Source organism: Saccopteryx leptura, chromosome 3 (genome assembly GCF_036850995.1).
Source record: "Saccopteryx leptura isolate mSacLep1 chromosome 3, mSacLep1_pri_phased_curated, whole genome shotgun sequence".
Taxonomy (NCBI): Eukaryota; Metazoa; Chordata; class Mammalia; order Chiroptera; family Emballonuridae; genus Saccopteryx; species Saccopteryx leptura.
The window spans coordinates 178437494-178509582 of NC_089505.1; the positions used below are offsets into that span (position 1 = coordinate 178437494).

At 40.2% G+C, this 72089-nt stretch overlaps 1 protein-coding gene across 1 annotated transcript; it reads right to left on the bottom strand.

Moving 5' to 3' along the window:
- Positions 1-5141: 5141 nt before the first annotated feature.
- Positions 5142-53769, bottom strand: SMIM13 (small integral membrane protein 13). The gene is made up of 2 exons (XM_066376941.1): positions 53191-53769; positions 5142-6534 (listed from the first exon to the last, which is right to left on the bottom strand). The coding sequence occupies exons 1-2, from the start codon at positions 53264-53266 to the stop codon at positions 6347-6349; spliced, it is 264 nt and encodes an 87-aa protein (XP_066233038.1). The 5' UTR covers positions 53267-53769; the 3' UTR covers positions 5142-6346.
- Positions 53770-72089: the final 18320 nt, after the last annotated feature.

The window sequence follows — 72089 nt, forward strand, 5'->3', positions numbered from 1 at the left end:
CATGTCCCTCATTAATTTTTTTAATGATTTGAGAGACATCAATTTATTGTTCCACTTATTTATGCATTCCTTGGTTGATTTATTTTTAATGTGCCCTAACTGGGGATTGAACCCACAACCCTGGCATATTGGGACGATGCTCTAACCAAATGAGGTACCTGGCCAGGGCTCCTCCTCATCAGTTTTACAACCATTTAGTATTTCTGTCTACCTAGTGGCCTATAAGCACCTCAAATTCAAATATGTATGCTCAAAACTGGACTCTCATCTTCAATCTCCCTGTAACCAACCTCAAACCTACTTCTGTGTGTATTCCTCAATGTTATCAATTCCGAATTTAAATGTTTAAATCACCCTTCACCTGTCCTTCTCCTTCACTTGCCTTCACAATCCAATCTCATCTTGTTGATTCTTGTCTTCCAATTTCCCATGGTTGTCACTCATGTCTGCCACTAGCTATTTTCTTGCTTGGACTACAATGAGACACATTTCCAGAGCCTACAAATCAATCCTCCTTGCTGCAGTTACCATAAGCTTTCTAAGCCCTCTGCACCTAGTCCAGATGCCTGCAAGAGTCGCCACTCAATATATACACTAAACAAGTGAATCAATGCTCTCCATTACACATGGCCTTCACCATTGCCTGTCTTTTGTGACCTAGGCTTTTTCTATTTCTCCAGGCTCAAACCATTGGCTCCCATAACCACTATTCCAGGAATAACCAACTGTCTACAGTTCCCCAGACAAGTCACCTTCCCATGACTCACTCCTTGTGCTCTTCCTTCTCTCCAGTCCTCTTCTCATCCTCTACCAGGCAAACCTCTACTTCTCCCTTTAAGATTTTTAGAGAAGCTTTTGCTGTTTTTCGCTCTTTTCTCCTCCTCCAAACAAAATTCTCCATATGTAAACATTTTTATATTGAAGTACATACTTGTGCATACAGTCATACACTGGCCTAGAGAGCTGCAGAGGTGGGAGGAAACAGACTGAAGAGAAAATATCCTCACAGCTCCCAAGAATGTTCCGTTAATTTTCAGGAAACTCTCCTTCTTCTAAGAACCACACTTGACATCCCAGACCTAGAGATCAGTCTTCCAAGTTCCTGCCCTGGTCCCCAGGTCATGGTCATCCCAACTTCAGCTATGTGTGGCTGTGCTGACAGTGCACACCATGCCCAAGAATGAGTCAGTTCTCAGATTCCCTTTTTCTATGGCGGCAGTGTCATTGCTCAGAACTACTTCACCTCTAAAATCCTAGTCTCTGCCCCAAACTTCCTCTATCCATTATACATAAATGTTACATTCATTTTATCTTTAATCTAAATCTCTTCCCATTCACCCAACTTATCAGTGCCTTAATGATCTAACTTCTCTTACAGTCCAGCCCAAATCTCAGTCAATCCCCAGCAATCTCTGGAATGACCTTGCCCTTTAGACACTCCTATCTTACAAAGCCTGATCCTGGCACAATCCACTTTTCCCACCCTACATTCTTGGCAGTTAAGCACTGCTAGAGAAAAAGCAAAAGTTGGCCCCCAGACACTACAACTAATGGTTTCCTGTATGAAACTTATTTTTAAAAGCATTCCTCAATCTTTTTTCTTGGCTTTGGTCAGTTTTCTCTCAGTCTTTCTTGTGGTTAATACTGACAAAAATATGATCTATGATATAGAACAGTGGTAGTCAACCTGATCCCTACCGCCCACTAGTGGGCATTCCAGCTTTCATGGTGGGCGGTAGCGGAGCAACCAAAGTATAAATAAAAAGATAGATTTAAGTCTAGTAAGTTGTTTTACAAAGATTTATTCTGCCAAACTTAGCAAAAATCTGACATAAAGTACTTGGTAAGTAATTATTATTATATGCTTTAACTAGCTGTAACTCTGCTGTATAAATTTTATAAAGTAAAGTTACTTCTCTACTTTATAAATCACCATTACTGTGGAGCTGGTGGGCAGTTAGAAAATTTTACTACCAACAGAGATACAAAAGTGGGCGGTAGGTATAAAAAAGGTTGACTACCCTGATATAGAATATCAAAATAATACTGGATAAAGTATGAGAAGAAAAAAGTCATGGTAAATGTAATTTAGCTCTAATGCTATCTGTCCTTCAAGGTCTAAGTCAATTACTTTCACGGCACTCAGAATACTACCACCGTCTTGTCTTAATTCCTAGAGATTTTTAGAGTTTTAAAAATGAAGTGAGAGATGGACCACTGGGAAAAATGGCTGCTTTCAAATCCTACCACGTTCAAGGTACCCTTCAGACTTAATATATTTTATCAATGAAACATAAACAGCTTTTGTTTGCAATTTAATTTATTCTGTGCAGTTTAAAGTTAAAACATTATATCAATATAAACAAACCACAGAAGCTTTAGATAATAGTATTGACCAGTTTTAAAACAAAAACAGTGAATGACCACTTACACACATTCCTCTTCTCTAATTTTACACCTTATTATACAAAGATACTATTAATACACACAATTTTAATTCCTTATAAGCCTGTTTGTCTAGCAGGAAGATGACAATATACCATAGCACAGCACAGAATGTTTCCTTTAAGAAACCACAGCAGCAGTGTTTGGTGAGTGGTTATGCATAGAACTGACTTGGAGGGTGTTAAACATAAAACAGGCAGCACATAGACATGAAAAAGTGCAAAACATTACTTTTATCAAGATAAAATGCTATTCTTTATGCTTTACGTTAAAAGCCATAGGCTACTTTAGAAGCAGATAATACACGGTACTTTAATTCTAGACTCCATAACAAAATACGATTCCATTATTTAGCTGCTTGAGTCTATAACCTTTGAGTACTGTTCAATGGCTTTTTAAAGTCAATTTCAAATATAAAAGTTTACCAGTTAAAATCTAAAGTCACAATAGTTACATGTTACATTAAAATACAACTTTTCAAAAAAAAACACAACAACCTGACTTCAAAAAATACTGTATTGTTGACTTAAATTTCAAAACATGTTGCTCTTAAAACTTTTTTAAAAGTAAAAATGCACTAATTGCAAATCATTTAATACATCTTGGTTTCAAATGCCATATTTGTGAAACCATTATTTAATATATCCCCAAGCGTCAACAAAATAACAGTTTGAAGCTGTTTTTAAACCTAATAATATCTAAAGGAATGGGTCAGCACATGTGTGAATTGGCTATCCACCAAATAAAATACAATATTTGTTTCCACCATGAAAACAATAATACAAAATCTACTAATTTTTAACTTGATGTATACATTTAAAAAACCACATTTAACAGTGCTACACAATATTTAGTGTTTTTGGCATTTAAGTCAGAGCAATGCCACCAATACATTTGATGCTGGCAATTTTTACAAGAATTTCAAAGGCAAAGAGAGAGATGAGAATGGTTATAGCTGGGAAGGAAATGAAGACCACCTACCAGTCCTCAATTTTAGAATTACTACTCAAAAGATAGAAGACTTGATCAACATCATTAACGAGTATTTAGACATGATTAATACTTATATGTGATTTTAGTGCTCAGAACCTTCTAAACCTTAAAATTAACCATAGGCTAGTTCATCTACTGAGAAATGAAATGGCCATATGAAGAAGTTCTAAGTTCAACTACAAAAGCTCTAAAACAGATGGGGGGAAAAAATGGAAACACTATACTACATAAATAATTCTGTGTTAACAACTATTGCTTTTGCCTTTTTTATAGGCTTTAGACGTATGTACAACAGTGAGTGTACTGGAGAAGAGGAGTGCAGGGGGGCAAAAGGCTTTTAAACAAAGGAATCCGTCTGTAGGATTTTCACATTGGCCTCAGTGATTTCTTTTAACTCTTCTAGGAGTTAAAACATGGCAAGGTGTAAGCTATTAATACGCTTGAGTGTATTTCCTAAATAACACAGAACATTTCTTAAAAATTCATCTTAAGACATCCATGAAGCACAAATATTAATAAATAATACCAACATATACACCTTTACACAAATTAATTTGGTCAATTTGCAGGCGAGGCTTGTAGGTTTTTGGGGGTTACATCAGCCATCATTCTTTAATACTGATACAGAATGGAAGCTTGCTGGCTACTTCCAGTGTGTCAGCAACTAGTAATACCTGAACCTATGATATCCACTAGAAAGCAGAACCCACAATTCAAAATACTAGAAAATAAAAAGACCTAATTTACTCCTCCCAGTACCAAGAAGCTATTTGGGCTTCTCCCCCTCCCCCAACTAATGGTCATTTTAATATATTTAGCTAGTAGGAAGCACTGAAATTTAATGCTTGAAACTTGTGTCACTGTTTATAAATCCCTATAGTCACATAAAAATAGAAAATTGCATCCAGTAAGGAAATAAAAGACCAAGATTATGGCCCACTCTCACCTGCTGAAGACCTTCCCATAGCAAGTATTTAAAATTAAGGTTATGCTCTATAATCTCCTTTTTAGTAACACAAAGGGCAAGCCAACTGTTAATTAACAAACAAAGCCATCAGCATGAAGTATGAGGTACCAAACAATCACACACCATCATAAAACAAAGGTGATATTCTGTGATGACTTCTTTAGAAACTAAGATTGAATTAATAAAATAAGTTGGCTTTGCAATTCACTCTTGTACAAAGCAGGTAACACTAGCCAGGAAGGTGCTTTAATCCCTCTCTCTTCCCCACTAAACAGTCCAAAGTTCGGTGAGGACAAACACGAACCTGGCCAGTCATCTTACAGTGAGGCAGGCACTGTGGCCCACTCTCTTTCTTCTCAATTCCCAGTCTCTCCGAGATCTTGTCACTGAATTGCTGTTTGTGAAAAAGTATTTTCTCCACAACACATGCCTTGAGCATGAGGTCTACCCATACAAAGGGAGTCACTAACCTCACTCTTCCAAAAGTAGCAGACAGCTCTTAGATTCCTGTTATTACTCTAAAGTCTTAAATAGTTTGCCAAAAAAATGTGTCTCATAGAGAGTAACTATTTTAACAACATTGTAAGAGTCACTTAAGTTAGCAGTAATTGCTATCCCAGGTAAAAAATAAATTTACAAACTATTCTTTATTTAATCTAAGCTACCATGACTTGTAAGATGCACCATATGTTTCACTAAGAAAAAAACATGGACAATTAAACTATGACACAATGCCTTCGTATCATTGTAGATGTTTATTTTAGACTTATTGGAACAGATCTTTTCCAGTTAAACTGATTGTTTTATCACATCAGTTTTGTGTTATGAAATAAACTGGTTAAGTAAGTTACAATCATAACTTCATATTCTATGTCCAGCTCCTTCTGGATCACTTCTTACATGGATACCTGCATTCTTACAAAGAGCACCTCGTGTCACTGAGAGCACCAGGGTTACAACATTTCTTGAGACGGCGCTATACCTCGGTCTTTAGTGTCAGCAAGAACCTTTGGACAAAACAGTATGCAACACCCAAACAACAGTCCTGCACCACACATGGACCAATTGCAGCAGCTTCTCATCAGTTTGAGTTGTTTCCAAGGGTTTGGCAATGTCTCGTACCTTCGACTGCATCACCTAGCATGTGATAGGCAATGCTGCTGGCGTCTCAGTCATAAAATGCAGTACAGCTTCATCTACATACTTTTGGGTATTCTCCTTCTTAGGGACTGTAAAGCATGTTGTTGTTGCTTTATAAGAAAATATGGAATTGCAGTCACTCCTCTGGCTGGTGAGATTTGCTCTGCTAGCTAATATCAAATGTTCGCCCATGGCTCTGTCTCCATGCTTTTCTGCAGACATAGTAACTTTTCGTTTCAGGGCTGAATCATTGTGCAATCTTTTAGAACACATTTTTAAATGCCAACTAAATCTGACACATTTGATACCAACAACACAGTGATGACGCAATGACAAGCTATAAGATCCTACACACACAGGCTAGGATAATCACATCAACTATTGCCTGCATGACAATAATAGTCAGATGCACCCCACTTTCAGACAAGTTAAAATGTGGAGGGAGAAAAGTACATTGTAGAACTAATAAAATACAGTTTTCAAGCCTGTAATATTTAACAGATTCACACAAATACCAAAAAAAAAAAAGCCCAAGAGCCAAGTAATAACTATATTAAGTAAAAGGTAATAAAGCAAAAGATTATCTTTAAGATGCAATTTGCAATGGTCCGATTTGGCTTTTAATTCCCTTTATTTTCATATGGCTTACATGTAAATCCTTTTTTTCTTTTTTGAATTGGACTTGAAATTCAAGTACAAATAAATGTTGTTCAGTATTTTAGCAATTGCACAGCCAAGTCATTAAAGACACAGGCTCCCAACTGCCTTTCACCATTAACCGACACAGGATGGCATCTGTGGTCAGTGGCCTTCATCAGCAGCTGCCCTCCTTTGGCGAGCAGCTCGAATCCTGTGTGGAGACGAGGAAGCATCCTCTTCTGTTTCAGACCCTGAAGGCTCATGATCTCCTTCCTGGGATCCTGTGTCTCCCACCAGTTCACGTAGAAATTTGAATTTTGATAAAAAAAGATGCCATACAAAATACCAACCTAAAGAGGGATAAAAACATGAATAATTATTACACACAATGTTAACAATCAACAATATCTCAGTTAACTGCAGCATATGTTACAAAACAATATGTATAATATTAATAAATGTATATGTGATTACAAATACGTATTTACAGTTTATAACAAATGCTAAGCAATTACTACGAACAAGAATAAACTCTGGGTTTATAAAATGGACTTATAAAGGGATAGCAAAAACGGTTTCTTCCCTAAGAGAATTTAGAATTCAAGTTTGGTCCATCTATATTAAAGTTATAATGAGTTTATGATAATTCAGTAAAAGTGTTTATTACATTAAAATAAAAAATTTAAGAACATTTTTCTTGGGAAGACTACGCTTTGCTATTTACTTGACATTCATACCTCAACACTAATATTTACTAAAAGCAAGTTTTCCTCAATAAGAATACAAAAGACATTCAATGGCAGGAATCAACTGCACTGCAGTGAACACTTCTTAGGACCAAGCCATTCATGAGTTTCCAGAAATAATAAATTTTCACAAAGATTAGTTTTAATTACATGATGAATGAATAAAACCAGAACACTAGTACCTTAAATTCAAGTTTCTAACACTATAGTATTTTCATATCAAAGTTATCAAAAAGTTTGAATAACTCTCCTTTAAAAAATTACTAATTAAAGAGTATAAATGTAATAAAATTAACCATTGTGATCAAGTTTTTCATGTTAGTATGTTTTCTTTAAACTCTCTAGTTTCACAGGAAAGCAATAAACCATAGCATATTCTGATATAGGTAATTAGCATATTATGAAAACAAAATCCAAACAATTTATCTAATCCCAGCATTATACCAGGCCAAGCTGAATGACCAACTTAAGGAAATTTCTAATTTTACTTTTTTTTTTTCTTACTATCTCTGTCTCTGGGGGAGAGGGATTAACATAAATTCTTTGGTACTAAAAGACTAACTTCAGAGATTTAACCCATTTGTCAAGTTTTTGCATTCCTTTCAGCTCGAGTGCTGCATGCTCAATGAACCATATAAAACCATATAAGTACATTTTGGGCAATGTGTCTGGGTAAGGCACCTAACTTTGTAAAATGGTTAAGTATTTTTTAATAATATTCCAGACTAGTAAACTCTCTCTTTACCCAAAATTCTTTGTAAAAATAGGCACAGCAATAGTGGAAAGAACCATGGGGAAGGGTCAGGAATCCTTATTCTGATAGAAGATTAAAGCAACTATTGTGGGGAAATACTGAGGTTATCAAAAGTAGAGCAGTAGATGAAGTGTCGACCTGGAATGCTAAGGTCGCAAATTCGAAACCCTGGGTTGCCTGGTCAAGGCACATATGGGAGTTGATGCTTCCTGCTCCTCTTCTCTTTTCTCAAAAGAGCATAAAGTGCCTGGCATTGTTTTTTAATCATTAAATCTTTTTATTTATTTTTTTAACAATTTTATTTATTGGTTTTAGAGAGAGGAGAAAAAGAGAGAAAGGCAGGGGGAGGAGTGGGAAGCATCAACTCATAACTGCTTTTCATATGTGCCTTGACTGGGCCACCTAGGGCTTCAAACCAGCGACTTCAGAATTTCAGGTGACACCTTACCCACTGAGCCACCACAGGTCAGAGGTACCTGGCATTTTGCAACTGCACAATGGACATGAGCTGAGGTTGTCCCTTTACAGTGAGATCTACTTTGCTGATATTTATTTTTTAAAAACTGAGATAAAATTCACATACCATGAAGCATGTCTTTTTAAAAAGTACAATTCAGTGGCTTTGAGTATATTTAAAAGGGTGTGCCACCATCACCATTTTCTAACTCCAGAACTTTTTCATCATACCAAAAAGAAACCCCATACCCATTAGCAGTTACTCCCTGTTTCCTCCTTGCCCAGCCCCGGTAACCAGTCTACTTGTCTATCTCCATGGATTGGCCTATTCTGAGCACCCCATATACAGGCATACCTTATTTTATGGTGCTCTGCAGCTATTACATTTTTTACAAATTGAAGGTACAGATAAGAAAAATAAAATCAGCCACAATAGTCCCTTAGGACAAAACCTAATCCAGAGCAAGGCCTAACGCTCCGTCCTTCGAGTCTATGAAGGCTGAGAGAGGTGAAAAAGCTACAGAAAAAATCTGAAGTTAGCAGAGGTTAGCTCAGGAAGTTTAAGACACCGTCTCACCCAGAAGCACATCCTGTCCCAAGCAGGAAGTAAAGTTTCCCCACGCAGGCCCCATGCTGCCTGCAGACCAAGGCTTGGATTCTCACACCACTTCTGTGGTGACAGTGAGGCCGAGGCCCAGGATGGCAATTGCTTCCAGGTCGAAGAGGACAACTCCGGCCATGAGGAGGCTGGGATCAAGGCCCCAGCTGAATGAACTTACAAGTTTGGTCTCAGCAGGCTCAGTCTTTGGTGTTCTTGGGACCCCTCCTGCTGCCAAGACTATCTCATGGCATGCAGTACAGCCATACTTCCTCTGACCACACATCTTCTGGGATAATGAGAGCTTGAAAGAATTGTTTGCTTAGCTGTTTCTCTTTGATAATCAAGCATCTTCAGACATAACTGAAAATTGGAGGCAGACAACACCAGTCCTCGACTTAGCCAACTCTACAAACAACACACCAAAACGAGAGTATACACAGACAAAATGGAAAGACAAAGAAGTGCAATCAAAATGAACCAACAAGAGAAACCTCCAGAAAATGAACTGAGTGAAATGGAAATAAGCAAACTACCAGATGAAGAGTTTAAAATAATGACTATTAGAATGCTGAAAGATCTTAGAACAATAAATGGACACAATGAACACATAAAGAGATAACAGCATCAAAAAGGACATTGAAATAATAAAAAGAACCAGTCAGAAATGACATATAAAATATCAGAAATAAAAACTATACTAGAAGCAATTAAAAGCAGGCTGGATGAAGCAGAGGATCGAATCAGCGATTTAGAAGCCCAGATAAACAAAAACATAAAAACAGAGCAGCAAAAAGAAAAGAGGCTAAAAAGATCTGAGGAAACTCTAAGAGAACTCTGTGACAACCTAAAGAAAAACAACATCTGCATCATAGGGGTTCCTGAAGAAGAAGAGAAAGAACAAGGGATAGAGACCTTGTTCAATGAAATCATAGCTGAAAACTTACCCAAATTGATGCAGGAAAAGTTACAAAAGTTCAAGAAGCACAGAGAACTCCATGAAAGAGAAACCCAAATAAATCTACACTAAGACACATCATTATTAAAATACCAAAGCTAAGAGATAAAGAGAAAATATTAAAAGCTGCTAGAGGGAAAAGAGGCTATCACCTACAAAGGAGCCCACATAAGGATGACATCCGACTTCTCAACAGGAATACTTGAGGCCAGAAGGGAATGGCAAGAAATATTCAAAGTAATGCAGAACAAGAACCTACAAGCAAGACTTCTTTATCCAGCAAGGCTATCGTTTAAAATTGAAGGAGAAATAAAAAGGTTCCCAGACAAAAAAAAATAACTCAAGAAATTCATTACAACCAAACCAATGCTGCAAGAAATGTTAAGGGGCCTGTTGTAAACAGAACAAAAAGGGAAAAGAATATAGTAAAAGATGAATGTAGCTTTAAAGAATAAAATGGCAATAAACAACTACATATCAATAATAACCTTAAATGTGAATGGATTAAATGATCCAATCAAAAGACATAGGGTACCTGCAAGGATATGAAAACAGGACCTATACATATGCTGTCTACAAGAGACACCTTAAAACAAAAGATACACATAGGTTGAAAGTAAAAAAATGGAAAAAAATATTTCATGCAAATGGAAATGAAAAAAAAAGCTGGGGTAGCAATACTTGTATCAGACAGAAAGAAAATTAACAAAGAAACAGCAGAGTTATTGGAAATACTAGATCAACTCGATTTAATAGATATCTTCAGAACCTTTCACCCTAAAGCAGCAGAATGTACATTCTTTTCAAGTGCTCATGGTACATTCTCTAGGCTAGACCACATGTTAGGGCACAAAAGTGGTCTCCACAAATTTAAGAAGATTGAAATCATATAAAGCACTTTCTCTGATCACAATGGCATGAAACTAGAACTGAACCACAACAGAAAAATTGAAAAATACTCAAACACATGGAAACTAATTAGCATGTTATTAAATAACAAATGGGTTAATAATGAGATCAAAGAAAAAATAAAAAAATTTCTAGAAATGAATGATAAAGAATGAATTCCTAGAAATGAATGATAAAGAATGAATTCCTAGAAATGAATCAACTCAAAATTTATGGGACACAGAAAAAGCAGTACTAAGAGGAAAGTTCATAGCATTACAGGTATACCTAAAGAAGCTAGAAAAAGCTCAAATAAACAACTTAACCCTGCATCTAAAAGAACTAGAAAAAGAACAGCAAGTAAAGCCCACGGGTAGTAGAAGAAAAAAAATAATAAAGATCAGAGGGGAAATAAATGACATATAGGCTAAAGAAACAATACAGAGGATAAATGAAATCAAGAGCTGGTTCTCTGAAAGGGTCAACAATATCAATGAACCTTTAACCACACTCACCAAGAAAAAGAGAGGCTTCAAATAAATAAAATTAGAAATGAGAGTGGAGAAATAACAACTGACACAACAAAAATACAAATAAAGTGGTAGCTTGAGATACAAGCAGAACAACATACGAATTTTTTAAGACGCGAGCTGCGACTCAGTCCGTATTTTTGTTTCAGATCCAAGTGAAATTCTGAGATACGAGTCGTGATTCAGGAAGCTGCTGAAATTGGCACCTTGGTGCACTGGTCCAGTATCACCAGCATAACATCAGCATCTCGTTCTTTTTCACACGTTACCCGCAGAATCAAGTTGAATCTCATACACTGTACTCGATCTTGCATCATTTTTGCATTTTTTACTGTTTTTGTGTGCTATCACGGGGAAGATGAAAGTGAGTGTAAAGGACAGTGGTAAGTAGAAGAGAATAATCTCAATAGAAGTAAAGCAAAAAATAACAGAAAGACATGAGTGTGGTATACGAGTGGTGGAACTTGCAAGGCTGTACAACCGCAATACATCTACAATTTGTACCATCCTTAAACAAAAGGATGCCATCAAAAACGCAAATTCAGAGAAAGGAACTTTCTTAATTCTGTCCCAATTAAGGACAAACGTCCATGAAGAGATGGAGAAGCTTCTGCTGATGTGGATGAAAGAGAAAGAGCTGGCAGGAGATACAGTGATGGAGACTATATTATGCGAAAAGGCACGTATTATTTATGGCGACTTGAAGAAGAAAGAACCACCAACCTCAAAAGAGGCAGCAGAAGATACATTTAAGGCAAGTAACGGCTGATTTGAAAATTTCAAGAACAGATCTAGCATCCACTTGGTGGTGAGGCATGATGAAGCTGTGAGTGCTGACGTTAAGGCAGCTGAGGAGTACATTGCACATTTTGCTGCGCTTATTGCAAAGGAAGGCTACATCACCCAACAAGTGTACAACTGTGACAAAACAGGTTTGGGAAAAAAATGCCCCAGAGGACTTTCATCACCACAGAGAGTAGAAGCTGCCAGGCCATTAAACCCATGAAGGACTGTCTGACCTTTGCATTGTGTGCAAATGCTAGCGGTGACTGTAAAGTAAAGCCACTGCTAGTGTATCATTCCGAAAATCCTCGAGCCTTTAAGACTCACAAGATTCTTAAAGAAAAACTGCAGGTTATGTGGTGCGCCAATGCTAGGGCATGGGTTACATGGCAGTTTTTTATTGAATGGGTAAATCTCGCCTTTGGTCCTGCTGTGAAAAAATATCTTCAAGAAAATAAACTCCCGATGAAAGCATTACTAATCCTTGAAAATGCTCTAACCCACCCACCTGGTCTTGAAGATGACAGTCTCGATGAGTTCAAATTCATGAAAGTCCTCTACCTCTAAGCCAACACGACTTCATTCTTGCAACCCATGGATCAGCAGGCCATTTCCAACTTTAAAAAGCTTTACACAAAGCACTTGTTCCGCTGCTGCTTTGCGGTGACTGAGAATACACATCTAACCCTTTGAGAGTTTTGGAAAGATCACTACAATATCGTGATATGTTTACACATTATTGACTTGGCATGGCAAGAGGTTACAAGAAGAACCTTGAACTCGGCATGAAAAAAGTTATGGCCTGACGTTGTTGCAGACAGGGACTTCGAAGGATTCGAACCAGAGACTGAGACCAAGGTAGAAGCGCTGAAGGAGATTGTGTCCCTCGGAAAGTTGATGGGTCTGAAGGTAGATGAGGGTGACATAAAAGAGCTCGCCGAGGAACATGAGGAGGAAGTCTCAACTGAGGAGTTGAAGGAGCTACAGATGATGCAACATATGGATATTCTGCAAGAGTAGTAGTGAAGAGGAGGTAGAGTCAAAAGAATTGATTTCTACAAGTGAAATTAAAGACATGCTGGCAATGTGGGAGAAGCATTCAAGTTTCATTGAAAAGAAACGCCCACAGAAAGTTTCGACTGCTCTTGCTTCAGCACTTTTTAATGACACTCTTTTATCACATTTCCGTAAAGTTTTAAAAGGCAGAAAAAAGTAAAACCTCTTCGGATAAGATTTTTATTCAAAAGTCCTGCAAGTGAAAGTGCCGAAAATACAGCCAAAAAGGCAAAAACAGGTGATGATTAAATGAAAAATACGTAATGTTAAGCTTAGGTTAAGTTTAAAGTTAAGGAAATGCATTTTTTTACAATTAAGTTTTTGTGCTTTCATTTTCAGTAAAGAAAGTGCAGTTTTAGTTTTGTTTAAAGTAAACAAAATGCAGTTTTAGTTTACATTTAGTGTTAAGAAAGTGCAGTTTTAGTTTACATCTGTACAGTGTCTGCATTCCTTCCTCCCTCCCTCCTCCTCCACCACTCACCTCCATTACCCGCACTCATCTGTCTCCAAGGTAAGAATACAGTACTAAATAACACATTTTTCTTTTATTTCATATATTTTGTTATGCATTGGTAAAGTAAACATGTGTGTTTCTTAATTAAAAACATGTCTTTTTTTCATAATTTAGGATGGTTTGGGGATGTTTCACAGGAATGGAATGGATTAAATCTATTTCAGTTATTTTTTTTTATAAATAAATTTTTATTTTAATGGGGTGACATCAATAAATCAGGGTACATACATTCAAAGAAAACATTTCCAGGTAATCTTGTCATTTAGTTCTGTTGCATACCCATCACCCAAAGAGAGATCATCCTCCGCCACCCTCCATCCAGTTCTCTCTGTACCCCTCCCCCTCTCCCTCCTTCCCTCCCCCCACCCCCATAGCCACCACACTCCTGTCCATGCCTCTTAGTCTCGCTTTTATGTCCCACCAATGTATGGAATCCTGCAATTCCTGTTTTTTTCTGATTCGCTTATTTCACCCCGCACAATGCTACCAAGACTCCACCATTCCTCTATATGAGATCCGATGTCACCATTTCTCCTAGCTGAATAATATACCATGGTGTATATGTGCCCCATCTTCTTCATCCAGTCCTCAATTTTTTTTTACAGTGATTAAAAGCCTTTAAGCAAACTCTTGGCCAATACAGCAAGAATCCCTAAAAGAGTAGTGTCCTTAACATGTTCCCCAAGTCCAAGTTGGCCCCATCACCATGCCAAATCCCTGAAAAATGCAACCCAACCACAGTTCAGTCTGTTAGGAGCTGTCACAGGGAGCAGGAGTCCAGGAAATTTCCCGACAGGAAAAGTCCGCATGGCACTAGAATTGTTGTCACCATTCTATACTTTGCAGCTCATGTCCAAGTCCCAATGACCGCTGCTTCTAGCTGGTAAGAAGCTGAAAAAAGCCATTTGCAGCATGCGTGGATATGGAGCTTCTGTTCTCCTCTGCCTGGAGAGTTGAGACCAGGTTGCTTTTCCCTGGAGCTTTGCGTCTGTGGCCTGGTAAAGAGAACCTTGGGATACACGAAGCTGGGTGGCAAAGGTAAATTCATAATACAAGTTGGAAAAAGGAGGAAAGAGAGCTCTAAATTAGGAATAGGTCCCAGCCTGAAATATGAGTGGGGCATTGAGGTAGGAGGGATAAAGGAAACACTATATATTAAGCAAAGCAGCAGAAAATAGGACTATCAACACCCACAACAGAGATCTTTGAGGGAAGAATAAAAAACCTGACTATTCAGGCAAAACATAGTTAAGTGGCCCTTGTGCGAATGAGATCAGTTTACCTGCTTCTTGGAAGAAATACCCTAGGCTCGTCCACAGTGTCATAGATGGGGCCGACGGCCCTGGGCACCTTCAGCCTTCAGTGGCAAACCCCAGCTTTCTGGGCAAGGTTAGGTCATAGGTGGCTGGAGCAGGGCTGGAAGAGACTGAACCCTCCCTTAGAGGAACGAGGGGGAAGCCCACCTTCCAGTGTCCCCGTTTCCTCACAGCAGAGGCGTGTAAGCCTGGCAGGTTTTTGCTCAATGACCTTCCTTTCCACTATTGAAGCAGGACCCAGATGGCATCCTATGAGACCCCTTTGGGGTGTTGGAGCCTTTAAGGGTGTATCCTAAAAGCTGGTAGTTCCCCTGATCTCTACTGGGATTTTTCTGCCTCTAGGTATCTTAAAAGCCATTCTCGCTGAGGGGTTTGAGGATCCCCATCCGCCTATATAAATCTTTTCCATATATCTGGAGCTATTTGGAAAAAAGACAGAACAGTGTTATTAGCTAGATCTAATAAAGAAGGTAGTAGTTTGCAGGCGAAAAAGATTTGGTGTCTCCTGTTCATCAGCACTCAAAAGAAATGTAAACTTTTTTTTTTTTTTTAAGTAAAAAGCATGATATGGTAGACCCGTCGGAGTCATTGGCCTGGTGTGCAGGATTCCCAGGTTCGATTCCTGGCCAGAGCACACAGGAGAAGCGCCCAACTACCTCTCCACTCCTCCCCCTCTCCTTCCTCTTCGTCTCTGTCCTCCCGCCCGCAGCCAAGGCTCCACCGGAGCAAATCCACCCTGGGCACTAAGGATGGCCCCATGGCCTCCGCCCCAGTCACCAGAATGGCTCCGGTTGTAACAGAGCAACATCCCAGATGGGCAGAGAATTCCCCCCGGTAGGCATGCCAGGTGGATCCCAGTCAGGCGCATGCAGGAGTCCGTCTGACTGCCTCCATATCCCCATCCTCAGAAATATACAAAAAATAAATAAATACTAAAAAAAAGGGGGGGGGCATTCCCTTGTGCTAAAGCTCCAGGGAGCATGGAGTGAGCTTGAGTATGTCCTATGAAACATGGAGCTCTATGTTGACATGTAAGTCTTTGAAGAAGGAGGAACTGCTGAAATAGTTTATCAGCATTTGTCCCCAAGGCAGCAGTCTTTATAGTGGGAACACCATAGGTAAATATTTGCTGTCTGTCTATAGATTAAGGGGGGAATATGGCAAATGCTGAAAAGCCATGATCTTTGTGCCCCTACCCTCCCCCAACACCCTCCCTCTCCTCCCCCCACCCTGTAACCCCAACACAGTTGTTCACGTCTCTGAGTCTCATCTTTATGTCCCACCTATGTATGGAAACATATAGTTCTTAGTTTTTTCTGATTTACTTCTTTCAATTAGTATAATGTTATCAAGGCCCATCCATGTTGTTGTAAAAGATCCTATGTCATCATTTCTTATGGCTGAGTAGTATTCCATAGTATATATATACCAAAGCTTTTTAATCCACTCGTCCTCTGATGGACACTTGGGCTGTTTCCAAATCTTTGCTATTGTGAACAATGCTGCCATAAACATGGGGGTGCATTTCTTCTTTTCAAACAGTGCTATGGTGTTCTTGGGGTATATTCCTAACAGTGGTATAGCTGGGTCAAAAGGCAGTTCGATTATTAATTTCTTGAGGAATCTCCATACTGTTTTCCACAGTGGCTGCACCAGTCTGCATTCCCACCAGCAGTGCAGGAGGGTTCCCTTTTCTCCACATCCTCGCCAGCACTTATTCTGTGTTGATTTATTGATGAGCACCATTCTGACGGGTGTGAGGTGATATCTCATTGTGGTTTTAATTTGCATTTCTCTAATCATTAGTGATGTTGAGCATTTTTTCATATGCCTATTGGCCATCTGTGTGTCCTCTTTGGAGAAGTGTCTATTCATTTCTTTTGCCCATTATTGGATTGGATTGTTTGTCTTCCTGGTATTAAGTTTTACAAGTTCTTTATAAATTTTGGTTATTAACCCCTTGTCAGACGCTATGTCAAATATATTCTCCCATTGTGTAGTTTGTCTTTTTATTCTGTTCTTATTGTCTTTAGCTGTGCAGAAGCTTTTTAGTTTGATAAAGTCCCATTTGTTGATCCTGTCTTTTATTTCACTTGCCTGTGGAGACAAATCAGCAAATATATTGCTGCGAGAGATGTCAGAGAGCTTACTGCCTATGTTTTCTTCTAAGATGCTTATGGTTTCACGGCTTACATTCAAGTCTTTTATCCATTTTGAGTTTATTTTTGTGAGTGGTGTAAGTTGGTGGTCTAGTTTCATTTTTTTGCAGGTAGCTGTCCAGTTTTCCCAACACCATTTGTTGAAGAGGCTGTCTTTACTCCATTGTATTGTCTTACCTCCTTTGTCAAATATCAGTTGTCCATAGAGCTGTGGGTTTATTTCTGAGTTCTCTGTTCTGTTCCATTGATCTATGTGCCTGTTCTTATGCCAGTACCATGCTGTTTTGAGTAAAATGGCCTTATAATATACCTTGATATCTGGAAGTGTGATACCTCCCGCTTTTTTCTTCCTTTTCAGGATTGCTGAGGCTATTCATGTTCTTTTTTGGTTCCATATAAATTTTTGGAATATGTGTTCTATATCTTTGAAGTAAGTCATTGGTATTTTCATTGGTATTGCATTGAATTTATAAATTGCTTTGGGTAATATAGACATTTTAATGATGTTTATTCTTCCTAACCATGAGCACGGTATATGCTTCCACTTATTCGTATCTTCCCTGATTTCTTTTATCAATGTTTTATAATTTTCCGAGTACAAGTCTTTAATCTCCTTGGTTAGATTTATTCCCAGGTACTTTATTTTTTTGGTTACAATGGTAAAGGGGATTGATTCCCTGATTTCTCTTTCTGACAGTTCATTATTAGTGTATAAAAATGCCTCTGATTTCTGAGTATTGATTTTATATCCTGCCACCTTGCCAAACTCTTTGATCAGGTCTAGTAGTTTTTTGACTGAGACTTTAGGGTTTTCTATATACAATATCATGTCATCTGCAAATAATGATAGTTTTACTTCTTCTTTTCCAATTTGGATGCCTTTTATTTCTTTTTCTTGCCTGATTGCTGTGGCTAGGACTTCAAGAACTATGTTGAATAAGAGTGGTGAAAGGGGGCACCCCTGCCTTGTTCCTGATCTTGAGGGGATTGCTTTTAATTTTTGCCCATTGAGTATGATGTTGGCTGTAGGTTTGTCATAGATGGCCTTTGTTATGTTGAGGTATGTTCCCTGTATTCCCACTTTGCTGAGAGTTTTGATCATGAATGGGTGCTGGACTTTATCAAATGCTTTTTCTGCATCTATTGAAATTATCATGTGGATTTTCTCCTTTCTTTTGTTTATGTGATGAATCACATTGATTGATTTGCGAATATTGTAACAGCCTTGCCTCCCAAGAATAAATCCTACTTGATCATGGTGTATGATTTTTTCCATATATTGCTGGATCCGGTTTGCTAATATTTTATTGAGGATTTTTGCATCTAAGTTCATCAGGGATATTGGCCTTTAATTTTCTTTTTTTGTGTTGTCTTTGCCTGGTTTTGGAATCAGAATTATGCTCGCCTCATAAAAGGAGTTTGGAAGTCTTCCTTCCTCTTGAATTTTTTGAAATAGCTTGAGAAGGATAGGAGTTAGTTCTTCTTTGACTATTTGGTAGAATTCACTTGTGAAGCCATCAGGACCAGGACTTTTCTTTGTTGGAAGTTTTTTGATAACTGTTTTGATCTCATTTGTTGTAATCAGGCTGTTTAGGTTTTCTGATTCTTTCAGATTTATTTTTGGAAGTTTGTATGTTTCATGAAATTTTTCCATTTCATCTAGGTTGTCTAGTTTTTTGGAATACAGTTCTTCATAGTATTTTCTTACAATATTTTGTATTTCTGTTGTGTCAGTTGTTATTTCTCCACTCTTGTTTCTAATTTTATTTATTTGAGTCCTCTCTCTTTTTTTCTTGGTGAGTCTTGTTAAAGGTTCATCGATCTTGTTTACCTTTTCAGAGAACCAGCTCCTGGTTTCATTGATCCTCTGTATTGTTTCTTTAGCCTCTATGTCATTTATTTCTGCTCTGATCTTTATTATTTCCTTCCTTCTACTAGCTCTGGGCTTTACTTGCTGTTCTTTTTCTAGTTCTTTTAGATGCAGGGTTAAGTTGTTTATTTGAGCTTTTTCTAGATTCTTGAGGTATGCCTGTAATGCTATAAACTTCCCTCTCAGAACTGCTTTTGCTGTTTCCCATAAATTTTGATTTGATGTATGCTCATTATCATTTGTTTCTAGGAATTTTTTAATTTCTTCTTTGATCTCAATGTTAACCCATTCATTGTTTAATAACGTGCTATTTAGTTTCCAAGTGTTTGAATGTTTTTCAATTTTTCTATTGTGGTTGATTTCTAGTTTAATGCCATTGTGATCAGAGAAAGTGCTCGGTATGATTTCAATCTTCTTAAATTTGTTGAGCCCGCTTTTGTGCCCTAACATGTGGTCTATTCTAGAGAATGTACCATGAGCAGTTGAAAAGAATGTATATTCTGCTCTTTTAGGGTGAAAGGTTCTGAAGATATCTATTAAATCGAGTTGATCTAATATGTCCTTTAAGTCTGCTGTTTCTTTGTTAATTTTCTTTCTTGAGGACCTATCTAATGATGTTAATGGGGTATTGAAATCTCCTACTATTATAGTATTGCTATTGATCTCGCCCTTTAAGTCTATCAACGTCTACTTTATATATTTAGGTGCTCCTATATTAGGTGCGTAGATATTTATAATGGTTATATCTTCCTTTTGGATTGCTCCCTTTATCATTATGTAGTGACCTTCTTTATCTCTAACTATGGTCTTTGTTCTAAAGTCCATTTTGTCTGATATAAGTATTGCTACCCCAGCTTTTTTTTCATTTCCATTTGCGTGAAATATTTTTTTCCATCCTTTTATCTTCTGTCTGTGTGCATCTTTTGATTTAAGGTGTGTCTCTTGTAGACAGCATATGTATGGGTCCTGTTTTCTTATCCACGCAGCTACCCTATGTCTCTTGATCGGATCATTTAATCCATTAACATTTAAGGTTATTACTGATATGTAATTGTTTATTGCCATTTTTTTTCTTTAAAACTGTTTTTCTCTTTTGCTATATTCTTTTTTTCCTTTGATCTGTTTACAACAGGTCCCTTAACATTTCTTGAAGCCTTGGTTTGGTTGCAGTGAAATCCTTGAGTTTTTTTTTGTCTGTAAAGCTTTTTATTTCTCCTTCAATTTTAAATGATAGCCTTGCTGGATAAAGTAGTCTTGGTTGTAGGTTCTTGTTCTGCATTACTTTGAATATTTCTTGCCATTCCCTTCTGGCCTCAAGTGTTTCTGTTGAGAAATCAGAAGTCATCCTTATGGGGGCTCCTTTGTAAGTGATAGTCTTTTTTTCTCTAGCATATTTCAGTTATTTTAAATGGAAGAAATTTGTTTGATGTACAAGTTGACTGACTTACGAGCTCGGTTACAGAATGAATTAAACTCGTATCTCAAGGTACCACTATATTGTAAGAAAAATACTATGAAGAAATGTATGCCAAAAAATTAGACAACCTAGGTGAAATGGACAAATTTCTTGAAACATATAATTTTTCAAAAATCAATCTGGAAGAATAAAAAAACCGAAACAGACCAATTACCATAAATGAGATAGAAAATTATCAAAAAACTCCCAACAAACAAAAGCCCTGGGCCAGATGGCTACATAGGCAAATTCTACCAAATATTCAAAAAAGAACTAACTCCTATCCTTCTCAAGCTATTTCAAAAAATTCAAGAGGAGGGAAGACTTCTAAGCTCCTTTTATGAGGCGAGCATAATTCTGATTCTAAAACCAGGCAAAGACATTACAAAGAAACAAAACTATAGGCCAATATCCCTGATGAATTTAGATGCTAAAATCCTCAACAAAATATTAGCAAATCAGATCCAGAAATACATGAAAAAATCATACATCATGATCAAGTGGGATTTATTCTAGGGAGGCAAGGCTGTTACAATATTTGCAAATCAATCAATGTGATTCATTATACAAACAAAGGAAGGAGAAAAATCACATGATAATATCAATAGATGCAGAAAGAGCATTTGATAAAATCCAGCACCCATTTATGATCAAAACTCAGCAAAGTGGGAATACAGGGAACATACCTCAACATGATAAAGGCCATCTATGACAAACCCACAGCCAACATCATAATTAATGGGAAAAAATTAAAAGCAATCCCCTTAAGATATAGAACAAGGCAGGGGTGCCACCTTTCACCACTCTTATTCAACATAGTACTGGAAGTCCTAGCCACAGCAATCAGACAAGAAGAAGAGATAAAAGGCATCCAAATTAGAAAAGAAGAAGTAAAACTATCATTATTTGCAGATGATATGATACTGTACATAGAAAACCCTAAAGTCTCAGTGAAAAAACTACTGGACCTGATAAATAAATTCAGCAATGTGTCAGTATATAAAATTAATATACAGAAATTAGAGGCATTTTTTACATAAACAATGAACTGTGAGAAAGAGAAATTAAGGACACAATCACCTTCACTATTGCAACAACAAAAAAAATAAAAGTACCTAGGAGTAAATCTAACCAAAGAGATTAAAGACTTATACCTGGAAAATTATAAAATATTGATAAAAGAAATCAAGGAAGATACAAACAAGTGGAAGCATATACTGTGTTCATGGATAGGAAGAATGAACATCATTAAAATGTCTATATTACCCAAAGCAATTTATAAATTCAATGCAATACAAATTAAAATACCAATGACATACTTTAAAGATATAGAACCAAAAATTTACATGGAACCAAAAAAGAACTCAAATAGCCTTAGCAATCTTGAAAAAGAAGAATAAAGTGGGAGGTATCACACTTCCTGATATCTACAAGGCCACTGTTCTCAAAACAGCCTGGTATTGGCATAAGAATAGGCACAGAGATCAATGGAACAGAACAGAGAAACCAGAAATAAACCCACAGCTTTATGGACAACTGATATTTGACAAAGGAGGTAAGAGCATACAATGAAGTAAGACAGTCTCTTTAACAAACGGTGTTGAGAAAACTGGTCAGCTACCTGCAAAAAAATGAAACTAGACGACCAACTTACACCATTCACAAAAATAAAGTCAAAATTGATAAAAGACTTAAATGTAAGTCATGAAACCATAAGCATCTTAGAAGAAAATATAGGCAGTAAGCTCACCGACATCTCTCGCAGCAATATATTTGCTGATTTATCTCCACAGGCAAGTGAAATAAAAGACAGGATAAACAAATGGGACTATATCAAACCGAAAAGCTTCTGCACAGCTAAAGACAATATGAACAGAATAAAAAGACAAACCACAAAATGGGAGAACATATTCAACAATACGTCTGATAAGGGGTTAATAACCAAAATTTATAAAGAACTTGTAAAACTCAACACCAGGAAGACAAACAATCCAATCAAAAAATGGGCAAAAGAAATGAAGAGATACTTCTCCAAAGAGGACATACAGATGGCCAATAGACAGATGAAAAATTGTTCAACACCACTAATCATTAAGAGAAATGCAAATAAAAACCACAATGAGATATCACCTCATACCAGTCAGAATGGTGCTCATTAACAAAACAGCACATGATAGGTGCTGGCAAAGATGTGGAGTAAGGGGAACCCTCCTGCACTGCTGGTGGGAATGTAGACTGGGAAAACAGTATGGAGATTCCTCAGAAAATTAAAAATGGAACTGCCTTTTGACTCAGCCATCCCACTTTTAGGAATCTATCCCAAGAACACCATATCACTGACTCAAATAAAGAAATGCACCCCCATGTTTATGGCAGCATTGTTCACAATAGCGAAGATCTAGAAACAGCCCAAGTGTCCATCAGTGGACGAGTGGATTAAAAAGCAGTGGTACATATACACAATAGAATACTATGGGGCCATGAGAAAGAAGGAAATACTACCTTTTGCAACAACATGGATGGATCTGGACACTATTATGTTAAGTGAAATAAGCCAGGCAGAGAAAGAAAAATATTATATGACCTCACTCATTTGAAGAATCCAAGAAGCAATGTGAACTGAGGAGCAGAATTGAGACAGAGGAGGGATCAAAGGGAACAGAGGAAAAGAAGACAGAGGAAAGGGGATGCTAGGAGGGGATAAACCTGACGGGAAGGGGGGAGGGAGATGTTAGGAAGGGGCAAGGGGGATGTTTAGGGGAATACGGGGGAGGGGGGATGAATTCAGGGCGACACTAGAATCTATGTCAACACAATAAATTAAATTTAAAAAAAGAAACCATCTCCAGACATAAAAGTGCAGGGTACGGCAGCAAGTGCTAAGCAAGAAGCTTTATTAAGTTACCCAGAAGGTCTAAACAACAGCTTTTATCTTTTCTTTTCTCTTTTCTCCTCTCCTCTCCTCTCTTTTATCTCTCTCTCTCTCTCTCTCTCTCTCTCTCTCCATCCTCCCTCCCTCCCTCCCTTCCTTCCTTTTCTTCTCTTTTTGCAAGAGAAGGAGAGACAGGCAGACAGAGAGACAGACAAACACAGTCTTGAAAGGAAAGAGATGAGAAGCAACAACTCTTAGTTGAGACACTTTAGTTGTTCATTCATTGCTTCTCATATGTGCCTTGACTGGGGGGCTACAGCAGAGCAAGTGACCCCTTGCTCAAGCCAGCGACCCTGGATTCAAGCCGGCGACCACGGGGTCATGTCTATGATACCATGCTCAAGCCAATGACCTCAGGGTTTCAGAGAATCAGGACAACTTTCAAACCAACTGAGCTACCCAGCCAGGACCCCTTATATATTCTTGATATTAGTCTTTTATCAAATACATGATTTGCAAATATTTTCTGTCATTCTCTTGGTTGTCTTTTTCATTGTCCTGATAATGTTCTATGAAGTACAAAAGACTTTAAGTATGATAAAGCCTAATTTATCATTTTTTCTCTGATGAAATCCAATTTAACTATTTTTCTTTGGTTGCCTATGCTTTGGTATATCTAGAAAACCACTGACTAACCCTAGGTCATGAATACCTACAAATTCTTTTAAGAGTTCTAGCTCTTACATTTATATCTTTGATACAATTTAGTTAATGTTTGTGTGAGAGAGAGGTCCAAATTCATTATTTTGCATGTGGATATCAAGTTGTTCCAGAAGGATTTGCTGAAGACTGTTCTTCCCTCCCACTCCATTAAATTCTCCTGAAAACTCTGAAAAATCAAATAACCACAAATGTTATAGTTTATTTCTGGACTCTCAATTCTATTCCATTAATCTGTATGTCTATCCTTATTGCTAGTTCCACACCATTTAATTATAGTAGCTTTGTGTTAAGCTTTAAAATCAAGCACCAGCCCATCAACTTTGGTTTTTTCAACATTGTTTTGGCTGAGTCCCTTGCATTTCCATGTGAATTTTAGAATTACCTTGTCAATTTCAGCAAAAGAAGCAGCCAAGAATTTTTAAAAGAATTGCACTGAATCTGTATATCAATGTGGGGACCAGATTTTTATCTTGTTTGTTTGTTCTAAGGTGAGGAGGAGATAGTGAGGCAGAATCCCACATGCACCCCAATTGGGGGTAACCCCATCTTGGGCTGAAGCTTGAGTGAGCTATTTTTAGCACCTGAGGCTGTCTCACTGTGCTTCAAGGGAGCTACTTGAACCAATCCAGCCACTGGCTGCAGAGGGGGAAAAAAGAGAGGTGTCGGTGGGGGGGAGCAACAAATGGTCACTTCTCCTGCGTGCCCTGACTAGGAATTGAACCCTGGACGTCCATATACCAGGGTCCACATACTAATTACTTGTTATATGTGCCTTGACTGGGCAAGCCCAGGGTTTCAAACCAGCGACCTCAGCATTCCAGGTCAACGTTCTATCCACCATGCCACCACAAGTTTTTTAATACTTCTCTGTACTTACCATATTTTCCCACAATGAACACATAGGGTTTTCATAATCAGGAGAAAAACAGGTCAGAAACTGATAAGTAAATCATGAACACTTTGTAGACTTATATGCTTTAAATAGTACAATGCCACTAAGTGGCTTAAATTAATAAAGCCAACTGATTTCAACATATACTAAGAAAAACCCTTAACTCAGGCTAGTTGTACTGTACTAAATAGAGATTATTAAAGTGAATCTGCCATGAGGGAAATTATAGTCAAGCTCAAAGGAAAACCCTCCCAGTTTCTGTAGTATGATGTGGCAGCATGTGCGCATGCGCAGATGATGCCATAAAACCGTGTATACAGCGGAGCAGCCCACAGCCATGCCAGTCGAGATGTGGACGGTACAGAGGAAAATTCAGTGTGTTCTGTGGCTCGCTAAATTCGAATCCATGACCAAAGTGCAACGTGTGAATATCGGCGCGTTTATGACGAATCGCTACCATATAGGAATAACATTACTTGGTGAGATAAGCGGTTGAAGGAAACTGGCAGTTTGGTGGAGAAACCCTGTTCTGGTAGGCCATCAGTCAGTGACGAGTCTGTAGAGGCTATATGGGATAGCTACCTAAGGAGCCCTAAAAAATCTGTGTGTGAGCCCACATCGAACTGCACTGAATAGGTATGAAACTGGGAGAGTTTTCCTTTTATTTGGTGCAGATTTCACATTTCTATCGTCTTTTGTTGCTTTCCTGCGACCAGTCAAAAGTGCACCATCACTTTACGGACACACTGTAGTTAAGTTCATCTGTTGGGCAGACAGAAAGAACAAAACCCACTATGCTTGGTTTTTACAATGGCTATTGTAATGACAGGGTGGGAATGCAATGTTAAGAGAGAAATTGTAGTGTTGATAAGAACTGCAGTAGTGGCCCTGGCCGGTTGGCTCAGTGGTAGAGTGACGGCCTGGTGTGCAGGAGTCCCGGGTTCGATTCCCGGCCAGGGCACACAGGAGAAGCGCCCATCTGCTTATCCACCCCTCCCCCTCTCCTTCCTTTCTGTCTCTCTCTTCCCCTCCCGCAGCCAAGGCTCCATTAGAGCAAAGTTGGCCCGGGCACTGAGGATGGCTCTGTGGCCTCTGCCTCAGGCGCTAGAATGGCTCTGGTTGCAACAGAGCGATGCCCCAGATGGGCAGAGCATCGCCCCCTGGTGGGTGTGCTGGCTGGATCCCAGTCGGGCACATGCGGGAGTCTATCTAACTGCCTCCCCATTTCCAACTTCAGAAAAATACAAAAAAAAAAAAAAAAAAAGCTGCAGTAGTGTTCACTACACTGGGGGAAGTTCAACAAGTTGTCCTCCAAGTAAAATGACTGAGTTCTCACAAAGCTGTAATTTAGGGGAGAAAAATGGGAGGGAAATGTGGGGGAGAGGATGTGGGGGAGGGTGACTTCCATATCACAGTACCTAGAATTAGTAAAATCTAATACTTCCACAACAGATTGTTTATCAGTGTTAATAGTCTGAACAAGGAATGATACTAAAAATTCCAGGCAGTTTGAATGGAAAACTACACACTATGTTCATGGTGGGGTAAAAATAGGTTTACAGTTGTGAATAGGTGAAACACAGTTTATTCTTGTCTAATTATTTATTATTTATTAATTATTATATTATTTCCCATACAAACAACTGTAAACCTACTTTTGCCTCACCCTGTATTTTGGAAAAAGAACCATTACTAAAACCTCAGTGAATATATACTGTACCAAGAAAGGCATGACTTAGCAAAATAACTGAGATACTACAGCATCAGCTAAAACTGCTAATAAAATAGTCACTGGTTATATTAATTAAGCATGGAAATAACAATAGCTAACTTTGGGACAGATATTGTGAGGAAATGCTTTGCACATACGATTAGTGGCCAAATTGTAATTTAACTAAATTTTCCCTTCACATACTTCTGCTCTTTGTAGCTGATTAATACGGCTCTGTCTTATTCATTGATAGTATTTTACTTGTACTGATCTTAGGATAAACACAGACTAGAAAGTTATATACATAGTCCATTTCCTGTTATTTTAATAAAGCAGCTTTTAGTTCAAGTCACAGAAACACTGACCTAACCAAAAAGGGAAAAATTGTTAGAGCTTATAGAAGTGTCTCACAGAATACACAGGAGGAAGCCCTCTTACTCAGGACTAGAATGAGGACCTTATGAACTGACACCATTTTCTCAGCATTCTGTGTTTCTCTGCAAGCTTGCTTCACTTTCTTCTAGGCTTCTCTTGCACATAGCTGCTTTATCCCAGCTTTATACAACTTTTCAGTTCATAGCCTCAAAAAAATTTTTTAAATGCAGCCTAGAACCTCTCTCCCAACTTGGGTCAAGTGTCAGCCCCACCACCAATCTGCATTACTGGGTTAGGTTTTGTAAACTTGACCGTAGGAACTACCTTTGAGAACTCAAGAGTGATTTTAGAGATTGGAAGGGAATGAATAGGGTAGCCTAAATAAACAACTCCAGTAAAGATGTCTCCTCACCTGACTGGTGGTGATACAGTGGACAAAGTGTCACCCTGGGATGCAGAAGACCTGGGTTTAAAACCCCAAGGATGCCATTTTCAGTGCGGGCTCACCTACTTGAGCACGGGATCACAGACATGATCCCATGGTTGCTGACTGGAGCCCCCATGAAAAGCAATCAATGAACAATTAAACTGCTGCAATTATGAGTTGATGCTTATCTTCTCTCTCCCTTCCTGTCTATCTGTCTGTCTGCCTCTCTCTTGTGCTAAAAAAAAGAAAGGTCTCTAGGCCCCAGTCAGTTGGCTCAGTAGTAGAAAGTCGGCTCTACTTGTGTAAGTCCTGGGTTCAATTACCAGTCAGGGCACACAGGAAAAGCAACTATCTGCTTCTCCACCCCTCTCTCCTCTCTTTTCTTCTCCCACAGCCACGGCTCGACTGGTTTGAGCACATTGGTCCCAGGCGCTGAGGATGGCTCCGTGGAGCCTCTGCCTCAGGTGCTAAAAATAGCTCCATTGCAAGCATGGTCCCAGATGGGCAAAGTATCGGCCCAAGATGGGGTTTGCCAGGTGGATCCCGGTAGGGGCACAAGCAGGAGTCTCTCTCTCCATATCTTCTCCTCTGACTTGGATAAGGAAAAAAAAAAAAGAAAAAAAAGAAAGGTCTCCTCTACTTTTATTATTAGACTCCTGGAGCATGATCTCCACTAAAGGAGTTACCCCTGCCCCCTCCCCCAAAGCCCTGAGCTAGCAAGTGATTCTTTTGTTGAATAAAGTCTAACCAAAATCTTCAATTGTCTTTGGATCTGCCTCAATTCCTTTATAATCTCAAGACAATGAGACTTTTGATGAATCTCCACATAGCAAGAGGTCCTCAACCTCCTGAGCAGAACTTCTTGGAGCAGAGGTGAGGTAGAATCAGATGAGGCTGAGAGTCTCATGCCTTTTTAGAGAAAAAGACACATGTAAATGTGACAAACGTTCAAAAGCACTTACTACCCAATGGAATGGTCCCAAAGATATGTGATACCACATTGCAGCCATTCACAAGTAGAATCGCTCCAACTGGATATTCATCATGTTCTACTAAGGAGCTTTCAGAAACTATAGATTTCCAACAACTTTCCCAGATATTCAAAATCAATCTCCAGGGACTGTGCTAACTCATTTTCTAATGCTCCCTAGAAGATTCTGATGCACACACAGATGTGTAAAAGGAATGGAATGAAGAAGAAACCTGAGTGCTGATGCAGATCAATTATGCAGACTGGCCAAGGAAAAGGATAAAAGGATTAGCATGGAGCTCCAGTTGATAAGAGATGAAACAACATTTGAACAGATCACCTAGTTGAGAAGATCCCACTCAGAAAAAGCAGCAAAAGCCACCTTAGTATTTAGTAATTAAAGTATGTAAGGGGAAAGCTACAAAGAAACGGCCCCAAAATCACTGATGGGTGGGGCAGTGTGATGGACGGATGACGAATGATACAATGGATGGTCAGAAGTTGGACATAAAGAATCTTTGTTTCAAGTAGAATTGTATTGTCTGGTTAACAGAATGGTTTAATATAACACTTCAGAGTCCATTCATTCTCTTGAATACCGTGAATGTAAGAGAAAACAAGTGGAAAGTTATGTAATATAAAACGAAGTATCACATTCTACTTTCATGTTATTGATTGTAAGACAGCATCAAAGAAAAGAGTAGAATATGCAGTGGAGTGTGTGCTGGGATGGGGAGAGGCACCACAGAAACAACGGACAGAATCACCTGTTCACTCTGACTTGCCATAAGAATAGACCAACGTAATTTGGACTCTGGGCCTTAGCGTCTAACTTCTCAGGTGTGTGGGGGAGAGCAGTACATAAAGAAACAATAATCACTAAAACCCAGGCTACTTTTTACTGAAAATGACTTACCTGCAGTACCCTACATGACTCCATTAGACAGGAGCTCTTGTGAAAGTATAGCTCATAAAATTTCTCCCACCCAAACTCAATATGCAGATACCAGAAACTCCTTACTGACTTTTACTCAATGGGGTATGTATCTTATACCTTGTCCTGGGATTTAAGAAAAAAATGGACTTTGGCCAGATAACTCAGCTGGTTAGAGCATTGTCCCAACACACCAAGGTTGTAGGTTCAATCCTTGGTCAGAGCATATACAAGAACCAAACAATGAATGAATAAGTGGAACAACAAATTGTTGTCTCTCTCTCCTCTCCTCTCTCTAAAATCAATAGATAATCTATTAAAAAAGATAGAAAAATGGGAAGGCAGAGAAAAAAGGATAAATGGGGAAGGGGTTAGGGGGAAGGGCTGTCCATAATTATATGTACTTATAATCAGAAACTTACACTGATTGCTATAACAAGTATTACAGTTTTTCAGTTTAAAGGTACGTCTGTACCTTGCTCCAGTCTCACACTGATAAGCACTCATGACAGAAAAATTGGCTGGTAACAGAGGGTCTGTACTCTAGGATAAGCAAAAGAGCATGCACATGCGTGTGCCAATAATTCGGCATTAGTTCAAAAACTGAATTACACTATACATTGTTTTTCTATATGAGATAAATGTGCTGGCAGAAGAAGGGCCATCAGCACACCACAAACCTAAGGGATAAATAGTTCTAACTACAGAGCTGTCAGCTCTCAAAGTACTCATATATTCAGTATCTCATGTAAGCCTCCCAATAGCCTTCTGAATTAGTTTGACTAGGACTCATCCCCAACTTCTAGATAAGAAAATAAAGGTTCAGTGACTCATAACCACTAAAGGCCAACCGGCAAAACAGAGCAATGAATTTCAAAACTGTATCAAATTTCTCAGGCTTTCATAAGTGAAAGTAAAACGAAAACATCAAACACTAATTAGCAAATGAGAGTTTGATTACATAATCCAATATTTTTCAGGTCAAAAGCCCAGATGCAGTATAACCACAAATTTCTATTATGTGGACTCATTCCAATGGAGTTACATAATCCCCCCTTCAAGATAGCATCTAAATGGTTAACTAACTGGCTCAATATTCATCTCAATTTGTATACAATAGATCTTTTTCATTTTCAATTCTATTACTTATTTTCATTGTGCTATAAAGGCAACTAAGGCTCCTTCTAAGACAACTTTTTAGGCCACAAACATAGGCTACGTAAAAACGGAGCCATGTTCTTTCAGCTCCTACCACAATGCTCCCTCTATTGAACACCCCATTCTTAATGACACCCTGGGCAACACCAGAACTCAAGCTCCAGGAGACACCATTACTGTGTCAACACTATATGGAGCCATAATATCTCCACATCCAAAACTCTTTTATCCAATAACTGTAAGACATTTTTAAGTTGCCTTTTAAAACCTCTCCTCTTCTCTATTTTCTTCTCCCATTGGTGGTCACAACACTCTCATAAATCCAAATATTATCTCTATTACAAGTAACAACCAAATTTCTCATCTGAATCTTCAACCTTTGTTAAACCACTGCAATCTCTACCTGTTTGTCTTGAAGACACTTTTAAAAAGTATGTACATCCAGCAATTCCTTCTGATTTTGTATTTCTGTAATGGGGACTATCTCCTTTCCCCATCTCTCTAGTAGCAAAGACTTCCTTTTCAGTATATATACTGCCTGACTCCTACTTTTACCTCAGTTCTACAGGATTTCATCTTAATAAACCTTCTCCCATAGGTTTCCTTCTGAACATTCCCAGTGCTATTCTCTATCCTAGATGAAATCCTACTGTCTGTCAACTAGATTATCACCATAATCTCAGATCTCAGAGGCATGTTGGAACCACACTGCTTGGTCATGAATCCTACTCAACAACTTACTTGCAACTTGGGAAGGGTTACATGTTTTTTCTTCTATAAAATGGAGATGACAATACCCACTCTCAGAGTCGATGTAGATATAAAGAATGAATACACATAACATGTAAAAAAAAAAAATGCCTGGCACATAATAAACATTCATCAAATGTTAGCCACTGTTACTATCACCTAGGCTCCATTGCTTCCCCACCAGAGCAAACTCCACAGACATGAAGTTTATACCACTATTACTGAAAATTTTAAGCATCATTAATACATACTTTTTTTTTGTATTTTTCCAAAGTTAGAAGTGGGGAGGCAGTCAGACAGACTCTGGCATGAGCCCGACCAGGATCTACCCGGCATGTCCACCAGGGGGCGATGCTCTGCCCATCTGGGCCATTGCTCCATTGCAGCTGGACCCATTCTAGCGCCTAAGGCGGAGGCTATGGAGCCGTCCTCAGTGCCCAGGCCAACTTTGCTCCAATGGAGCCTTGGGTGCGGGAGGGGAAGAGAGAGATAGTAAGGAAGGAGAAGGGGAGGAGTGGAGCAGACAAGCACTTCTCCTGTGTGCCCTGACCGGGAATCGAACCTGGGACTTCCACACGCCAGGCTGACGCTCCACTGCTGAGCCAACTGACCAGGGCCAATACATACTTTTTTACATCTTTCTACTATACTGTATCTCCAGTATAGTACTCTCTTCAGTGATTGCTTTAGGAGTTCATGCTCATTTCTATCCTTCATTTTATTAATAACTAATTGTCTATCATTAGATACAAGTCTCCTAAGGAAGAAAAATGTATGATTTATCAATGTTTCCCACTGTGTCCCCTGCCAGCACAACACAAACTACATACTCAAATCAGCCAACCTCTATCACACACACAAAACTACCCATGAATTTAAGGGTTTATAATACAGTAGCTGATAAGTGGAGAGAAATGCTGAGTGGCCTTTGACAAGACTATTGAAAAGCCTTATCAAGCACATTAACTTGACATGTACAGAACTTTCCACTCACTAATAGCAGAATAATCATTCTTTTTCAGATATATTTGGAACACTCACCAAGACAAATCACTAACTTTTCTCATTAAATTTAAAGGTAAAACCTCTTAAATTTTATTACACAAAATATATTTTCTGACAATAACAAAATTAAAGTAGAATTTGACAACAAAATGATATATGGGGGAAAAATCAAGTACACATATTGAAACGTACGTTATTTTTTTAAAATAAGGCCTAAAATCAATAATTCAAGTTTCCATTAGAAAAAGAAGTACAAATTAAACTCAAAATATATAAAAGAAAACAAAATATATAAAAGAAAACAAAGATACAAACATAAATCAATTAAAGAGAATATCACAGAGTAATACTGGGCTGGGGGGAAGGGAATCAATGAAACCAAAGCTGATTCTCTGAAAAGATCAATAAATTTTACAAGCCTCTGGGAAGACTGATCATAGAAAAAAAAGAGAAAGGGCACAAGTAGCCAATATCAGGCATGAAAGAGAAGACATCAGCACATCCTACAGATTATGAAAGCTCACTCAGGAACAAATAGTTAAGTAGAATAGCTCAATATCTATTTTTTTTAATTAAATTTGTAGTTAGAAATCTTCCCCAAAAGAAAACTCCCAGCCAAGATTAATTCTACCAAACATTTAAGAAACTGTACAAAGTGTGGCAGACATCTTAGTAACCTCAATGAGTCAATCCTTTGTATAAAAACTTTATGTGACCTGTAGCCTTGAGTATGGGCAGAAGCTCTGACCTGCTTCCAGCCAATAGAGGTGATAGGATAGTTATTCCCTTTATTAGATTATACTATATGGTAAAGGTATTTTGCAGATATAATGTAAAAGATCTCAATCAGTTAAATTTGAGATACCCAAAAGAGAAATTATCCTATAATTCTCTTAATTCAATTAATTAAATGAAAGCCTTTTTTAAATTTTTTTTATTATTTTGTATTTTTCTGAGCTGGAAACGGGGAGGCAGTCAGACTCCCGCATGCGCCTGACCGGGATCCACCCGGCATGCCCACCAGGGGGTGATGCTCTGCCCATCTGGGGCGTCGCTCTGTCGCGACCAGAGCCATTCTAGCGCCTGAGGCAGAGGCCATGGAGCCATCCCCAGCACCCGGGCCATCTTTTGCTCCAATGGAGCCTCGGCTGCGAGAGGGGAAGAGAGAGACAGAGGAAGGAGAGGGGGAGGGGTGGAGAAGCAGATGGGCGCTTCTCCTGTGTGCCCTGGCCAGGAATCGAACCCGGGACTTCCGCACGCCAGGCCGACACTCTACCACTGAGCCAACCGGCCAGGGCCTAAATGAAAGCCTTTTTAAAAGAGACTAGGACCTTTCCTGGTATCAGAGAGATTCTTCTGCTGGCTGAAGAAGCAAGTCACACACAAATACACACGCACACAGAAGCAGCAAGTCACCAAAAGTTCTACAGTCAGAGAAACTGAATTCTGCCAACAACCACATGAGCCAGACCAACATCTTGACTGCAGATTTGTAAGATGGGGAGCAGAGGACCCAGCTAAGCCATACCTAGACTACTTACCCACAAATACCATCCCCTGACTATATGTTGTTTTAGGCTGCTAACTTTGTGGAAATTTGTTATGCAGTAATACAAAACTAATACACCAATTCAATGTAAACTCTTCCAAAATATAAAAGAGAGCCCTAGCCACATAGCTGAATTGGTTAGAGCCCTGCTTGGCAAACCTTGGCTCGCAAGCCATGTGCGGCTCTTTGGCCCCTTGAGTGCAGCTCTTCCACAAAATACCACATGCGGGAGCTACCTCAATAAGGAATGTACCTACCTATATAGTTTAAGTTTAAAAAATTTGGCTCTCAAAAAAAATTTCAATTGTTGTACTGTTGATATTTGGCTCTGTTGACTAATGAGTTTGCCGACCACTGGGTTAGAGCATCATCCCAATACGCCAAGGTTGCGAGTTCAATCCCCAGTCAGGGCACATAGGAGGGAAGGAAGGAAAGAAGGGAGGGTAAGAGGGGGGGAGAAATGGAGGGATGAACAAAGGGAAGGTGGGAGGGAGGAAGGAACGAAGGAGGAAGGGGAGAGAAAAACCATGTGATCATCTCAATAGATACAGAAAAAGCATCTGAAAAAAAAAATCCAACATCCATTTCCGATTTTAAAAAAAATCTCAGTGCCTGACCAGGTGGTGGCGCAGTGGATAGAACATTACACTGGAACGCAGAGGACCTAAGTTCCAAACCCCAAGGTCGCCGGGTTGAGTACGGACTCATTCGACTTGAGCATAGGCTCATCAGCTTGGGCACAAGGTCACTGGCTTGAGCAAGGGTTCACTTGCTCTGCTGTAGCTCCCCAGTCAAGGCACAAATGAGAAAGCAATCGGTGAACAACTAAGATGCTGCAACAAAGGATTGATGCTTCTCATCTCTCTCCCTTCCTATCTGTCTGTCTGTCCCTATCTGTCCCTCTCTCTGACTCTGTCAAAAAAAAAAATCTCAGCAAAGTAGTATGGAAGGAAACCTTTCTTCTTTCTTCTTCAAGCTGATAAAGAACATCTACAAAAAAACATACAGTTAGCATTGTATACTTAATGGTGAAACTCTACATGTTTCTTTCCAAAAGATCAGGAGAAAGTCTGCTTTCACCTCTCTGGACCCTTAGAAATGAGATTCCTACTAAGAAGGGCTCTTGGCTAACTGGGTTCAAATTTTAAAAACAGCCTGGCAACTATTTCTATACAGGACCCTCTCATGAAAGCCACACTTTAGGGAGAAGCCTGCTATGAACTGCCTGGCTGCATTGTGTTCCTGCCATCTGAGCCAGCCTCTATAAAGGAGTTCCTGGAACTGTATTTCAATTAACAGGGCTGAGGCTTTCCCTGTCCAATTAGAGCAGCTCCATTCTGACAAATCAGGACAGTACCTTTTAGACCAGGGGTCTCAAACTCAACTCAGCATGTGGGCCGCACAGCAAGATCACAGCCCTTCCGCGGGCCGCACTAGGTCTACAAAAGGCAACTGTTATGCAACACTTTTCTCACTGCAGTTGAAAACAAACAAAAAAATCAGTGCAAAATTGTTCGGCGGGCGGCATGCGGCCCGCGGGCTGCGAGTTTGAGACCCCTGTTTTAGACCAACCAAACTGTGAGGATTTGAAGTCATCATTTGCATGGGGACAGACTAATCAGGTACCAGGGGTGAGAACTTGTCTATATAAGTCAGCTCCCCTCTGGCTCCAAGACCCCACTTACTTTCCCTTTCTACCAAAGACTGAAGATTGTTTTTCCTGAGGATGGACTGTTGTGGACCTTTAATGGCAAAAAGCCATTATACAATAGATTCAAGGCTTGGCAGGGGGCTAAGTTCTCCCCCCTCCATCTCCATATTTGGCTTTGATGCTGAGTATTTGCACCCACTCCACTTGCTTCCTTGGGTTGCAGGAAACAATATACATGCCCTTCCTCTGACTCTTTGTTTGTTTCAGATGTTTGTAAATTTCACTAATGTATCCTGTGTAAATTTCACTAACTATCCTGTTTTTGCCTTGGGAGAGTTCCTATCTTAGCCTTTGATGTGCAACTTTGTATCAGGCTCCTTGATTTGCATATGACTATATAATAAAGCGAACTGGGGCTATGAGGCACTCGGATACTGCCAGGCATTTTGAGGAGTCCTCCTGGTCCCATCGGTTTTGTTTTGACAAAGTGTGTTTCCTTAATTCCGCACCGTTATTTGGAGCTGCGCTGGTCCACGGCAAGTGGCGCCTGAACAGAAGACTTGAGTATGAGGAAACTAAAACTGAAGGAAGGTGACGGAACTCCCCAAAGTGAAGTGCGCACAGTGAGTAAAGAAAGTTTTGGAGGAAAGTGTAGTTGGGAGTAAAAGAATATGGGACAGATAGGGTCAAAAGTAAGGGACCTTTATGTAGAAATGTTTCCGTATGAAGACAAATCATTGTCTGAAGAGTATCAAGGTGAGCTGGAAACAGAGGGATGTGAATACAAGGATAACTTGGAGTCTGAGGATGACAGGGGAGATGAAAAATCCATGGCTATGGCTGCCTTAGCCGCGGGGCCTCCGCAGCCCTCAGCTCCTTCCTACATTCAACCCTCTGCTCCTCTGTCCCCTTATCAGGCTGATTGCAGAGTCTATAGCTCAAAATCTGGGAAATCCCCTCTCCAACAATCTATAGACCAGGTTTAAAATGTAGGGGAAACAATAAATGATGGCTTTACCCATTTTCCTGTTGTAGAAAGACAGGATGATACAGGGAGACTAGTGCGAGAACATGGATCTGTATCTTTTAGAACTCTGAAAGAGCTTAAACTTGCTTGTGTTCAGTATGGGCCTACTGCCCCTTTTTCACTTGGTTTATTAGATACTATTAGGGCAAAGGCTCTTGCCCCAAATGACTGGAAGGTGATTGCTTGTGCTTGGCTCTCTGGGGGTAATTATTTGCTGTGGAAGTTGGACTTTCATGAAGGGGCTGTTGAGGTAGGAGAAAAATCTCAGCATAGTCAACCTGAGCCGCCAGTTACAGCGAATATAGAATTTGAGAATGGATAGGAGACTCAGGTATTAGGAAACTTACAGCTTTTTCTGTCATGGGCTGATTTTCTTTATCTTTACCTGGAGGTTGAGGCGGGGGACCTGTGTTGGATTTGACTATAGGAAATATCCCAGCAGCTGCCGAGAGCAAATTTTCTCGGGGAGATTTTATTTAGTCACATCCTTCAGTCTCTGTCAGAAAATGCCCTGACTAATATCAGGCAGGCATCTTTCTAATCTGGATGTGCTCTGAAATCCCGGGTTTCTCTCTGGTTTGTCTGGTTCGTCTAATTCTTGTCTCTGTTTAATGTTGTCAAAATGTGTCTGTTTTTAAGGCCTGAATTGTTTGTTTTTGCATGCAAAGGTTGGAAATGCTGGCTCTAATATTTAGAAAAAATAAAATGTTTTTAGAACTTGTAAGGAGCACTCATTTAAATTTAAATAGAATAGAATGAAGATCCTTAAGACTTACTGATTTGGTTATTGCATTGTGAGGTGTGTTCAGAGTTAGGAGCCAAATAGCAACTTAAGTATTAGGAAACTCCTGCAAATCCTCTTTGTCATGTTCTTTTTACTTTAAATTTTTTGAATACTGGTGTACAGGGTCATTCAGCAGCAGAGAGACACTGGAACCCTGTAAGGAAAGCCTTCCCTGAAGTGCAACGGAGGGACCCGCTCACAGGAATCTGGCAAGGGCCAGACCCTGTTCTCTTATGGGGCCGAGGATATGTGTTTGTTTTTCCTAGGTCTGCTGAAGCTCCTCAATGGATCCCTGAATGACTGGTGAGACACCATGATTCTAGATGAGAGACTCACTTCACAAGAGCAATTGTATAAGGCTTATTTTACTATGCTCTCTTCCCTTTCTCAATTATTATTATCTAATTTTTTAATGTTTTAGATCATCTTATTTCCTTTCTGTTCCATTGCTTGAAAAGAGGGCGAAAGGGGGGCCTGTTTTGGGTGTTACTGAACAGAAATCTCATACGGCCATCTTGAGATTTTTCAAGAGAGATCTCTGTTTAGTATACATCCTTATTACGTTCCTATTAAGTTAGCCCTACTTAAGATCAAGCAGGCCATAGTTTAACCTCTAAAAACCCTGGGTTTCACTCTTGATTTGTGTGATTGTATGTGAAGTCTTTGTTTAATGTCTAAGTGTCTTTGTTTATAAGGCCTGAATTAAGTCCCTACATGAAAAGTAACAATGATAATAGTTTTGGAAGTGCCGGCTCTAGTATTGAAAACAAAATGGGGATAATTTCATTTCCCTATATAAATATAATTTTGTTTGGAACAAGTAAAGCACCCTCATTTTGGATCCAAAAGACTTGCTGGTTTGGCCAGGTTGCTCCAGGCTGCAAGTGAAAGGCTTGAAGCAGCATAGATTTACATAATAAAAGTATAAAGGTTTTTTTACTATAGGAGAATAATAAAGATCACACTGGGATTTTTCAGTTTTGATATGTACTCTTTAAGGTGCCTGTTAATTAATATTAAGGGGGTGTTTTGATAAGTGTGGGAATGTTGCTTGAAGGTGCATTTACTCTATTTTTGTTAAAAGTTAACAAAGTCAAGAATTTCTTGCAATCTTTGAAGTCAAAATATTGTAAAGTGTGTGTAACATTTGCTTGAAGATCAATTGTAAATAATATAAAAAGAAAGGGGGGGGGGTCATATCCTGGAGCCCCTGCAGGTCTACCCTGTCATGCTTTTAACTTCAAACAGTTTTTTTAAATGCTGATGTACAAGAGATGCCAAATTTTTTGTCCTGCAAACTACTACTCCTTTTTTATTTTTATTTTTTGATTCCAGCTAATAACAGTGTTTTGTCCTTTTCTGAATAGCTCCAGATATATAGGCAGATAGGGACTCTCAAGCCCCTCAGCGAGATCTTCTGAGCATGGCTTTTAAGGTACCAAGAGGCAGAAAAAGCCCAAAGGAGATCAGGTAAAATACTAGCTCTTGGTATATGCCCTCAAAGGCTCCAATGCTCCAACTGGAACTTCATCAGGGCCCTGCTTCAATAATGGAAAGGATGGTCATTTAAGCCAAAGCCTGCCAGGCTTACATGCTTTTGCTGTGAGGAAGAAGGGACACACTGGAAGGTAGGCTTCCCCCTCGTTCCTCTAAGGGAGGGTTCAGTCTCTTCCAACCCTGCTCCAGCCACCTGTGACCTAACCTTGCCCAGAATACTGGGATTTGCCACTGAAGGCTAAAAGGTGCCCAGGGCCATCTCTACGACACTATGGACAAGCCTGGGTTATTTCTTCCAAGTAGCCGGTAGACTGGTCTCATTTACACAAGGGCCATTTAACTATGTCTTGCCTGAATATTCGGGTTTTTTATTCTTCCCTCGAAGATCTCTGTTGTGGGTATTGATAGTCCTGTTTTCTGCTGCTTTGATTAATAGTCTTTCCTTTATTCCTCTTGCCTCAATGCCCCACTCATATTTTAGGCTGGAACCTACTCCTAATTCAGAGCTCCTTTTTTCCTTTTTTGCCAACTTACAAATTTACCTCTGCCACCCAGCTTAGTGTATCCCAAGGTTCTCCTCACCACCCCATGGCTCTAAAGCTCCAGTATAGGACCCCTGGGTTCATCTTTCCAGTTTAAAGAAAATGGAAGCTCCGTCTTCATGCGTGCTGCAGATGGCTTTTCCAGTCTACCTGAGTCATTGCCAGCTGGGAGCAGCGGTCATTGGGACTTTGACGCTAACTGCAGAGTGTGGAAGTGTGACAGCAATTCAAGTGCCATGTGGACTTTTCCTGGACTCCTGCTCCTGTGACAGTTTCTGTTGGACTGAACTGGGGTTGGGTTGCATTTGCAGAGATTTGGAATGGTGTTGGTGCCAACTTGGACTTGGTGAACACTTTAAGGACATTACTCTTTTATAGATTCTTGTTGTATTATTAGCTTAAAGAGTTTGCTTTTAAAGGCTTTAATCACTGTGATGTATTAGTATACTTGTTTTGGGTATCTGTTAGCATTGGCTATACTAATTTTGTGTTGTGTATTTTTTTCGTCTGCCTCCAAATTAGAAAATCAGATGAGTGCAAATCTCAGCACACAAATTAAAAAGAAAAGGGGGATATGTTGTGGACCTTTAATGGCAAAAAGCCATTATACAATAGATTCAAGGCTTGGCAGGGGGCTAAGTTCTCCCCCCTCCATCTCCATATTTGGCTTTGATGCTGAGTATTTGCACCCACTCCACTTGCTTCCTTGGGTTGCAGGAAGCAATATACATGCCCTTCCTCTGACTCTTTGTTTGTTTCAGATGTTTGTAAATTTCACTAATGTATCCTGTGTAAATTTCACTAACTATCCTGTTTTTGCCTTGGGAGAGTTCCTATCTTAGCCTTTGATGTGCAACTTTGTATCAGGCTCTTTGATTTGCATATGACTATATAATAAAGCGAACTGGGGCTATGAGGCACTGGGATACTGGCAGGCATGTTGAAGAGTCCTCCTGGTCCCATCGTTTTTGTTTTGACAAGTGTGTTTCCTTAATTCCCCACCGTTATTTGGAGCTGCGCTGGTCCGTGGCAACCGACCAAAGCAGACAAGTGCAGAGCAAAGTGGAGCAGACCAGAGCAGAACTGTCTTGCCAGTGAGGGACCTCACTCCATGGCTACCTCACAGCCATACTGCTTTATAATTGACATTTAACACTATTGAGCTGTTCCACAATAGCCATGCTATTCTCATAGCCCTGCTGAATCACAACTGAGCTGTTTCAATAAATAAAGTTTCCTTCTACACCATACCCCAGATTGGAAATGTCCGTTGGCATTGAATTGGCACTGAGGACCATCAGTGGCAATCCTTTCTTTCAAAACTGTACTGGAGGCCCTGGCCAGTTGGCTCAGCGGTAAAGCGTCGGCCTGGCATGTGGGGGACCCGGGTTCAATTCCCGGCCAGGGCACATAGGAGAAGCGCCCATTTGCTTCTCTACCCCCCCCCCTTCCTCTCTGTCTCTCTCTTCCCCTCCCGCAGCCAAGGCTCCACTGGAGCAAAGATGGCCCGGGCGCTGGGGATGGCTCCTTGGCCTCTGCCCCAGGCGCTAGAGTGGCTCTGGTCGCGGCAGAGCGACGCCCCGGAGGGGCAGAGCATCGCCCCCTGGTGGGCAGAACGTCGCCCCTGGTGGGCGTGCCGGGTGGGTCCCAGTCGGGCGTATGCGGGAGTCTGTCTGTCTCTCCCCATTTCCAGCTTCAGAAAAATACAAAAAAAAAAAAAAAAAAAAAACTGTACTGGAGGTACAATGTGGCAAAAAACTAAAAGACGCACAAAACGATATTCATTTACAGTTCACGGGAGCCTCTGGATAGAAAATTCTGTGGAATTTACAAAACTAACAGACCTCCCCCATCTTACTAGAACAGTGAAATTTGGCAAGGTTGCAGGATAAAAGGACAATATACAAGAAAATGAATGAATGATTGATGATCTGAATCAATTTAGCAGTTTTGCTGAATACATTGTAAATATACAAAAATTATGTGTCTATATATTAGCAGCAAACATTAAAAGAATACCACTTACAATAGCATCAAAGATATGAAACCTTTACATTTAAATTAGACAGAAATAATGCAAGAACTATATTGCATATCAAAATATGCAAAAATATTGCTAAGAGAAATTAAAGTCTTTAGAGAAATGAAGATATATGGTCATGGATCTCAACATTTAATTTTTTTTAATTTCATTTTAGAGAGAGGAGAGAGAGAGAGAGAGAGAAAGGGGAGAGGAACAGGAAGCATCAACTCCCATATGTGCTTTGACCTCAATGTTCCAGGTCGATGCTTTATCCACTGTGCCACCACAGGTCCGGCCTGGACCTCAACATTTAGATGTCAGTTCTCTCCAACCTGACCTATAGAGTCAATATATCAATTTTAACAAGCTCATTCTGAAGCTTAAAAGAAAATGCAAAGAATCTAAAATAGATCAAACATTTTGAAAAGATGCACAGATGGGGTAAGAATAGACATAAGTAGGTCAATGGAACATAAAAGTCCAGAAATAAACCTATTCATATTCACCAACTGCCTTTTCAATTAATGATGTTAAAAAAAAAAGAAAAAGATCAAAATCTAATCTTTAACTCAAGCCATACACAAACATTATTCAAAGCAGATCACAGATCTGTAGGTAAAACCTAAAACATAAATTTCCTAGAAAAGTCTTTGTGACTTTGGGGTAAGTAATTATTTCTTAGAAAGGATTCAAAAAACATTAAATACAAAAGAAAAAAATTGATAAATGGGACTTATTAAAATACAAAACATTTGCTTTTCTAAAGATACTTAAAAATACAAAGACATGATGCATATTAGAAGAAAATATTCACAAAACATGTATCTAATAAGACTGTACCCAAAATACATAATTGTTAAAACTTTGATAATAAAAAGACTATGCAATTTTTTAATGGGCAAAATATTTGAACAGACTGTTTAAATCATGGTTATTGGCAATGCAAAATATTTGGCAGTTTCTTACAGTTACCCAAGAGAAATGAAAACATATATCCACACTGAGACTTATAGTGTAATTGAATGTTAAGAATATCAATAATACTTTAACAGCCAAATGCTATAAACAATCCTAACATCCATCAATAAGTAAATGAATAAACTGTGTTATATCCATACAATGGAATATTACCCAACAATAAACAAAATCAATCACTGACAAACGCAACAGAGATGGGTTACAAAAGCTCTGTGCTAAGTGAAAGATGTCAAATACAAAAAAACGTGGTAGGACGCTATTTATAATAAATTCTAGAAAAGGCAAAATGGTTGTGGAAATAGTTCAGTTGTTGCCAGGGGCTTGAGAATTGACTACAAAAAAACATGAGAAAACTTTCTGGATTAATGAAAACATTCTGTATCCTGATTATGGTGGTGGCCACTACAGCATACATTTGCTAAAACTTATCAGATTGTGTACAAATTTCTATTCACACTATTCAGTGATCAACACATTTTATCTTGTTCTATCATTATTTTGAAATGTATATTATACTAAGTAAAACCATATTAAAGCTAAGGATAAACTTCTAAAACCTGCCTGACCAGGTGGTGGTGCAGTGGATGGAGCATCGGCCCAGAGAAGCTGGGGACCCAGGTTCAATGACTGAAGTCGCTGGCTTGAGTGCCGGTTCATCCAGCTAGAGTGCGGGATCACAGATATGACCCCATGGTCACTGGCTTGAGCAAAGGGTTACTGGCTCAGCTGAAGCCCTCCCTTCTCGTCAAAGCACATCTGAGAAAGCAATCAATAAGCAACTAAGGTGCTGCAACTATGATTTGTTGATGCTTCTCATCTCTCTCCCTTCCTGTCTCTCTCATTCTTGCTAAAAAATTAATTAATTTAAAAAAATCTAGTCGGCCTGGCGTGTGGGGGACCCGGGTTCGATTCCCGGCCAGGGCACATAGGAGAAGCGCCCATTTGCTTCTCCACCCCCCCCCCCTCCTTCCTCTCTGTCTCTCTCTTCCCCTCCTGCAGCCAAGGCTCCATTGGAGCAAAGATGGCCCGGGCGCTGGGGATGGCTCCTTGGCCTCTGCCCCAGGCGCTAGAGTGGCTCTGGTCGCGGCAGAGCGACGCCCTGGAGGGGCAGAGCATCGCCCCTGGTGGGCAAAGCGTTGCCCCTGGTGGGCGTGCCGGGTGGATCCCGGTCGGGCGCATGCGGGAGTCTGTCTGACTGTCTCTCCCCATTTCCAGCTTCAGAAAAATACAAAAACAAACAAACAAACAAAAAAATCTAAAACCAGATTTAATCTTTGAAAATTTATTTCCAAACATCATTAATTCATACTTACTCAACTGCACCAAAATATGAGATAGATAGGCAAAAATTCAGTTTATCCCCAATATTTCCAGATTCTATTACTTGCAAAGTCACAAAGCTCTGTAGGTGATGCATATTCATTCATTTATTCACTCATTCACATATTCATCGAGCACCTACCACATTCAAAACCATCCTTACTGCAACATTCTTGACGAATGATAATGACTGACAACCAAATGACAGACTTGCCATTTACTGAGATGGTGAAGGCCACAAGAAGAGCAAGATTAAGAATGTAGTTCTAGATACCCTAAATTTGAAATGCTCATTATTCTCATTGCTCAAGTTTTTCATAATCCAGTCTCCAGGCCCCCTCCCTCCTCAGAGATTAGAGGTGGCACACTGAAACTTCCTAGTCTCTAATGCTTTTTGATTTTTCAGTGATCAGCCCCTACCTAGAAACTATCCAGAGGCCCCACCCTGAGCCACCTCATTAGCATAAACTCAGGACCTCGTCTAAAAAGGTCCTCTATGAATAACAAAAGATGCTCCTCTTACTCAGGAAATTCCAAGGGCTCCAAGGGCTTAGGGACCTCTGTGTCAGAAACGAAGGACAAACACCAAGTATATATATTTTCTATTGGCCCATGGAGATGAATTCAGTGCTTGCTGATTGTTCTTGGAGCCATGGGCAAAGAAAAGCTTGTTTCTGTTTGAAAGGAAGGTGATAAAAAGAAATGAGTATGCACACCCAAGTTGATGAATTTTACATTAAAAGGGCAGAATACCCAATTAGTAGACCTTTTCTTACACTCCTGCAATTTACTGTTGGAAGTAATGACTAAACTGTATCCTCTTCCAGAACTTATGGCCAAAGGGGTAGAATCACATGTGAAAATGGCATGCAGAAGCCCAGAATTTACTAGTTACCTTGCATGAGTGTAAACTAAAAAGGGGCCACATGTTGAACCTGACAAACTCATGGGGGACCTGCAGAGTGGCCTTGAAAAGTCAGAGACCTAAAAGAACCACATAGGATGGTCTGAAATGAAAACTTTCTAACTAAAAGCAGTTCACGGTGGGTAGTCATCATCTCGGGCAGTATTTTTCTTTGACAAGGTCAATGTCTACCTTGATTGAGCCTATCCATTGTCTTTTTGCAGCTACAATAACATACTTAAAAAATACCTCTAAACTGCAAAAGCAACCTTTTCTATCCCTCTCAGGGTGCAGCCACCCACCAGAGCAGAAACCACAAATCTCATTGTTATTACTATCATGTTAATTGTTAACTATCCTATGCCTGCCTATGTAAGCATGTATTTATTCCATTTACATTTTAACCAATCCCAGAGATTTCTTTGCTTTCCTTTCTCCCACCCTCCCTAATCTATTTATAAATTGAAGAAACTGTCATTTTCCTAAGCATTTTCTCAATCTGTTGAGATTTTGTTTCCCAGGAATTGTCACAGGCTCAAATAACCTCATAAAAAATTATTACAGCTTTGGACTTTTCTTACTGTTGGGCAGATAAGTTATTTTTTGCTCACTCTGTTAAAGATGGCCACTGCTCTCACGTGGTGGTGCTCTTAAATGATAACTGCTAATTGGCCTTCTTGATTGGGAAGGGGCTTGGTTATGCTAATATGTATTGGGGGAGGGCTTTCACACCAAAAGGTTTTAAAAGAAGACACTAGGAGGCCATTTTGAGGAGAGTGACCACCTTCTTGTAGAGAAGAAGAACCCATGGTGTAGCAAGGCAGGGAGGCCACATGGAGGAGTGTAAAGCCAGTAGCCACCGCCACCATCACAACCGCCTGGCCAATGCAGGTTCGCATTTGATTCAGACAGGCGGTAATGAAACAAGAGCCAAGAACTGGTGTGCCATCATCTTTAATCCTAGCTCGCACCCTGTGGGCGAGAAAATACACACAACAGAGGGAAAACACTTTCCTTTTTATTTTGGGCTCCCAAAGCCAGACTCATCTGAGTATTCCTAGAATCAAAGACCCCACCAGACTTATTCATCTCTGTCCCCCATCTCCTCTCTCTGCACAAACTGGCTTCTCCTTTAGCACTCCACCATCTTGGCTGCCTCTCCTCTGCAATGCTAATTTCAGGAACTGACAGAGAAAGAGAGAGAAAGAGAGCCCCTGGTCTCCCTTATTTTATAGTGTAGAAATTAGAGCTTTTTTTTTTTTTTTTTTTTTGCATTTTTCCGAAGCTGAAAATGGGGAGGCAGTCAGACAGACTCTGACCGGGATCCACCTGGCATGCCCACCAGGGTGCGATGCTCTGCCCATCCGGGGTGTTGCTCTGTTGCATCCAGAACCATCCTAGCGCCTGAGGCAGAGGCCACAGAGCCATCCTCAGCGCCCGGGCAAACTTTGCTCCAATGGAGCCTTGGCTGCGGGAGGGGAAGAGAGAGAGACAGAGAGGAAGGAGAGGGGGGGGAGGGGTGGAGAAGCAGATGGGCGCTTCTCCTGTGTGCCCTGGCCGGGAATCGAACCTGGGACTCCTGCACGCCAGGCCGATGCTCTACCACTGAGCCAACCGGCCAGGGCCGAAATTAAGAGCTTTTAAGCCAGAATACAAATAAAGAAGTCTCTGATAAAAAGCCACTTATCTGAGGCATAAATGGGATTCCTCATAAGAGTGTACCACACCACATCATGAGTGTGGGGAAAAGCTTAGTTTTAAGAATATCTTAGTATTAGAAGGATGTAGAAGAGATCTTAGTATTAAAAGGGTGGGGGGAAAGGGGGAGGGGGAGGGGAAGGGGTACAAAGAAAACTGGATAGAGGGTGACGGAGGACCATCTCTCTTTGGGTGATGGGTATGCAACAAAACTAAATGACAAGATAACCTGGAAATGTTTTCTTTGAATATATGTACCCTGATTTATTGATGTCACCCCATTAAAATAAAAATTTATTTATAATAAAAAAATAAAATAAAATAAAAGGGTAGGAAAGGCTTAGTCTTAAAACTAAGCCTTAGGCTATAATGACTTTGCCAGCTCACAGCCTGTCTCCCATATCCCATGCAAACTATAAGCGAGCAAACATATACATCATATTTACAAACTTATTTGACCTACAAGAAGGCAGTCAAAATGGCAGAATGGTGAAGAAAAAACCAGTTTGTGAAGGAGAAGATGGGAAACAGGTAAATAAGACTGATGAGGTGGAAGCCTTCGATTCTAGGAAAACTTGGTTGAGTCAGTGGCTTTGGGAGCCCTGAATGGAAAGGGAAGTGTTTTCCCACTGTGTGTATTTCTCACCCGCAGGATGCAAGCTAGGATTAAAGCTAATGGCCCACCAGTTCTTGACTCTGTTGTTTCATTACCATTTGTCCAAATCAAATGAGAACCTGCACGGGCCAGGTGGCTGTGATGGTGGCCATGGCTACTGGATTTACACTTACATTGTCACGGGTGTCTTCCCTAATGGAGTATACAGGCCTTCAAAATCAGGGCTTATACTTTATTAAATTATGGACATTGTTTGGCAGATAAAATATATTATGCTCACTTTGTTAAAGATGGCGCTGCCCACAGGGAAGCTGTCGCCCAGGTGATATTAATGTGTGTTGGGGGCAGGCTGTGGGCAGGCAGGATCCTTGTAGCCTAGGGCTTGGTTTTAGGACTAAGCCTTTCCCACCCTTTTTGATGTGGGGTGGTACAATCCAATCATGCCTCAGAGAAGTGACTGTGTTAGAGACTTCCCTATTTTGTATATTGGATTAAAGGTTTTGAATTTACACTACAAAATGGGGGCAGAATGAGAGCTTCCTCTCTTGGTTCCTGAGATTAACATTAGAACAGAGAGAAGAGAGAGCAGAGAGCAGAGAAAGGCCACGTGGAGGAGGCCAGAGAAGCAGCCAAGATGGTGGAGTGCTGAGTAAGAAGTCAGTTTGTGCAGAGTTTGTGCAGGGAGAAGGAAGGAGATGGGGAACAGAGGTGAATAAGTCTGGTGAGCTAGGAACCTTTGCTTCTAGGAAACTCGGATAAGTCAGTAGCTTTGTGAGCACTGAATGTGAGTGGGTTTTGGAGCCCAGTGTGTGTTTTTACTTGCCCGTCGGGTGCAAGCTAGGATTAAAGATGATGACCCACCAGTTTTTGGTTCCATTGTTTCTTTATCGACTGTCCGAATCCAATGCGAACCTGCGTGGGCCAGAATGCTGTGATAGTGGCCGTGGCTACTGGCTTTACAGACACCCTTGACCACCACCACAGCACCTAAACATAAAGAGTCCATTTAGTATTCTACTGAATAGAAGGGTTATCCATCTTGACACAACGCTGGTTTGTACCACATGTAAGACCTCAATAATTTATATTGAGGAATCTTTCTTCACTCCTGAAAATATAGGAAGGTCTATCACACACCAAGCACTACTCTAGTGAACAAGCAAAAACAAGTTCCCTGCCTTCATGGAGTTTACGCTCTAAGGAAACAGACATGTGAAATAGCTGATTTCAAAGAGTGCTGCTACGTGCTCTGAAAACACAGTGAAATGATATTCTGAGAGAGTGACAGATGGACTACTGTTGGTCAAATGGGTTTGTAAATATGATATATATGTTTGCTCACTTGTGACTTGTATTGGGTGTGGGGGACAGGCTGTAAGCAGGCCAGGTCGTTGTAGCCTGAGGTTTGGTTTTGGGACTAAGCTTTTCCCCACACCCTTGACTGATTGTATGATCTGGGTGGTGCACTCTCATGAGGAATCCAATTATGCCTTGGATAAGTGACTTTGTATCGGGGACTTCCTTGTTTGTATATTGGATTAAGGGATTTTGGTTTTCTACACTATAAAGTGGGACAGACCAGGAGCTTGGACACACAGTTCCTGCTATCACAATTGCAGGGGCTTCCCTGATCCCTGGCCCTTCATGGGAAGAGCTGGTTTTCTGCTTTTCCCTTGTCTTCTTTTGTGGTTTGCCTGTCTTGGTGAGACACCAATAAATAGGATGGCCCCCCATCCTCTGACTCCGCCATTTCTTTATCGTCTGCCCGAATCCAATGGGAACCTGCATGTGAATGGCCACGATGGCGGCTCCTGGCCTTACAACTACCTACATCAAGGTAAGATACCAAAAAGCTGCAAAATTAATATTGATATTACAGGACAGGGATCCCCAAACTACGGCCCGCAGCACTTCCGGAAGGGGCACCTCTTTCATAGGTGGTCAGTGAGAGGAGCATAGTTCCCATTGAAATACTGGTCAGTTTGTTGATTTAAATTTACTTGTTCTTTATTTTAAATATTGTATTTGTTCCCGTTTCGTTTTTTTACTTTAAAATAAGATGTATGCAGTGTGCATAGGGATTTGTTCATAGTTTTATTTATAGTCCGGCCCTCCAACGGTCTGAGGGACAGTGAACTGGCCCCCTGTGTAGAAAGTTTAGGGACCCCTGTTCTAGGAGGAAAAGGTCAGGCTTTCCTGTCCTTTCTTTGGAAAATGGAGGAAAAAGAATATATAAATCTCCTGACTTACAAGGACAACTAGGGTCATTTGGTTTTAAATTCTCTGAAAGGATTAAGGTTAACTGAGAAACTTCTTCTCTTCAATAGGAGGCAAAATTTACATACCACCTTGCACTGATTATAGTTCCTTCCTTTCTGGAATCCTTGAGAGTAAAATACCTCTAGGCTAGTGAAGGAAGAGGAACCCTGAAAGATTTATAAATGTCTTTGATTGTGTTACCTTAAGAGTCTTAATGTTTCTGTGCATCCCCTAGACCAGGGGTCCCCAAACTACGGCCCGCGGGCCACATGCGGCCCCCTGAGACCATTTATCCGCCCCCGCTGCACTTCCAGAAGGGGCACCTCTTTCATTGGTGGTCAATGAAAGGAGCACATTGACCATCTCATTAGCCAAAAGCGGGCCCATAGTTCCCATTGAAATACTGGTCAGTTTCTTGATTTAAATTTACTTGTTTTTTATTTTAAATATTGTATTTGTTCCCATTTTGTTTTTTTACTTTAATATAAGATATGTGCAGTGTGCATAGGAATTTGTTCATAGTTTTTTTTATAGTCCGGCCCTCCAACGGTCTGAGGGACAGTGAACTGGCCCCCTGTGTAAAAAGTTTGGGGACCCCTGCCCTAGACAAATGTTATAATATTGTTAATGACTGTGCCATAATGTCATGCTCTCCCCCGCCCGCTGTGATTAAGGGTATATAAGCAGCCCCTGAACTATTTTTGGGGCTGCACGATTTGGGCCTGATGGCCGGTGTCAGCCATATGGGGCCAGCATATTAAAATTTCCTCGTTTAATAAAACTCTTCAAAATTTATCTGGACTGGGTGTCTCTACGTGGACTCAATGAAGTGATGTACGGTGCCTTTCAGAATCTGCGGTGCAGTACTTTACAACACATGGTCAGCTAATGTGAAAACCTGAATGAACAGAGGAACCAACCATGCAAAGAGCGGATGTAAGACTGAGGAAAGTTCTAGGTGGGCCTGTTGGGGGAATGCTGAGAGTAGAGGGAAGGAGAATGGAAAGATGTGTGTAGAAGGCTATATCACACAGTTCCTTGCAGGCCACAGTACAAAATTTGGATTTTATTTAGAGAGAAATGGGAAACCACTGGAGAACAGGTTTTAAGCCAGGAGTTGCCTGATAGTAAGAAGCTAAGAAAATTCCTTGGCAAGTTGAATAGGGAAACTAAGACTGTTAATGGGCCAAGAAGTTTACCTCTATTGGGCAAATGAGTTTGTAAAATTTGTATTTTTTGAGTTTGCTTGTCTTTAGTGTTAAAAAATGGTACTGGGCAGCGCCATGTATGTGGTCTGTGAAATTGCAAATTACCTTCCTGCTTGGGAAGAGACATTGTTTTGCTCATGTTTCCTGGAGGTTTTTCACACCAGAAAGTTTTTAAAAGAGAGGGAAGCCATGTTTTGCAGAGTGAGAACACAGAGAATGAAGGTGTGCAGATGGGGATCCAGAGGTACGGAGCTTTGTGAGCCCTACTGAGGTTTTGGGAGCCTTTGATTCTAGGAAAAACCAGAGAAGATTCTCCTGGTTGTGGAACCGGAAAATATGACAGGAGACCTGACTGAAAGGGAAGTGTTTTTTCCCTGTGTGTTTCTTCTCTGGCTGGTGTGAGACTTGAATAAAAGTATGGCCCACCATTTTTTGGCTCCAGTTTCTTTACCGTCTGCCCAAATCTAGTGTGAATGCATATGCATGGCCATGACAGCAGTGGCTCCTGGCCATACACCTCCATCTAGTAAATCATAAAATCCTATCTTCCAAAACCTAGGACACTTGATACAGGAGTAAATCGTTCACACTTCTCCTCCCAAAACCAGAGGGTAAATAGCTTAAATCACTATACTCAGGAAGATAGATAGCAGAAATCCAATTAGTGTCATTTGACAACCACACCCAAGAAAAAGTGAAGGGAATAAATCTGGCTTTGGCATATTAGCATAGTGCTGATGAATATTCTAATATGATCTTCCCCTAAAACCTCCTCTAAACCCCCAGACTTTAAAACCCTCAAGACAAAGAACCCAGAACATGCTCTCTGTCTTGGGAGTATACCCACACCTTTCCCTTCCCCATTCTTCCCCCACAGGCTTAATAAAAAAATTTACAATCAATTCACTGTGTAAAAGAGCTCAGTCAGAGTTCTAAAATAAGCTGGCTATGATTTCCATGGGGCAGACCTGTGTCATACATTTCTAACCCTCAATGTCAACTGTATTTGGAGATAGGAACTTTAAAGGGTTAATTAAGGTTAAATGAATTCATAATGGTGGGGCCCTAATCCAATACAACGGGGTGTCTTTATTAGAAAAGATTAGGCTTGGGGTACTGAACACATAATATAATATATAGATGATGTATTATACAGTTATACACTAAAACCTATATAATTTTATTAACCAGTGCCACCCCAACAAAATTCAATTAAAAAAAGATTAAGACACAGACACACAGAATAAAGACCATATGAAGACGCAGGGAGAAGGCAGCCATCTATAAACCAAAGAGAGAACCTCAGAAGAAATCAACCCTGCTGACACCTTAATCTCAGATTTCTGGCCTCCAGAACAGTGAGAAAATAAATTTCTGTTGTTTCATGTCTGTGGTATTTTGTTATGGCAGCCCTAGCAAACAAATACAGCACCCTAGTTTCTTTCTCAAGTCTGGTCAGATCCTTCCCTCTTTTTCCAAGTCCTAGGCCCATCCTAGTCAAAACATGAAGCTACCTATCCCCCATCATTAGCTCTCTCAACAAAAAAGTTCTTGGACTATTTCTCTATAATGTTAGTTCTCGACCATTCCAATCAAAATCAGGTGTTCTTTTACTTACTACACCACACCTCTCATTCTATATTTTCTGAAACCAAAGACAGGGCATTTTAGAAAGAATGATTTAAATCAAAGTCAAACTGCTACCGAGTGAGTGCAAGTCTTATATTTGTAGTAATTAGGAACTTGAATGTCCCAAAGGCAGGTCTGGCAAATATTCTATCAAAGGTGTCACATGTCACACAGTCTACATGTCATATTGTCACCTCCAGGTAACTTGCATCTTCAAATTAAAAAAGAAAGCATATGTGTTCCTTCAGCCTCATATCCAAACAAAATCACAAAAGATCTGGTTTTCCTCACTTCAAGAATCCTAAACACCTACCATTAGCCCCAAATCCTAACATCAAAAGTAGGAAATTGAGAGTCTTTTGAATTGTTTTATCATTGGAAAGGAAAGGTTGTAAATTAGAAGCTTTACTCTGATACCTTAGTAAAGCAAGAAAATAACATATAAACAAGGATGTAAATACAAATACATATATATGCATATGCACAAATATACACCTATCTTCTCCAAACAAAACCCTGATAGTGAGCAGTTAGTATGTTAATCATGTAATGAATACACCCTATAATATTTATTTTGAGTTTTGAGCAATTATTGCATTAACCTGAACCCATACTTCAATACTACAGTTATGAAAAAATAAACTCACTGACATCTGGTTCAAAATATTTCCCAAATTTTCAGTTGCTCAGCCACTCTCACTTGTAGTTATCAATTACTGTATAGAAAGAAATCGAAAAGATCTAAAATTGTACTAATATTACCTTGAGAAGAAAGTTTTATGTCCTTTGATTCTAAGAAGGAAAAAACCCACAGCAAACAAAGTAGCACCATTATTAACAGAACTAAGAGTTGTGTTACCTGACCCTGGAAGTTTAATATAGCTAGTGTTTCTAAATTCTGCCTAGTCTCAACATTTCTGCTTGGAATTTAGTTTAAGCCTGAACTCCAAGTAAACAAACTATTTCACATGTGCTTCAAACCCAACTCCGAACCTATTCCTGGTTATATGAAGGCAGTAAAACCTCTCTTTATCTTTAGGGTCAGAAACTGGAAAAAAAGAAAAAGGAGTAACCAATCAGTTCACCTTCGAATACAGGTCAAGGTTAAAATCTGGGCAGACTGTGGTAAGAACGGCAATAAAAAGCAGACGCTGCGGGTGAAGCAATATCTGGTTTAACCCCGAGTGAAGATACCCAGACCTGGATTCTGCTTTCCCTCTCCAGGATGCCAGAGGGCCTGTCATGTGTCAGGGGTACATCTCTGAGCTCACTGAGGTAAGTGGACAAGAGACGATTTCGAAATACTTCTGTATCCATGCCTTAATTTTTCAACCGGACAGAACAAGCAAGTCAGCAACACGAGGAGAGCTGGCGTGTGTACCGCAGCGTGCAGCTGCCCCACGGCGGATGCCCCACTCACCGCACACCATCAGCAGCAGGACGATCAGTAGCGTGGCCACAAACACCAGCAGGGTCAGCCCGACGTTGTGCCACATCTTGGGAGGTGGGGGACAGCCGGCTTAGAGCCACGGGGCGGTGGGCGGGGGCGGGCCGGCGGGCGGGTCCCAGGCTTCAGCGGCGGGCACCAGGCGCAGCGCGGCACCGGGACGGCATGGGAGGCGGGCGCCCCTCGGCAGCACCCTCAGGGGGCGGGGCGGCGCGCGGCCGGCCCCACCGACCCTTCTTCTCGCCCGGGCTAGCGGAGCGCGGGCGCAGGCGTGCCGCGGGGCGCCCCTACACCCTCATCGCTCCCGGTACCCAGGGACGCGGCGCCCGGAGACACCAGCGGCGACCGGATGCGCTTTCATGGCGGACACCACGCGCCTTAAGATAGGCGACGAGACAGGCACAGTGACTCGGGGCGATCACACGGCTCTCCTCGCCGCGCGCCCGAGACTTCCCTCGGGCCTCAAGCACAACCGATAACGTCTCCAGGCAGCCCGTACAGCTGCTTCTCAGCCTTAGGCCCCCTCCCGCTGCTACAGTTTATCACCGAGAGTCCCCACCCCTTACCGCCTCCGCGGCGCGGGGCGGCTGGGACATGAAGTCCAGAGCCGCATAAAATTTTGAGAAGGCTGACCCATAGGGACTACAACTCCCAGAATGCACCTCCGACTCAACTGCTTTGTTTCTCCCTCCCTCTTTTCCCCCAGCCTTTGGTTTTTCTCAAGTCATTACCTCTGTCTGCCGACTGCGGGTTTTGTGTTCTCAGAACCCGTGCAGTTGGCTGTGCCAAAGCGCCAGAGTGATTTCAACCATTACTCCACATACAAAGCTGTTTTGTTTCAAACCATGATCCACGAAGCACGAAGAGGAAAGAAGGGTGGCAGCTGCCTGAAAAACTGGTTGCAAGTGAACCTAGCCCTATAGCTGGGGGCGAAGGTTGTATAATGGGGACTTTTGAGGAAGTACCTACATCCCTGCCAAAGAAACCGGCCAGAGGCATGGAATCTCCCTTTCCTCCCTGTAACAGTTGTTGTTCAATGTTTTCATAAGTAATGTATTTTAGAAATGGTCCGCGGAGGACTTAAGGACATCTGCTTTGTCCTTAACTCACCTCAGTTGTCAAGTTAATCCATGAGGCTTCTTTGAGACCAAGGGACAAATGACCCACAGCTGAAGATTTTGCTGCACTGGCTTGAACAAACCATTCTGAAATAGAACACTTTAATAATCTCCAGTACTCTATCTCTACCTGAAATTAAAAGTCCTAGTTCTGCTAGATTACATCATTCATTAAAGAGGGGGCCCCCCAATAAAGGAGAGACTAAATGTGTTGCCCACTTTTAGAAGAAACAGATACAGCCTTCATGTTTTCCTATACCTTTCTTTCTGAAGTACCTTTCCATTCTACAAATTCCTTTACCCTGTCCTCTCTCCAAAAACAAGCAGAGAAAATCTATGCAGCAATTCCTTGATTTAATAAATATATCCTGACCATACTCAGCAGCCTTAAGCAACAGTATCATGAACAAATATGTACTATATATGAAAATATTAAGAGATAATGTCTGTGCAGAAGATTTAATACAGGGTTCCTATGAAGAGACAATGACCCCAGTGCAGTGAAGATGTATTTATAATCCTGGCTGGGTAGCTCAGTTGGTTAGAGCATAGTCCTAAAACTCCAATGTTTTGGGTTCGGGCCCCAGTCAGGGCACATACAAGAATCAACCAATGTCAGTTCCCAGTCAGAACACATACAAGAATCAACCAATGAATGCATAAATGGATGGAACAACAAATAGATCTTTCTCTTTTTCTCTCTCTCCCTCTCCCTTTCCTTTCTCTCTCTCTCTAGTTGATTAATTTTTTTAAAAATTTAAATATGTATTTATAAAAAAAAAACTGATTTTTTTCATATATGGTTCAATTCTATTGTATAAATAAAACACATTTTATTAAAATTTAATTGAAGAGTTGAAAATAACACAGAAGAACTTGAAGAATTTATTTTAAAGGCTTTTATCTCTCTTTCCTTCACCTATGTTGAATAACCTAATAGATGCCAAGCAGTGTTGTAAATGCAGTTGTCAATAAGACAAGCAAAGATGTTTATGCTCAAGATACTTATTATAGCCTGAACTGTGGTGGTGTAGTGGATAAATTATTGACCTGGAATGCTGAGGTCACTGGTTCAAAATCCAGGGTTTGCCAAGTCAAGAAACATACAAGAAGCTACTACAAATTGGTGCTTTCTGCTCCTCCTCACTGTTTCTTCCTCTCTCCTCTCTCTCTCTTCTTTCTAAAATCAATCAATAAATTTAAAAAAAAAATCTTGTTTTTTTTAAAAAAAAAGCTATTTATTATACCTGGAAGATAGGCAATAGGAAAATCTCAGGAACTGCTAATTCCTAAATTGAAAACAAGCAAGACAATGTGATAAAGATAGGAGTGTTATTTTCAATTAGAGGTTCAGGGAAGGGCCATCTGAAAAAGTGACATTTATTCTGAGACCTGAATGACAAGAAGGACAGCCATGGAAAGACCTAAGAGGAAGAGTATACCAGGTGATGGGAGCAGCTAGTGCAAAAGCCACAAGAAGCAAACAAACTTAGTCAATCCTCTAAGCCAGGGGCCCCCAAACTTTTTACACAGGGGGCCAGTTCACTGTCCCTCAGACCGTTGGAGGGCCGGACTATAAATAAAACTATGAACAAATCCCTATGCACACTGCATATATCTTATTTTAAAGTAAAAAAACAAAACGGGAACAAATACAATATTTAAAATAAAGAACAAGTAAATTTAAATCAACAAACTGACCAGTATTTCAATGGGAACTATGCTCCTCTCACTGACCACCTATGAAAGAGGTGCCCCTTCTGGAAGTGCGGCGGGGGCTGGATAAATGGCCTCAGGGGGCCGCATGCGGCCCGCGGGGCCGTAGTTTGGGGACCCCTGCTCTAAGCCTTGGTAGTGTTTCTCAACTCTGGATGCTCATTTTCATTCACTCACAGAGATTTAAAAATTACAAATGGCCAGATCTCATCCCCATACCAAATAAATCAGAATCAATGGAGGTCAGGTATAAGCACAGTAGTTTGCTTGTTTGTTTGTTTTTTGTATTTTTCTGAAGTTGGGAACGGGGAGGCAGTCAGACTCCTGTGTGCGCCCGACCAGGATCCACTCGGCATGCCTACCAGGGCAATGCTCTGCCCATCTGGGGTGTTGCTCTGTTGCAACCAGAGCCATTCTAGCGCCTGAGGCAGAGGCCATGGAGCCATCCTCAGCGCCCGGGCCAACTTTGCTCCAATGGAGCCTTGGCTGCGGGAGGGGAAGAGAGAGACAGAGAGGAAGGAGAGGGGTTGGGTGGAGAAGCAGATGGGCACCTCTCCTGTGTGCCCTGGCCGGGAATTAAACCCGGGACTCCCACATGCCAGGCCGACATTCTACCACTGAGCCAACCAGCCAGGGCTTTAATTGATTTTTGAGAGAGAGAGAAACACTGATTTGTTTCCTACTCAGTTGTGTGTTCACTGGTTGCTTCTTGTATGTGCCCTGACTAAGGATCAACCTGTAACTTTGGCATGTTGGGACAATGCTCATACCAACTGAGCTACTACACCAGGGCTGAGCATAGTAGTTCTTTGTTGTTCTTATTGTTGTTTTTCTTCTTTTTCCAAGTGAGAGGAGGGGAAATAGAGAGACAGCCTCCCGCATGTGTCCTGATGGGAATCCACTGGGCAACCCCTGAATGGGGCCAATGCTCTGCTCTTCTGAAGCCATGCTTTCCCAAGCTATTTTTAGTGCCTGAGGCAGAGGCTCCATGGAGCCATTCTCACTGCCTGGGGCCCATGCACTCCAAGCAATCGAGCCATGGCAGCAGGAGGAGAAGAGAGAGTGAGAAGGGGGAGAGGTGGAGAAGCAGATGGTGATGGTTGCTTCTCCTGTGTGCCCTGACTGGAAATTGAACCCAGGACATCTACATGCCAGACCAATGCTCTACCACTGAGCCTAGCACAGTAGTCTTTAAAAGATCAGGTGATTCTGTTTTGAGCCCATAGTTGAGAACTATTGCTCTAAAGCAGTGGTTCTCAAAGAATGGTTTCTGCACCAATAGAATCAACATCACATGAGAACATATTAGAAATGCAAGTTCCCAGGTCCTACCACAGACATATTTAATCTAAAACTCTGGTGTAATCCAAGTAAAAGGTGCTATCTTGGATTGGGGTAGTAATCACTAAAGTGAAAAGTAGACAAATTAGGGGTATACTTTGGAAGGAAAATTATCAGGATTATCTGATGAATTAGATGCAGGTATTGGTGAGAAAAATAAATTAAAAATGACTGTCAGGTTTCTAGCCAGAGCTTCTAGGTGAAAGGCAGTACTGTTTTCTGAAATGGGGAAAGCTGTATAACCATCTCCCCGGAATGCTTTAGAAACTCCTTTCTTTACAAATGATTCTTAAATGTCTGAGTGAAGATATGACTGGGACAAATTCATAGCCAAGAAACAAAATCTAACTCTCAAAAGTTCAAGATGTTGCTATATGTCTTATTTGCTATATCACCAGAGATAATTTTTCTAAAGATAAATTCTTTAAGGGTTTTCAAGAATAAGGTTTGAGCCACAGTTATTTCTAGAGTCCTTCTACCTACTATTCTCATCCCTGAATAAAATGTTCTGCTCCTTCCTTTCTATCTCAATCCTACTTATCCTGCAATGTCCATTCAATTTCCTCCTCAAGAAAACCTCCTGATTCCTGTTCATTTGTCTATCTCATCTCAGGCAATGGTTATCAGCCTTACTTGTACAGTACATTGGGATTACCCAGGTAGCTTTCAAAACAGATTACAGATTTCATGCTAGACATACTGAAGGTAGGGAGGACCATCTAAAAGGGCTGTTATTATTTAATGTCCTCCAGATTGTGATGAACAGTCAGACTTGAGAAACACTAGTGCCAACTATATTTTAAAAATTAATTAGATATTTATCTTGTGATATTCCTTGGGTTGTTCTATATTACCATTTAGTATTTTATATATATGCATATCTATTACTTAACATTTCATATATTTTTTCCCAAATCTGATTCTTCAAAGGGAACATTTACCCTTGTTCTGCTGTTTTCTTCCATTAGGGAGGAAGCTTAATGGGTAGTAATACGTCTGGGCTCTCTGTGCTCTCTTAGTCCCTCTGTCGCTGATCAAGGAAGAAGTGACTTATCTAATGGGTACATTTACAAAAAAATTAACTGAGTTTGCTGAGCTTATTTCCTCCTGCATCCTTCCTTGGTATGAGCTGCTTTGTGCCTCACCTGCACAGGCTTTCAACATAGGGAGGGCCACCCAACGTAGGGTTTGATTAATAGGCCTGACTGGCTCTCACATTGTTATATGTTCTCTGACTTAGTTTTTATTATTTTTTAAAGGTTTTATTTATTGATTTTACAGAAAAGAGAAAGAGAGAAAGGCAGGGGGCAGAGCAAGAAGCATCAACTCATAGCGGCTTCTTCTATGTGCCATGGCCAGGCAAGCCCAGGGCTTCGAACCAGTAACCTTAGCATTCCAGGTCAACACCTCATCCACTGCACCACCACTGATCAGGCTAATCTTTATTATTAATAAAGATGATATTATGGCCTTCATAAGTCTTACTCATTTTTTAAATTTCTCAGTTGGTCAACATGTATTCATTGTTCCCCCTCAGCAATCCTACACTGCTTTTAAGATCATTAGGAAAGGAGCCAGGAATTCGGCATTTATGTATTGCCACATAGTAGGTGTTTTTCAGACTTTGATTGATCCAAATGTTTGCTCTCTAAAGCCTGGCAATAGGCCTGAATATTAGCCATTTGTTCTCTAAATAGTGTTAGAAGAATTATGCTAAATGTGGATACACACAAGGTATCTAAGAAAAGACTGCTGTCCTCATGGAAACCCTGTCCTATGGCAAGTATTTACCAAATACCTACTTTGTGCCAGACACTGTGCTTGCCAGTAGCAATACAAAAATAAACAAAATATGCCCTGTTACATAAAAGAACCCAAACTGGCTCAGCATTTTTTCAAGTTTGTCTCATTTGTGCTTCATGAAACCAATTTATTGAATCATGACCAGCCACTAAAGGAATAGAATTTAGAATAGAATAGAATAGATCATTGTGTACAACAAGTAGTAAAGGCAAGTACTACTCATGAAACTTGTTTCAGTTATCTCTGTGTGTGAGACCTGAGTTGCGATGACAAATATATTCTTCATGTGAGTTATAGTTTTTTTTGGTGTTGTTGTTGTTTTTTGGGGTTTTTTTTTTTTTTTGTATTTTTCTGAAGATGGAAACGGGGAGGCAGTCAGACAGACTCCTGCATGCGCCTGACCAGGATCCACCCAGCACGCCCACCAGGGTGTGATGCTCTGCCCATCCCGGGCGTCACTCTGTTGCGACCAGAGCCAGTCTAGCGCCTGAGGCAGAGGTCATAGAGCCATCCCCAGCGCCCGGGCCATCTTTGCTTCAATGGAGCCTTGGCTGCAGGAGGGCAAGAGAGAGACAGAGAGGAAGGAGAGGGGGAGGGGTGGAGAAGCAGATGGGCGCTTCTCCTGTGTACCCTGGCCGGGAATCGAACCCGGGACTTCCACACACCAGGCCGACACTCTACCACTGAGCCAACCAACCAGGGCCTGAGTTATAGTTATTAAAAGTTGAAGATCCATAGCCTAGCAGAGGCATCCAGGCATGTACATATGTGACAATATTAAATATTCTTTTACAAATTTGCATAGGAATTTCATAGATAAGATCAAGGCTTAAGGAATCTAAAAAATTTGGTTGTAGGTAATGAATAGACTTGACATTCAAACCCTGGTCAGTCTTACTTGAAATTTTATTTCTGTTGTACCATAAGACTGGCAGTGACATTAAAAAAATTCTTGAGGAAAGGGGGAGAAATGAAAATGCCTTTTGTGTGAGTATATGGGAGAAGGGTGAGGGTTCTCAAGATTCCATGGAAAAGACACAATTTCTTTTAGTGCTAATGAATTTGGAGTAGAAGTATTATATGGTGGTAGAGAACTCCTGTTCTATAATTAGACTGTGGCTGTGACTTTTGACTTGACTGAATTACTCCATCTCTCTGAGATATTAGGCCTCTGACATTTGTAAACATCTGTAAAATAGGTAAAATAATAGTACCCTCTTTGTAGAGTTGTTTTAAGAATTTAATGAGATGCTATAAAAAACTTAGAACAGTGCCCTATACCTAAGGGGTGTTCAGGAAATGTTAGCTATTAATCTTAATAACCTAATATATCCTATTATAGAGAAGGAACTGGGTAGCAGGGTTAATTTTATTCAATTCATTTTTAGTTAATTTAGAATACAGTCTGTTAGGGATTGATCAGAGAAACAGAACCACCATGTGCACATGCAATAAGGTAATAGGTGAATTGTATTGTGAGAATCAAAGGCAATTATGTAAATTAAAACCAATTATTATAAGAATTATTATAAGAATAAAGGTAGGGCAGTCCGTGCAGGCAATTGCCTCATGTCTAGTGCTGAGCCTATAGTTACTATACTGGAAGTTGGAAAGGAAAGTTGGATGCAGACAAGGGCAGGGGTACAGTAGGACCAACAAAGACAACTACAACCTCCAAAGACTAACTGGAATGCACATCTGCCTCTCTTTACCTCCAACCTCAGTGCTACAGGTAACATGTAGGAGAAGCTGGAGCCCTTCTCCACGGACTGCATACACATCTGGTCCAAGAGTTGGAGAAACTAGAGGAGATGTCCCAGAAGCTGGTGTGTAAAGTTCCCTAGGGCTGGCATGACAAAGCGCCACAAACTGGGTGGCTTAGAACAACAGAAGTTTTTTCTCATAGTTCTGGAGGCTATAAGTCTCAAGACAGGATGCTGGCAGGGCCATGATCTTTCCTCTGAGGGTTCCAGGTGAAAACCTTCCTAGTCTCTGGTGGTAGCTGGCAATTCTTGACCTTCCTTGGCTCGCAGTGGCATCTCTCTGATCTCTGCCTTCATTTTCACATAGCATCCTTCCCTATATATCTCTGTGTCTTCACCTGGTATTCTTATTAGGATGTTAGCCATTGGAGTTAGGGCCCATTCTGATCTAGGAGAACCCCATCTTAAAGTAACTAATTAACTAATTATATTTGCAAAGACTCTGTTTCCAAATAAGTTCCCATAGTATCACTTCTCGGCCTTTTGGCTAAGACCAAATAAGGCCCCATAATGAAATTCCAGGTAGATGTGAATTTTGGGAGAGAGAAGGAACAACACCATTCAATCCCGTTCTTGGGGAAACCTTGTAGGGTACTTCCCCAGGGCAACAGGTGGGCTAGCTACAGATCAGAGACAATGTGCACCTGGCACCTTCTACCAGCTATTAAAACATTAAAAAAAATAACTAGCAGTTGCTTCATTTCTACCCCCCAAATGGCATCCAAAATGTCTCTATTGGCTAACACTGATCCAGAACAATACAGGAAAGGAAATTCTGAGAAATTCCCACTTAGGTAAATTGACATACAAAGCCATCACAAAGTGAGAGTCACTGTGGACTTTTTTTTAGCAAGAAAATGACTTGATGGAAATATTTTAAAACCATTTATCTGGCAGCAGAGTAAAGGTGAGACTGGGGGCAAGGAACAATTAGAGACATTAAGAGACCATTGGCATAGACCAGTGGTAGTCAACCTGTTCCCTGCTGCCCACAAGTGGGTGTTCCAGCTTTCATGATGGGCGGTAGTGGAGCAACCAAAGTATAAATAAAAAGATAGATTTAACTATAGTAAGTTGTTTTACAAAGATTTATTATGCCAAATTTAGCAAAAATCCGACAAAGTACTTGATAAGTAATTATTATTATATGTTTTAACTTGCTGTAACTCTGCTTTATAAATTTTATAAAGTAAAGTTACTTCCCTACTTTATAAATCACCATTACTGTGGAACTGGTGGGCGGTTAGGAAATTTTACTGCTAACAGAGATACAAAAGTGGGCGGTAGGTATAAAAAGGTTGACTACCCCTGGTCTAGACAGTGGTCTCAACTCTTTTTGATAGTGCTTTTGGTAATGGTAAACTAGATAAGTGGAGCCAATGCTCTGGCTGACTACAACTTAAAGATATGAGTCAAAAAAATCTTTCTAAGTGTCAACTAATAAAATAATGAGGAACAATCAGGCTAAGATTGGGGAAAAGACAGAAATGAAAATACAGCAGTGTGAGAGGGGCATCTGGGGGCTCTTTTAGCCAGGGGAGCATTGGCAGGTCCTGAAGAGGATGCTGAACAGTGCTTTTCACAGCTCTGGGGATTATGATGAAACTGGTACCAGGCTCAGGTGCCTGGAGATTCCAGGCACAGAGGACTGAGACAGTACAGGAGAAAGGGGGAACCAAAACAAACCCACAGTCTGGGCCAGCTTTCCCTGATCTAGCTGACCCCAAAAAGTTCAAATCCTTAAATTGGCTTACGGGAATCCCGGATTACTATGGCCCCAAGGCCTGACAGAAACAAATGAAAAAGCTCAACATCCTAGGCCTCAGATTGTTTCTAAAAATAACCTTTCAGCACAATGGCAAACATGTTTTTATTGCTTGATGTTCTTGTGAAAAGAATTCTCCAATCACACACTTGAATAAATTTTTTTTTTTTTTGCTTACAAAGAAATGAACTGAAGTTTTTTTGTTTTTTTTTTTAATGATAGGCAACAATTTTCATATTGATGTTTAGTTTGCCAGAGTAACAAAATTCGACATACTGGGTAACTCAAAATGACAGAAATGTATTCTCTTTACAGTTCTCGAGGCTGGAAATACAAAATCAAAATGATAGCACAGCCATGACCTCCCAAACGCCTCTGGGAGAGGATCCATGTCCTTGGTTCTTTTAGTTTCTAGTGATCCCAGGCTTGCCTTGGCCTTTGGCAGCACAAATCCAATCTTGACCTCATCTTCACCAGGCTGTCTTCCCTCTTTGCCATTGCCTTTCCTTTTTCTAAGATCCACCATCATTAAGTTAACTAATTCCAGGTTTCCCCACTATCTGAAATTAGACTGTTCCTATGCAATCTTTCATAAGTGAAAAAGTGAAGAAGCAATTACCATTAATTTATATTGAAAAATTTTTGAGTGTTTCCCGACTCCCAAAAAATAACCTACCAAATCATACCAAATACTCTTAATTATGTCTGTTTTACCCTAAGCATAACACCTTTCTGGGCTCTTTTAGACTTTTCTGATACTTTAGGACACATCTTGCTAACAGATACAAAGAAAAAATTGAGACAGATGCACTGGTCAGGTAGCTTAGTTGGTTAGCAGACCACTGCAGCCATGTGCTAAGATTGTGGACTGGTTCCTTGGTTAGGGCATACAACAGAGGCGAATTTAACAGCGGGCACACTCAGCGTGTGCCCTGGGCCCAACTTCTGAAGGGCTCCTCAAAACCCCAACTTTACACTGTTTTCTAATGTAAGGGGCCCAATATATTCTGCGCCTGGAGCCTCAACCGACCTTATTCCGCCTCTGCACATACAATTAAATCAACCAGTGAATGCATAAGCAAGTGGAACAACAAGTTGATGTTTTTCTCTCTCTCTTCCTTGCTCTCTCTCTAAAAATCAATCAATAAATTAAAAAAACTTTTGAGATAGAGCACAGATGGTCACAGGCACAGTTCAGAGCTCAGATGGCTTGGCGCAGAAATGCTGAGTGTAGTTCCGGGAAAAGGAACATGGAGGAGCCACTCATTGCTCCCATGGGCGCTGCCTCCCTGCTAAACACACTGAACACTATTTTTGCTTTTCCCTTTTATTCGTAAAAGCAAAAATCTCTTCACAGCTCTTTCAAATATTGGAAACAGGCAATAATGAAGGTCTTTGTGGGGAAAGACAAACTTTCAAAAAGGGGAGATACCTATATGTCTGCAACAATATTTTTAGGTATTGGACATGAAGATTTTCACTGATCTTTTCCTGGAACACAACTTCAACCCGTGACAATTGCCAAATAATCTTTATTACTTAAAAAGCTTTTTTCTTTCTTTTTTTTTTTTTTTGTATTTTCTGAAGTTGGAAATGGGGAGGCAGTCAGACAGACTCCTGCATGCGCCCGACCGGGATCCACCCGGCATGCCCACCAGGGGGCAATGCTCTGCCCATCTGGGGTGTTGCTCTGTTGCAACCAAAGCTATTCTAGCGCCTGAGGCAGAGGCCATGGAGCCATCCTCAGCGCCTGGGCCAACTTTGCTCCTGTGGAGCCTTGGCTGCAGGAGGGGAAGAGATAGACAAAGAGGAAGGAGAGGGGGAGGGGTGGAGAAGCAGATGGGCACCTCTCCTGTGTGCCCTGGCCGGGAATCGAACCTGGGACTCCTGCACGCCAGGCCAATGTTCTACCACTGAGCCAACTGGCCAGGGCCTTAAAAAGCTTTTGAACATGATTAATACTTTGAAATTCAGTAGCTCAATGATCTAAGCTTGGTTTATCTTAATACTCAATGTTAATGTTTACCATAATTATAAAAAATTACTCACCTGACTGGTGGTGGTGCAGTGGATAGAGTGTCCACCTGGGATGCTGAGGATCCAAGTTCGAAATCCAAGATCACCAGCTTGAGCGTGGATCATAGACATGACCCCATGGTCGCTGGCTTGAGCAAGGGGTCAGTGGCTTGACTGGAACCCCAAAACAAACCTCCCATCCTCCCCACCCCTGTCAATGCATGTATAAGAAGCAATCAATGAACAGCTAAAGTGACACAACTACAAGTTGATGCTTCTCATCTTTCTCCCTGTCTCTCACTAAAAAAAAAAAAAAAAAAAAAAATTAAAATATCTTGAGATCCAAATTACTCAAAATATCCTGAGATCCAAATTAAAGCAGGGCATTCCTGCTTGTAAATTGTGACACAGTTTTCAATACCATCCACTTACTATACACAGATTTGTGTTGATATTCAGCTAGTAAATTTCCATTTCTTTTGTGTTAGTTGTTCTCAAACACTAATTGGAAGATGTTGCATTTTTATCATTTTTATAAATAGATTAAAAACCCATGGGAGCTCTTTGTTTGGAAAATGTTTAAACAAGTGAAAAAATTCTGGTTCTAAGTTTGTGTGCAGATAGGCAACACAAATGTGTAGTTTTTAACAATTAAGCCATATAACAATGGAAATGTTTTCAAAATATTCTCCCAATAAGGTGCATTTCTTTCAAAATGAAGTACTTTCTTGTTTATTGTTAAGACATCCTCTTTATCTTGAGGAAACAGATTTTATGTGTTTTTATTTTTTTTCCAGAACTGTCAGCCATGTAGTATGCTTGAGAGAGCCACTCGATCATTTTGCTGCAGAAAAGACCAGCAAAGTTTGTCTATCTCTCTCATGGATGGACACTGTGCTCTGCCCTCTCAATGTCAGAGCATGGCCCCAGCTGAAGATAATGCTGGTGGCACTTCAGGGATTGCCTCATCCACACCCTTTCCTGTGGTGGCCTACAGCCAGAGACTGATTTATGCTTGAAAATAAAGATCTGGCCATCTCTACCTAACTAAGGACAACCTGTAAGGGCCATTCTAGTGCCAGAGTTCCCATGGGCTCAGCCAAGGAACCTTTGCCTTACAATGAATCTTGTCTTCTCCCTCTTCTCGGCCCTGCTTCCTTTTTCTCCTTCCTTTTACTCATGTTGAAACAAGGACATGCCTTCATAATCATCCTACAGGCTGTGTCTCAGAATTTAACAGAAAAAAAAAGTGTAAATTGTCTTTGTCATGTGAAAATCAGAAAACTCTTGTGTGGTGCAAAAAGTTTGTCTGGCCGGTCTAGTAATGACTTACTATTTTAAGGTCTTGCTTTTACAAAATTAAGCCCATTGAGAACAACTCGTGGCAAGGAAATAGCAATGCATAGTGATTTACCAAAAGTAGAACTCCTACTGTGCCCTCTATTTCACACGTGACCATATATCATATGGGTCAAGTGAGGGTCCTAGTGTCAATCCTTATGGAAAATATTAGGGAAACTTATTCTCTTACGTTTTAAAATAAAAGTATATATTTTCTCATATTTCCTTTTTATGTTCATATGAAAATTAATAAAGAGAACCTCATTTGAAATGGGGTCAAGAGATTAGAAGAGAGAATTCTCAAGTACCTGTCACTTAACCCACACTACTGACCCCAACAGGAAAAGATGTGCTTTGCATCTCCAACAGGAAGTGATACTATGTAACTTAGGACCTCAGCAGGAGGAAGAAAAGATTCCTCCCGACCCAGTAACAGCTTAGCCAATGGGAGACTGTCATAACTCAGCCAATGAAAAGTCACTATACTTCAAACTTTGTTTCCCCCAATGAACACTTTGTTTACAACAGCTCCCAACCTCCACCCCAAGTCCATAAAATAACATTGCTTTCCTTTGGTTTATCTGGACCTTTGAGAGGTTCACCATTAGACCATGTACTCTGAATTGCAATTCTTTATTGTTTCCAAATAAACCCATTTTGATGGGTAAATATCTATTTGTTAAATGTCAACATTCTCAACACATAATATTGCACATTTTATTTATCTGGGCAAAAAAGACACAAAACCTAAACATAGGGAACAACACTATGAAGACAGGGCCCACTTGTTGTCCGTGCTGCTGAAGACATGGGAAGAGTTGATGATCACTCCCTGATTGTTAGCCCAAGGGACTGACTAAAAGTGATTGCACTGGACAGAAACCTTTGGCTTGGGGAATGAAGTAAACTTTGCCATGCTAGATTTGTATTATAGTGGTAGGACATCTAAATAAAAATGGTAAGCAGAAAGATCTTGGTAGGTGTCTGGAGGTTGCTCAAGAGATTAGTCAAGACTCAGATAACCATCAGCACATTTGGGAAAGTTAAAGCTAAAGGAGGGATAGTATAAAAAAAGACAAGGTCGGCATAGTGTTTTAAAAATATTAGAACTAAAAAGAAAAGAAAAAAAAAGGTATCTTGAAAACAAACAAACAAAAGAGATTAGGCCTAGCAGTGGAGTTGAAGATATGTTGGAAAGACCTTAGGTCTTAGAGGGGTTCTGAGCATGTTACTTCAAAATATGTGACTTGGCATATTGATATCTTAAGCAAAAGGCACTTGAAAAATATCAATAGCATATGCAAGAAGGGCACTCTGACATTTTTCTTCCTGAAAGCATGAGATAAAATTCACATGTGAAAGGTGCCCTCTCTATGCCAGAAGGAACATTCTTATCACACAGATGGGGAACTGAGGACAAGAGAAATCTGTTGAGAACAGCCTTCTTAAACCCTTATCTTTCTAGCCATGTCACCATGATTAACTTCCCTAGTCTAAACCCAGTCTTGTCCTGTTTTCAAAATTTGCTGCTTTTGGTTCAACATAGACTATCAGTTGGGACCCTAAATGCTTCTTTATTTTAGGTCTTCATTTTTCTCGTGAAGTTTCCCAAGTACATGTATAAATTACTAAATAAATTTTATATGCTTTTCTCCTGTTAAAACTGTCCTATTTCAGTTTAAGTATTGGGCCCTGCTGGAGACCTAACAGGGTAGAAGAGAAATTGTACTTCACCTACAGTCTCTAGGGGATCTAAGGGAGGCCTCAGAGGTGCAGATGTAGGCAAACATAGTTCTAGGCAAGGGCATGGGGAGGGCAGATGGATGGAAAGGACAAGATGGGTTCAAGAGATATCACTAAGAAAGGCAAGCTTTGTGACTAGTAGGAATGAGAAAGTGGGGGGGGGGGAGTTCAGATTTTCCTTTTAGACCTTATTTGGAAAAATGTTTATTTCAACTATGCTACTGTTTGCTACTTTCATTCTATACTTACGGAAATCCACAAAAATACTGTTTAAGTCTTGAAAGTAGTTTGGTTACGTTACAGTTAGGCACTGCACAAACAACATTTTTCCTATGGCAACTTAAACAGCTAATCTAGTAATATATTTTTCATCTACACAGATAGCAACAACTGTGGTGAGCAAGAAAGCTCATATGGCTAACACTCGTTTCCTTTCTTCATCTAACTGCTCCATGACAGATAGAATACTTAATTTTAGATCATATGTATAAAAATTTTTATTGTAGCTACTTAAGTTAATTTGTTAGTTTGTTCTTTTTAAAAAAAGTTAAACAATTTAGAACTTTAAGAAATAGCTATACTATTATTTTCACAACATAATAGGTTGACCATTTATAGTGAATAGTCTTTGTCCATTTAGGCTGCTACAACAAATATATCATAGACTGTGCGGCTTAAACAACAGACACGTATTTCTCATAGTTCTGAAGGCTGGAAGAAGTCCAAGATCAAGGCACTAGCAGATTTAGTGTCTGGTGGAAACACTTCCCTGATCATAGAAGGCCATCTTCTCACTGTGTCTTCACATGGCAGAAAAAGAAAGAGAGTTCCTTGAGGTTCCCTTTATAAGGCACTAATCTCACTAATAAGGGCTATACCCTCATGACCTAATTACTTCCAAAGACCTCACTCATGTCCTAATACCATCATATTGAGGGTTAGAATTTCAATATACTGTTGTATTGAAACAGCAAGAAACAAACGTCTTGCCACACACACAATCAATTAGCCAAGTTAAGAAATTAAGGAGTCTTTAATTAACTGGCTGTGCAGACCGCACAGAGACCTAAGTCGTTCAAATCAATGCATCAGGGAATACAGTTTGGGGCTAGCTTTTAAAGGGAAAATTACATACTGCCTGAGAAATGGGGAGGAGAGGAAGCATAGCAGTAAAACAAAGCAGTGAAGCAAGCTTTCTTACAATGTTTATCCATAGGGTTAATCCAGGGAGAAACATTCTGAGAACATCTGCAACTTTGCAAGGCCACAGTCTGGGAGACCAGCCTCAAAGGAAAGGAATAGGGAGTCTTTTTAGAAAAAGTAAGTTCTGCTAAAAGTCTCTTTGTTTTAGAGAAAGTAAGTTTTGCCAAAAATTATTCATGTTAAGAGCCTTTCTTTTCCACACTTCAATATGAATGGAGAAGGGGCAAAAATTTAGTCTAAAACATATATTTCTTCCCTTTAGCAGCTCAGCCTATCTTATTTCTGAAGTGCTGAGAACACCACTGCCTAACAACAACAAAAAAATTAGATAACAATAGAGGGAAGGGGGAAGCACTAAACAAAAAGAAAAATTACTAACTCACGCTATGTTTCCCTTGGTGATACACAGAATGCAGTCTGCACATCTCAATTTGAACAATTAAGCCCTGACTCTTATGTGTCCAAGGAATTTTGATGCTTTATTGGATCTTTATTTTCTAGTACAAAATCTTTAATTTCTTTTTTCCCCCAGTATAGTTTTAGGAAATGTTGGGCAGATAAAATACATTATGCTCACTTTGTTAAAGATGGCACTGCCCACGTGGAAGCCCATCTCCCAGGTGATGATATTAGTTGCCCTTATGCTTGGAATGGGCATAATTATATTAATGTGTGTTGGGGGCAGGCTGTGGGCAGGCAGGATCCTTATAGCATGGGGCTTAGTTTTAGGACTAAGCCTTTCCCACTCTTTTTGATGTAGAATGGTGCACTCTCATGAGGAATCCATTATGCCTCAAATAAGTGACTTTGTATCAGAGACTTCCTTTTTATATATTGGATTAAAGGTTTTGATTTCTACAGTATAAAATGGGGGCAGACCGGGAGCTTGCTCTCTCAGTTCCTGAGATTAGCATTAGAGGAGAGAGCAGAGAGGAGAGCAAAGAAAGGCCATGTGGAGGAGACCAGGAGAAGCAGCCAAGATGGTGGAGTGCTGAGTGAGATGCCAGTTTGTGCAGAGTTTGTGCAGGGAGAAGGAAGGAGATGGGGAACAGAGGTGAATAAGTCTAGTGAGCTAGAAACCTTTGATTCTAGGAAACTTGGATAAGTCAGTAGCTTTGTGAGCACTGAATGAGTGAGTTTTGGAACCCAGTGTGTGTTTTTACTTGCCCGCCAGGTGCAAGCTAGGATTAAAGATGATGGCCCACCAGTTTTTGGCTCCATTGTTTCTTTACCAACTGTCCGAATCCATTGCGAACCTGCATGGGCCAGGCGGCTGTGATGGTGGCCGTGGATACTGGCTTCACAGGAAGTTAATCAATTGAATAAGTTATTTCATATCCATTTGAATCAGGACTGGGGGGAAACTTCATTTGGGAATAACCAAAAAGATTTTAATTTGACTTAATATTGCAGCTCAAGCCCCTATTTCAAGCCACTGCTTAGAAAGTAATTATTAATAGAGTACTTTTCTATCTTATCATGAAAATATAAAATTAAGCTTAAACTGTACATTGTAACTTAATTAAAGTCTGGCTAACAGTAGCTAATAACATTCCTGTAATACAACTTGTCTACTGTGTTAGCTTACTTAATCATCATCTCAATTCTATTAGGTAGGAACTGTTATTATTCCCATTTTATAAATGAGGAAGCTGAAGCACAAGAGGTTAAGTGACTAGACCAAAGTACAAAGCTAATAAACAGGAGAGTCAAGATGCAGACCCAGAGAGTCAGCCCTGAGACGATTCAGCCTGCTTAAATAAGAGGTAAATGGTTATTGGGGGGAAAATGCTCCAGCTTGCCTCCAAAAATTCCAAGAATCAAACATGTAGTTATGTTGTAGATTGGGGGGGAATCAGACAATTGGTGCCTTTAATATAAATTGCCCCTGGAAGACATAGCAGGTCTTTTCTGCCATCCAGCCTACCCTGGAAACCCACCTTCCAACATACCATCTCACACCATAAGAAAGATAATGCAATACAGTGTTGACTTTTTGTTAATGAATAGTGACCAAAAATAAAAAGAAAGCTGAAGGGGTACTCTAATTCAGATTTTTCAAACTTTAAGCCACCACACATTCATGAACTGTGAGAAGCATTTGTAATGGGTTGCAATAAAATTTTTAAAAAATCAGAGTACATCTCATAGAGTAAGATATAGTCTTAAACTATTTTTAAAAATATTGATTGATTGATTTTTTGAGATAGAGAGAGGACCATCAATTTGTTGTTCCGCTTATTTATGCATTCATTGGTTGATTCTTGTATGTACCCTGACCAGGGATCAAACCTGCAACCTTGGCATATCAGGATGACATTGTAACCAACTGAACTGACTTACTTCAACTGGCCAGAGTGAGTAAGGTATTGTCTTATTTATGAAACCTTTATTTTTGTACAGGATCACAACCTAAAATATATTTCTTACTTTAGGTTGCAAACAAAAACCTTTGATATCTTATGATATAGTCTAGGTGATCTAGTCAAGGGTGAGATTGAAGAAACTGCTGTGAGACTAGGACCAAACTTTAAGATTAGATGGCTGTACATCTTATCTTAAATGCATGCTTAAAAATTCAAGCCTAGTACTTACCACTTCCTTTGGCAGCTTTTGCTGTCTTAAGAATAACTCTGGATTATATTTAAGAATGCTACTTAACTTTTGAATCCTTTCCCTTGCAGTGTCTTATTTTGTTTTCATCCAAAACTATATAGATTACGCTATGAGTGATGTATAGGTGGTTTATAGGTGAATACCTCCAAAAGTAGAGTTTCCAACAAAAGAAATGCCAAACAATTGGAAAGAACTACCAGAAATCATAAATCTCTTGGTGTCAAAGTGTGGCACAAAGACCAGCAGAATCAGCTCACCTGAAGCAGAATCTCAGGCTTTACCCCAGGTCTGCTCAGTCAGGGTGTACACGAGCCTCAGGTGATGATCGGGCACTGACCTCCTCCTTAGCCTCTCTATCAGCAAGAGAAACAACATTCATCAACTTAGATTTCCCCCCAAACTAGAAAATGGCAAGGGAGAATAGTAAACAGAAGTCATATGTGTGTG

Coding starts and splice junctions, on each gene's coding strand:
- SMIM13 (XM_066376941.1), bottom strand. CDS start 53,266: ATGTGGCACAACGTCGGGCTGACCCTGCTGGTGTTTGTGGCCACGCTA. Junction 6,535..53,190: donor CCTGCTGCTGATGGTGTGCG/GTGAGTGGGGCA, acceptor ATCCCTCTTTAG/GTTGGTATTTTGTATGGCAT.